This window comes from Mauremys mutica, chromosome 4 (assembly GCF_020497125.1).
Source record: "Mauremys mutica isolate MM-2020 ecotype Southern chromosome 4, ASM2049712v1, whole genome shotgun sequence".
Lineage (NCBI taxonomy): Eukaryota > Metazoa > Chordata > Testudines > Geoemydidae > Mauremys > Mauremys mutica.
The window spans coordinates 136,798,498-136,862,668 of NC_059075.1; the positions used below are offsets into that span (position 1 = coordinate 136,798,498).

The following is a 64,171-nucleotide window of genomic DNA, read 5'->3' on the forward strand; positions in this document are numbered from 1 at the left end:
GTAGTGCTGGTGGCTCCTCGTTTCCTGCTGCTCTGTTGCTTTAGAAGAAGCTAAAATAACCCTGAAGGCTTTCCCAAAGATACTTTCCCACATAAGCACTTGTTCTGGTCACTGATGTTATTTGATCGTCAGTGGGATGGGAAGTGGGCTGCGTGATTGTGAATGGGAGGGAATGTGTGCACAGGACACCCACCCTCTGTTAAGATATGGTCTGTGCTATGCAAGTGTTTGAGAACTCCATGGCATAGTAGCCGACTCCAGGATTGTTCTCTGCACAATATTTTTCTAAAGCTTTGTCCAGTCTAGAGTTAAATGCCCCAAGCCATCGGGCTCCTGTCCTTTGGAAGAAAGCGCCTTCGCTATGAGCATCACAAAGCACTTTATCAAACAGTAATGAATTTAGCCAAGTATCATCACCCCCCATTGTACAGATGGGAAAACTGAGGGACCAAAAGAAGCGAGGTATCTAAGGACACGCCTCAAGCCCGTGAGATCCTGAATCCAAGGGCCTGATTCTCTACTGCCTCGCACCTTGTGGGATCCTTTTCACCTGCACAAAGTGAGCGTGCAATGCTGCCAGATCTGTAAAGGTGTAAATGACAACACAAGGTGCAGGGCAGTGGGGAGGGCTTCTAGAATTCAGTGCCTAGAATTCTATGATTCTATGATTCTATGATTCACTATGAGACCACACTACCTGCCACAATGGGAGGCTCTGGGGAGTTGGGGATGGTAGTGTAGGATGTGCTGGCCGCCCTTCCTGCAGCCCCCATTGGCCTGGAGCGGGCAGGCAGCTGGATAGTCAACAGAAAATCTTGGCGAAGTTCAGTGATGGCAGCTGGACACCCAACAAGGTCTGTGCAAGATTGGGGGAGGGTGGGGGAGGAGTTAACGGGGGGTCGGGTAAGGTAGAGGTGGGGGCAGCACAGTCACGGATGTGAACGTGAGGGAAAGAAAGAGACAGGGAGCAAAATAAACCAACGGGTACAGGGAGAAAGTGAGAGGGGAGAGAAAAATAGAGCAGGGAAGCCAGCCAAGGAGAGGAAGGAGTTCCTGGCTATTCCCTCTGCTTGCTTGGGTTTGGAATTGCTCCCTGACAGTTTGGATTTGACTGTTAGAATAACCATATTCGCCCACATTCTCCCCCAGCTCCCCTCCACAGAGAGTGAATGCTTGCCAGTTTCTTCCAGCAAGGGGGAAATGGATTGAAGGCCGGGGGATGTAGAAATATCAAGGGGGTGCTCATGCATGAACCCCACAAGAGGCGACGCTGGCTCAGCCAGGGGAGAGGGTGACTGTTTTACCCAGCACCCCTGTCTCTCCTCCCAAATCCCTTTCTCCTTCCTACCCTTCAACTTCCCTTTCTCCCTTCCCTCCTTCATCCTTTGCCCCCTTTTCAGCCTCCTCCTTTGTCCTTTTCCCCTTTCACTCTCCTTCCCATTCCCTCTTTCCTTCTTCTTTTGCAATTTGGCTAATGATAGTTGGTTTGAATTAGCAAAAATATTATTTTTCCAGCTTAAATCCTGTTCTAGTAATATCAGAGTATCCATGTCTATTTGGATGTGCCTTTGCATCAAAGCTCTGCAGGTGAAATCTAGGCCCAGTGAAGTCAATGTGGCGACATGCAAGAGTACTTTTATGGCTTTATAAATCTACACCAGTAAGATGTTATAATTAAATGAGTAACTTATTGGGCAGTGCTTAGGAACCCCAGTCATGGCCCAAGACTCAATTGTGCTAGGCATTGTACAAACACGGAGCATAAAGATGATCTCTGCTCCAAAGACATGTTAGGAAATCATTCTTTCTCCACATACCATTTATACAAGGCCCAGGTTTTCAGGAATACTCCGCATCCCAAACCCCATTTGCAGTCAGTAGGAACTTCGAGCGCTCAGCACCTGTGAAAATCAGTCTTTGATGTTTTTGTTGTTTGGGGGATTTTCTGGTGGGATGCCAGAAGACACAAGACAATACTACTACCGCCAACCCGAAGCATCCAAAAATCATAGCTCAGCCTCCACTCCAGAATCATGAGATTTTTAAAATAATAATTGTTGGGATCCTTGATATTTGCCTTCTATTGTCTGAGCCTTTAGGGCTCACATTTACAAGCTTTTCTCCACAAACACAAGAGCTAGAAATGTAAGATGTTAAAAAATAATCACATGACCCCAAGAGCTGGAGCTTTTATAACACTCTCAAATAAAATGGTGAGAGGTAGTAATGGTGCAACACTCGTCGTTAATTAAGGGACACATTATTTTCAAAATGGAGGCTTAGTGCCCGTTCAAAATGCACGCCCATCTCTGGATGCTCTCCACTGCAATTGCCCGGGCAGACTAGGTACAAACTGGGTCAGCTGCCTAGCCTACAAAGCCCAGCATGCCATACTCCCAGTCAGCCTACAAGTCCCAGCATGCAATGCGCCACGCTGTTCTGACCTAGCTCGTGGAGACTACATCTCCCAGCATGCAACGAGGACGCCGTTTCCCGGGCGCCGATACCGCACTGCATGCTGGGAGTTGTTTTGTGAGGGCAGGCGCTGCCGTGCCGGTTGCCATGTTAGTTGCGGGCGGGTCGAGTGCCCGTATGTTGGTGTTGGGTGCCATCTTTGAGGCTGGCAGCGGGTAGCCCGAGCTTTGGCCCCGGCCCGGAGACAGAGGAGCCAGTGGAGCGGGGGGACCCAGCAGCCGCGACGGAGGCGACCGCTCCTTGGGGTTCGGTAAAGTCCCCGCTCGCCGGTAACTAGAGGCCGTTAATAGACCCAGGGCCGGCTCCTCACCAGCCCCCGGGGCCGAGGCCGGGCCTCCTGCTCCCCACCCCCCCGGGAGCGACCCGTGGGGACCAGGCCGCATCCCCCCCCCTCGCCGCCGGCCCCGGGGGCCCTGCCCTGGCCGCTCCCTCAGCCCTAGAGAGCCGGGGCGGGGCCCCCGATTCAGGGGTAAATCCACCCCCACCCTGGGAAAGAGGGGGAGGAGGGGAGACCCCCCCCCACATTTCCGGCTGAGATTGAAGGATCCCGGGGTCCGGTTCCTAGGGCAGCGCCAAGGGAAGCTGCAGCGGGAGTTCCTCCTCCTCTCCCCTCCCATGCCAGCCCCCCCCGTTACTGCCAGGGCACTGTCCCTCTCCTCCCTTGGGCACGTTGGGTTTTGAGTGAAGAATATTTGCCCCCTTGTCTCTTCCCGTTCCCAAGCTCCCTGTGGACTCCTGGGAAAGGAGAGTCCCCGGCTCAGCCCCAGATGTTAAGTGGAGCAAAGAGAAGATTCCAGTGTAGGTGGCTCCCTTTAGAACAAAAAGGTCTTCAGAGTTTAAAGACTGTGCTTCCTGTTTCTGGTGGTACTTACAAGGAACCTGCTGTCAATTAATAATTTTGCAGGCTGCACACAGTGCCCCAAAGGGATTGAAATCAGGATCTAGACTAACTCTGGATGCACCCAGTAGCTGACTTAAATTCTTCTTTAGCTCGTTTAAAAAAAAATAAACACAAATCAGATTGTTGGTGATATTGGCCTTGGCTGCCTAAAACCAAACAACAAAATCCTTCCCATCAGCTTTGATTTTTAATTGAGAATGAAAATACAAAAATAGCTCCTCATATCATACCTATCAGTATGTGGAGTCGGAAAATCATTCCCAAAACTGGTGCTTTGGGGTGCACGAGTGCACATTGCACTCGGGGATTGAGCTGTGCACCTTATTTTCAGAATAGACTGCTGTGTTATTTGATTATAAAAATGAAATATCCTGGGAATAGTTAATTTTGAAACAAGGGAACTTGGAACTACCACCATGGCATGCGATTAAGTTGGATGTGTATACAACTGATTAGGCTTAATAGACGGTGCTAAATTTGGGGCTGGATACCCGAGCATTTCAGGAAAAAGTTGGTGTAGAGGTACTTCCTTCTGTCACTTTTCCTCTTAAAATAATACCCATTCAAGCAACTGGTTCAAGAGGAAGTTGACTACTCCAGACACTCAAGAAAAGATCACGTAAGTGGGCAAGATCAGTTGTCAATAATTCCGTAGTAAAATTACTCCCAGTTCTGGCATAAATTTTGGAGATAGAGAATGAGTGCATATTCTTTCAGTGTGCCAGTCTCCCCTGTCTCCCCCAGTAGTAGATGCAGCAGCTTTAGTAGTGCCGGCAGTCTGGAATTTATTCCCAGTGCCCATTCTGACACTGAAGATGATGATAAGGTGGTGGCGGAAGGGGTGGAGCAACCTGCCAAACATAAAGGAAAGAAGGGGTTGCGGACTAAGGGAAAGCCACACCATAAAAAATTGGTGCTGTCTAAAAAGTTTGTTAAAGATCTGGGACCGGCAGGTGCTGTTGAAGCTGCCTGTGCTGCAGCTGCAGTAGTCATGCCTGGTGCTCCTGAGCAAGATGGAGAGAGCTTCTTTATCGAGAGCAATACAGTAAAACGGGTTCTTTTGCCTGGTACGAGAGCAAAGACTTCCATCGTGTGGAACTTCTTCCATGTTGATCCCCAGTACCCCTGTCGTGCCATCTGCAGCCTATGTAAAAAAAGTGTCAGCCGTGGCAAGCCAGGCACCCACCTTGGCACATCGACCCTTCAGCGGCATCTCCAAGCAAAGCATTCTGTGTATTGGGCCATGGCTAATAAAATAAGTGCTACTGGTGGAAGCAGTGTAGGGGAGGAGGAATATGCCTTTAATGTGCCTGTGTCACCAATCTCCCCTGATAGCAGATTTAGCAGTTTGAGCAGCAGCGGGAGTTTGGAATATAGTCCCAGTGTTCACTTTCACAGTGACAGTGTGGAAGAGGCACTGGGCCAGTTTTCCAACAAAAAAAGAAGAAAGAAAGGACTGCAGGTTAATGAGTTATACCCAGGAAAACCAGAGCTTTCAAAAAAATTTGCCAAAGATGTGGGTCCCACAGGCGCAACGACTGCAGCCAGTGCAGCCGCAGCAATAGTAGTTTCTGGTGCATCTGGAGAAGACAGAGAGAGTTTTCTCATTGAAAGCAATACTGTCAAACGCGTCCTGATGCCGGGAACCAGGACCAAGACGTCAGCCGTCTGGAACTTCTTCTACATTGATCCTCAGTATACCTGCAGGGCTGTTTGTAATGTCTGTAAAAAGAGTGTCAGTCGGGGCAGGCCAGGCACTCACCTTGGCACCTCCACGCTGCAACGGCATCTGCAGGCCATGCATCCCATACACTGGGCCATGGCCAACAAATCTAATGGCACTATTGGTAACGGTGTAGACGAGGAAACAGTAGAGGATTTTTCTATTGGTCCTAGGGAGATGGACTTGTCACTGCTCTGTCGCAGAAGCTTTTCAAGCTATTTCTCGTCTCGGAGGGATAAACTTACAGCCAGTTACAGTTTAACATCTCAAGGCCTGGGTGTCCATGGGCCAACTTTATCTCCTAAGCCAGTGCTTGGTAAAAGAAAGGTCATAAGTCCCAACTTTGGGACTCCTCAAGACTCTCAAACATCCACTACTGAGAAGAAAATTAAATACCATGAAATTCCGGTTGCACAGCAGATAAATAGGGCTATTACAGAATTGATTATTGAGGATATGCAACCGTACTCATTTTTTTCTACCCCTGCTTTTCAGAGATTCATGAAGATAGTGGCACCAGGCTATCAGTTGCCCTCTAGAACTTACTTTTCCACAAAGGCTGTGCCCCGGTTATACAGTGTTGTGAGAGAAAAGGTTTTCATGGCTCTGGAGAAAGCTGAGTGCAAAAAAATTCACTTAACCATTGACATGTGGACCCATGAACCAACCACAGACTATCTGACAGTGATGGCACATTGGGTGTCTTTTGAAATGCTGCTATCTTCCTCTCACAGTGCCAGCAAAACTACCAGTTGTAGGAAGCAGGCAGCTCTTTGTGTAACTGGCTTTGCTAAAGATTATGCAGCAGCCAGTATTTTACAAGAACTAAATTACCAAATAGGTGTGTGGCTTTCCCCCAATTCCCTCACCCCTGGCTTCATAGTTTCTGACAACACTGCCAATGTTGTGCATGCAGTGAGAGATGGAGACTTTACCCAAGTGCCATGCTTTATGCATTGTTTAAGTTTAGTAATTCAGGACTTCCTCCGTGAGCACAAAAGCATGAGGAGCATGTTAGTAGCAGCTCGAGAGATTTGCCATCATTTTAATCATTCTATCAAGGCCCGTCAAATTTTGCAGGAGTTTCAGCATGCAAACCATCTTCCGCAGCACAACTTAAAGCAGGAGGTGGCCACCCAGTGGACCTCCACCTTTTATATGCTGAGGCGACTTTTAGAGCAGCAGAAGGCAGTGCATGACTATTCCATGCAACACCATGTGGGGAGGGTGGATGGGGTCATCCTCACCTCATTTCAGTGGTGTCTGATGGCTCATGTGTGTGACATCCTTGAGCCGTTTGAAGAAGCCACTCAGGAAGTCAGCATGTGCACTGCAGGTCTTAGTCAGGTTCTGCCATTAGTTCGCCGCCTGCTTTTGACTCTGCAGAACATGCGAAAAGACTTTCAAATCAAAGGTGCCACTGTAGCTCTCGGGCTGGTGGATGATTTGTCTCTGAGGCTCGAAACTGACTCCCGATTGAGCACCATGCTCAGATCTGAGCATTACGTCTTGTCCACTTTATTAGATCCCTGCTTTAAAGACAATTTAGAAGATTTCCTTCCTCAAGGTACTGACTTGATAAGCTATAAACAGATCCTTATGGAAGTAGTATCTGAGTATATGTGCACATCAGTGGAGGGTTGCTCCTTGGAAGCTACAGAAGTATCAGGCCATTCATCCCTTATAGGAACCGATCCTTTTGCTCTTCACCTTAAGGAAGATTATTCTGGTTCAGATCCCTTCAGTGGCTTTTCTTCGAGTGGTGCAGCTTTAATAGGCAAGAAGAGGCTGTTGTGCCCATCAGCTGCAGCAGTAGTAGAAGAGTACTTTCAAGATGAGTCTTCAGGGATAACAGTTAAAGATGACCCCCTGACTTACTGGCAGGGAAAACTGAGAAGATGGCCTGCATTAACCCGAGTAGCTATTCAGTATCTCAGCTGCCCTCCCTGTAGTCAGCACTCTGAATGTGTCTTCAGCGCAGCCAAACACCTTGTTTCAGAACACTGTGCTAGTCCAGGTTTTGACAACATTGAACAGTTAATGTTCCTTAAAATGAACTTAAAAACTATTAATTATGACTATTCCTCTCTGGCCTTGGGCTTTGACACAGAGGATGAGATCACTCAGAGTAGTGAGGATGAGATGTTTTAGCCAGAGTTGGTAGCTTCAGTTTGTTCTGCGCTCTGGACCATTTGAAGTGCTGGGATTTGTGCTGCTATGTACTGTTCTTGTACGGTTGTTAATATCTAGCACTTCTTGTGCTTTCCATCTTAAGAGCACTTTACAACATCCTCCAAATGCCCCTGTGAAGTAGGTAAATAAGCATTATGTCTATTCTGTAGACCAGGAAACTGATGCCTGACTTAGTGAGAAAGGTGGGATTAAAATTTGGGAGTTCCTGGCTCCTGATCTTGTGTTCAGAGTGTCCTAATAAACGCCACGTAGGTTTTTTTTAATATAAATATTAATGAAAATAACTTTTTAAAAAATAATTAAAAATACAAAAACAGGTCAATAATAAAGAGAAAGCAAAATCGATTCATGCTTTAAAATCATAAAGAGCACTAGGTAGGTATCTATCGTTGATAAGCATGGTGCTGGAAGTAGTAACTGAATAGTGTTCCCGTATGACACCTATTAAGATATAAAAATGTTCCCTCTTTGGACTTCTCTCCCCCATAATCCCAGCATACTGTTGAAAGGCTATGGACTAATGCTGGCTGGCAAACTGAAAAGATGGATGAGTGACTAACATAGTTTTTTCAGTGTTGAGAAAGACGGTGCTCTAGAATGAACTGGGCAAATGTTCACTGTATTCTTGTCTTCCTTTAGTGAGGGTGAAGTGTGTGACCCCAGCTTTTTATTTCTTCTCACTGGTCTCTATTTATTGTTTTGATATAACTAAGATCCTGTACAAAATGAAACTGTAATGTGAACCACAGCTCAATCTCAATGTGAACACCAGTGTAATTTTCAGGATTTGATTGGCTTTGAAGTTCTTAATCAGTTTCTGATGCAAGCTTGCTGAGTGCGCCAGAGTTATTCATTTATTTTAAGCTTTAAGGGGTTAACTCAGTTGATTTTCTGTAGTATTTAAATTGCTGTTCTACCTAAAGTTTAATTTAAAAAAAAATTTTAAAGTCTAGTTTCTGTGTTACCATTTTTTATTTGTAGTGGTTGTATAGAACTGAGAGGCTTGAGTTGCTTAGTAGTATAATTTCAGTGAGGCTAATTCAAACCCTGGACTGTGTGCAAAGTACTAAGTATGTGCAGAAGTATGGAAGGTAATATGCAAATACATTGAAAGAAATAATCAAAAATAGCGCACCTTATCAGACAGACGAGGAGGCATTGTCCGTTACTTGCCAAATAATAAGTTTTGGTTTATGTGAAGGCATTTCACACTTTGAAATTGCATTGAATTCTGGAGGATATTAGTGAAAGTGAATTTGGCACAACTTCCCTGTATCTAATATATGTTAATTGCACACCGAGAGAACATTAGTGTAGTTAGATACAGATAGACAAAAGTATTCAAAATCCAGTTGTAAAGGCAACAAAAGTCAAAAGTGAGTAATTTAATTATTTAGATACTAAGGGAAGGACAGAGATTGATTCTTACCTTTTTAAAATTCCCCTTGTCAAGAGTTTAAAACTGATAATTAGTACAAGAACCCAACTTTTCCTCTCACTATTTTAGATTTAGGGAAACTCCCTCCCTTTTCTCCTCCTTCCCTCTCCCCCCCCCCAAAAAAAAATCCTGGAAAAATTCACTAGTGCGCAAGAATAAAAGGTCTAATCTTAATAGAATACAATAGGTCTATTATTAATTTGTAAGAACTATTTCATTCAATTTCTTCTAAGGTAGAATTGGAAGAGAATTAGCACAGAAATGTTTCAGTGCTTTTAATGTATGCAATGTTATTGAAGCCATATCAGTCCCAGGTTATTAGAGACAGAGTGGGTGAGGTAATATCTTTTATTGGACCAAATTCTCTCACCAACAGAAGTTGGTCCAAGAAAAGACATTACCTCACTCACCTTGTCTCTCTCGGCACTTTTAATGACCCAGGAATTGGAATCTCTTATGTTTAGATCTAATGGTCAAAAATGCAGGTTTTATGGCATTCAGTAAAAATAAATCAACTGAAATGTCTCATTTCACAGTGAAATTAAACTGTTTGTGGTAACTGGAAACACCTTTAGGCTCCTTATGGTGTCAAAGTCATTGGCTGCTAAGAATTGGACCCAAGCCATCCTTTCAGACCTTTGCCATCTCACAGCGATGGATAATGGTGGATATATATACCAGGGAACAGTATATGGTCACAAACCAGTAGTATTTGAAAAATATAAAAGAAATTAAAATTGGCTTCCAAAAGTCAAAATAAAAATATTTCCAAATTGTGTCTCATGCAGCTGTGCCTCTTCAAAACTGAGCGTTTCCCTGCTTCTTACAGCTTGCTATATTTTAGAACTGCTATCTTTCTGCACTTGATTGCAACTTTAAATATCTGATCAGAGCTACACGTTGTTCTTTACAGTATGGATATCAGACTATGCATACTTTGAACGCTTTGAGCGTATAAATATGGATATACTGTATGCACGTACATACATGTGTATATTTGTGCCAGATCCAAACTTGCCCATATTATAAAGCATTGGCTTGAAAGTGTATTTGTGTGACACTTTTATAACTCCTCAATTTTTGTCATTCCCCCAAATTGAGACACTTTATGGTGCATTTTAAGTGACAAATAGCCCAAATATATCATTTTTATTACCACATTTGAATATATTGGTGTGTGTATAAACACATTTGTATATATGTATATACATATGTAAGTTTATACATACAAGTATGTTTTTGCTATACAGGTAATAAAGATGGGGGAAGGTTTTTGTGTTTTCTTAATAGGTGAAGAAATCTTGAAGACCAGAAATTGGAACTTATTGAGTTTTAAATTAAAAAAAAAAAAAAAATTAAACTGTCCGGCTGTGGAAGATGGATCTTCATTTTTGCAGCCGCTTTGACTCACAAGTTCATCTTTAAATGAACTGTTTTTTGAAGAGCTAACTAACCCTCGCTGTCTCCAGTCTGACAGAGAGTATTCAAATGGACTTGCTTCCTCCAGTAGTTGTAAGATGTTTAAAAGCACAGCCTATGTCTGAATTGTGGATGAGAGATTTCCTTGGCAATATGAGGAGAAAATTCTTTCTATCCCTTTATTATTAATTCACGGATTGAGTGTTGGTTCGGCCTACAGGAGAAGTTAATTGGAAGTCTTTGAAGACCAACGTTCTTGCCGAGGTTATCCAGGTATGTTAATCTATAGATGTCTAATTTCCCCTTGGTATAGTGTGGGGGTGGGAAGGGAGGGCTCATAACTGAAACTATATATATTTTTAAAGAATATGACTTATAACAATAGTTAATCATCCAGAGATATTTCCCAGGCACAATTAATTCCTTCAGAGGTAGGCCCCCAATCCTGCACATAACTCTGTATAGAGCACGGTTTGTTCTATACTAATAAAAAATTTTAATGTCAGTAAGGACACAGAAAAATCATTATTTTATTTTAAATCACAGACAAAACTCATTTGACTTGAAAGTACTTCAGAACTGGGATTTTTTTTGGAACTGGTCAGTTTCAAGGTAGTCAAGTTAACACTGTCCCTTCAAACTCATTAAATGGCATTGGTGCAAGAAAGAGGGAAAGTTACTTGTCACTTGATGATGATCTGATTTATTTATTTTTATTCCCCTCAAACCACCTTCTCCAAGGTTACTTTTTAAAGAAGATTTCACTGATCGCGTCTGAAGAAGAAAGGGTGAAGCCTGTTTTCACTAAGAGAGGAAGAAGTCTGTGTGGAGCAATAGCCCTGATAACTTGAGTTTATTCTAACAATCTGTCCAGCATGTCTAAACAAGGAGATGATTGCTACTTCTATTTCTATTCCACGTGTACCAAGGTGTGTTGTTATTTTTAAAAACACATTTAAAAAAAGAAAACTGAGATGAATTGAGTTTCTCAAATAATTTAATATGTCTCATAGTTAGATTTGAAAGTAGAATCTATCCTGAAGTGTCATATCTGATTTCATATCCTGTGTACCCGTCTTGTTTTGTTACACCAAGCCATCTGTTATGGAAAGGAATAAATTTCAAGGTAGAATAATGCAAGATCATCTGTGTAGAGATAGCATTAATCTTTACCCCTGCTCCTGTTTTTATCAAGCAGTAATACCGATTAATACTTTTCAAACAGTTGGTTGCTAATCCTTACGAATAACTTGTGATGTTGGCATTAACTCCTTGTAAAGATAGGTAAATCAAGACATGGAATTGAAGCAACTTGCCCAAGCTATGGAGGGAGTCAATGTCAATGATGGATTGGAACACAAGAGCGCCTGACTCCTTCAGTCAGCTAAACCATTCTGCTTCTCTCTAGAGCTAACTATTGCTTATTGGGCTCAATGAACCAGCTATGGGGGGGAAAATCCATATTATATTTTGTCTACTCTGTATGCTGTTTCATTGTTAAATAAATAAGCTCCGGAAATTACAGACATGACTACGGCCAATGAACAGATGCAGAAACATATATGCCCTTTTTTGTGGCAGCAAGAAAATAATAGTGTCTATTTTTGCAATGGCATACATTTTTCAAGAGCTGCAGGCATCATGCTTCGCCCACTCCATGTTGATTGCTGCCTAATTTTTGAATTTCTTAATGTGGCAAATATATCTCAATTTAAAATTAACACTAATAACTATAGCTCAAAGGATGATACAGTAAACAGAATTCTATCAAGTGTAAATGCAACAGTAAGATGGTTGAGGTTGGCTGTAGGGAATAGGGATGTAGATATTACACTTTTGTGTGTATATGTGTGTGTGGTTTTTTTCTTTTATTAAGTGGTTATTGATTTATCTCGTTCTTCTATCCCATCCACAATATATCCTGACTTGTTTCATCATAGCCACCTCTAAAGTGTTTGTCTGATGTTAAGATAGTGGTTTAAAATAATGTCAGGAAAGACCTTTCAAAATGTTTCCATAGAATTAATTATTTCTGCCTTCTCCCTGAGAATGCACTTCTCATCCATTGCTCTGTTTCTTCTTCTTGATTCATCTGCCTTTCCATTTCCTCACACTAGGATCAGTTCAGTCACTGAGCTTTTTTCCTTCAGTTCAGAATGTCCCACTTTTACCGCTCTCTTTGTACCTGGATTTTTCAGGTTGCAACCTCTTATTTGCTTTTGTCCCATTGGCACAGGGGGACGGTTGTCCTTTCCGTCATTGTGAAGCTGCACTGGGAAACGAGACTGTCTGCACACTCTGGCAGGAAGGGCGCTGCTTCAGGAGTATCTGCAGGTTTAGGCACATGGAGATTGATGTAAGTGTTCATTTTGCAAGTATGTTTTTGGACAGTGCTTTTTATCTGGTGCTCAGTGAACTGGTTAAAATTAAACTTGTGTTACTGGGTTCACTGTTGTGGTAGTCTTGTCACAGATGCTTGTGCTGAACATGCAAACATCAAGAAGATGAGAACTGATTTAGAATCATACAAGTGGATCTGATTGGAGGCTCCTCAGTGCAAGCAGTTTACTTTGGCACTTCCTAATTTGGTTTGAATTGGAACAATAATTTACAATAGGAAGCAAAGAGCATAGAGTGGGTTCACTTTTACGTATCAGTTTTGCCTGCTGTAAGCAACACTGGCCTCCAGTGATTAAAGTAAAGGGATGAATTTAAGAAAATTTAAGCTTGTTAGAAAAACAACTCCTTGCTGTGATATCTACTAGACACTGGAATAGTCTCTTCAGTGGAAGTGGCAGAAGTCACATTGGTTTTATTACTTAAAATTGTGGTGGCCCTAGCACTGGGGAATAATCCTGCACTGGCGCTTTGGGAGATGAACTAGATGTGATTAATGTGACTTTTCCATCTCTGACTTTTCCAGTTCTCTACATAGTTTTTGTCGGGGGCTATAATAGACTGGAAAGTGGAGAAAGGAAAGAGGAAGTGTAGTGACAGACAGATGCGAAATTGTCATTGTCATAGTTTTTGTGAAGATTGTATATGTGCCCAGATCACTAGATCGGATTTTTGTTTCAGTTATGAGGCAATGTCCTAATGGTATGTTAAAATACTTTATCTTTGTGACATGTTTGACCTGTGAAACAAAGTCATAATATTGCATTGTGATTGTTCTGTGAGCATTCTATGCCACTTGGATACCATCTGATAACTGCATGACTCTGTAGCTTTTCCAAGGTGACTTTTTAATGTGGGTCTTTGTTTTGTCTGTCTGAAGAAAAAACGCAGTGAGATCCCTTGCTACTGGGAGAACCAGCCAGTTGGCTGTAAGAAATTAAACTGCGCTTTCCATCACAACAAGGGACGCTACGTCGATGGACTCTTCCTACCTCCAAGCAAAAGTGAGTTGTTTCGGCAATTCTCCCCAGATCCCTGAAGCCTTGTAGAGCTGACTTCTGGACTTTTATTTGCACAGATATTTCCGAGTACTCCTGCTATTGGTAGTTGAAAAACAAAGGCTGCTCAGTTGTTCATGATAGAAATTAAAATCTGTGGTGGTTTCAAATGGAACACCAGTCTGACCTAAAATGTCAAAAATATTTATTTAAAAATCAGTTCTGAGACCACTGCATCAAATATTACATTATATGCTTCGTTAACAAACAAATACTGGCTCTTGAGGTCGATATTAAAACTTGTTGGCCCAAGAGTCGAAGTATTGCTCACCTTGGTCAGTTTTTCTTTGTGAGACAAGAAGTCTTCATATTTTCAAAACAGGAAGGAAATTTGTTACTTATATAGCAGCATCGGTGCTGTACAACAGGTGACTTGTACCAGCCAGCCTGAGCACAAGAAATGGGCCTGCAGCTGTAGTCAAGGCTGAAATGAATAGCTATGGGGATTTCACCCCATTTTTTTTATGCTTAGCTGCTTCTCTCCCTTTTATTAACATTTTCCTTCTGTTTTAGGCTACCCTCATCTCACTCGGCCTTTCAGTAGGTGCAACGAGAGAGAGCTTTGTGGGGCAGTAAAAATAATAGCCAGACATCCATGCTCTCTCACCTGGCATATTCATACTGAGCAGACTCTCTTCTCTCATAGTATCAGAGGGGTAGCCGTGTTAGTCTGGTTCTTTGCTGCTCTTCTCTCATAGTGAAGGAGAGTTCAGCATGTCTGGAAGTTCATATGCATTATGGTTTTGGAAATGAATGAAGTGCTGGATTCAAGGTTTTAAATAGGCAATTTACAGGTGTTTCTACTGTTCTTCTAGCTGTGCTGCCAAGTATGACTGAGTCTGTAGAAGAGGAGGTGAAGGTGACCCAGATCTCGCTGCAGCAGAATAAACTCTCTGTCCAGTCCAACCCCTCCCCCCAGCTGCGGGGGGTGATGAAAGTGGAAAACTCTGAAAACGTTCCCAGCCCCACTCATCCTCCAGTCGTAATCAATGCTGCAGATGATGATGAAGATGATGATGGTGAGCAGATGTTACCTCTGAAGCATATTATATCTCCGATATTTAAATAAATACATACAGCACTGATGCATTTGCTATGAGCCTAGTAATCAACCGTCAGTTTACATGGTTAGTCCTGTGGTGGTTCTAGTCTAGCATTCTGCACTGTGCAATGGCCAATACCTGGAATATTGGAGGAAACCTTTTCTAAACTCTTGTTGTACAGGGAAACAGGAAGGGAATTTCGTCCTTAAGCACCATCACCCTTCTAGGCAATCCAGGAATTAGCTTTGTCTAGCAATTAAGAGCTAGGAACTGAGTCACAAGACCTAGATCTTAGCTCTGGCATGGCCATACTTGGGCAAGTCACTTAGGCCAACTTTTTTTAAGTGGCCACCGTTTGAAGTCAGAGGGAGCTGTTGGGTGCTTAAGTTGAGCACCCAAAAACCCTGGCCATTTTGGCCTTAACCTCCCAATACCTCCACTTTCACATAATGAAGAGAGTACTTACCCCTTTGCACCCCTTAGATGAAATGTGCTGTGTAAGTCCATGGTCTGATATCTGAAAGCACAAGATTTAGTTATTAGTTATTTGTATTACCATTATCACCTAGGAGCCCCAGTCATGATCCATGACTCCATTGTGCCAGCTGCTGTATGCAACCAGAACAAAAAGGTTCCTGGTTTTCCCTGCCCCAAAGTGCACACAGTCTTGTCCAATTCCTGATGCTAATTGAGTGTGAGCTAACATTTTGTCCCTTTCAGATCAGCTTTCTGAAGAGGGAGATGAAACTAAAACACCTGTTCAGCAGCCAGCTACAGAAACCCATAATGGATTGCGGATAATTTCTACTCGGAAATCCAGTGCTAATTCAAAACAAGGTATTTCATGTTTCTATTGCAGGAGCTCCTAAAGGTCACAGCCAGGTTGGCTTTTAGACCCCATTGTGTTAGGTGTTGGTCAAATGTAATAAATGACCACCCCTGTGGTTTGCCTGGCAAAAACCTTAATTCTAGCTATCGGCTGAGCTTCTTAGTAAGGTGATTTTTGGGTATCAGCCACTCTTCCCCAGTCACAAACAGGATAGCTCAGTCAATGCTTATCTCATTCTTTTTTCAAACGCTTTTGGTTTATGTTAAGCAATCGCAGTAGGCATTGAAACAGGAAATGATAGTGTGACTTTTCAGGTTACCTTTTTAAAAATTCATCTTGGTTATCAATGCTTACATTAAATCTCGCTAGCTTTAGGAGCATATGGTGTGGTCCATGCGTTAGCATGTAGGTCATCAGGCTAGAGCACCTTAGTTACACTGGGTAACTCCACTGATTTCAGTAGAGTTATTCCTGCTTTACATTAGTGTAAGATGGTGGAAGATCGCTCCCTACATCTTTAAATTACCATGCAGGTGTAGTTTTGAGGTTCTTACTCCTTAAACAGACATCACCAAGGAAGTTCTGTAGGGAAGGTGGGTATTTGTATGGTCATGCAGTAGCATCTTCTGACAGCTGAAAAAGTGTACTGCAGCTAGTTCAGAAAGCAGCATGTTGTGGAAGAACAGTGAGAAATGGGAACACAGAATGGCTCTGGAAGGTGAGCATCTCTGTGACAGCTGCGTCAGGAGACCAAAGGGGAGTTCAAAGCCTGGATTTCCCCACACTATTCAAAAAAACAAACAAAACCCCTTAAAAGTAGGCCAAGTGCCTAATAGCGCAGATGTTGGTAATTCTTAAAAATGCAGCTTCTGTTCTCTCGTGAGACCAAGCAACCTACTAAACTATCCCAAATTCTGTGGCCAAGAACTTAGGTGTTTTTTTTTCCCCTTTCATGTCTGTTAATACTGATTTATTTATTTTTTTAATTTATTTTTTGGAAAAAGCAGTAAATGTTGAGAAGCTTGGTCTGTATTCATAGACATGCACCATTGCTCTTAAGTTTTGGGTTCATTCACAGTTCTGCATTTTCAGATAACAGTTTGAATTTTGGAATAAAAACACTTGAAGAAATCAAGTCCAAAAAAATGAAGGAAAAATCACAAAAACAAGGTGGTGAGTTACTCTCCCTCCCTCCCAAATTCAATGGCACTCCTGTCTCAAGAGAGACAACAGTTTTTCCTGCATGGGAAATACACAGGATGACTCACAGGGTTTTTTTTGTTGAGATAATCTGTATTTGCTTTCAGAGAAGGACTGTATTGTTTGAAAAAATGGCTTTAAAATAGTTCAGGTGTTAAAAGCAGAATCCAGATCGCACAAGCTCTCTTGTATTAGTCAGACCCTCTAAAGCAGGGAGTAAAGTCGAAATGAGATGGGTACAAGAATATACTCTCATGCTATGTTCCTTATGTAACTTTTCCCCCCTGTAGCATCTGGATAGCTGGCCAAGCATTGGCTAGGATTATTCTGTGCAGTCCTTTGTATTTACTCTTCTCTTGTGGCCCAGATATGCAATTGATTGAGTGGGAGATCTGTTCTTAAAGGTGTTTTTACACACCCTCAATTGCATGATCTGGGCCTTGATTTCCATTTGCATATAAATAATGTTTTTGTTGAAGTGATTTAAAATCAGTTTGCCAGGAACAAAGTAACTCTTGTATTTTTCCTGATGTGGTAAGGAAGTGGCTTTTTTTCCCCGCTAACTGAATATATTTTTGTTTGCTGTGATCAGAAGGCCCCTCTGGAGTTTCTGTTTATCCACTCCAATCCCAGACCATTCCTGGTCCGGAAAAGGAAAACCTACGGACGGTGATCAGGACTGTAACCTTGTCTGCAAAGCAAGGTAATGATAACTGCTGCCTGCTCCCCTGGGTCCATTTTAGTAGCTCCTTAGACTGTAGTGTTGGTCCAGATGTCCTTGCTCTCTCTGGCCAACATGGTGTTCATCTGCTACTGATAGTGCCAAAAGGTGTTTGAAGACTTTATTTAAAGCTTTGAAACCCATGGTTTTCTGCTGAAAGAAGAATCCCTGGATATATCGAAAACCTCTGACAGTGCTGGTACTCAGCATATAGATTTTTGACTTTTGCATCAGGACATTCAGCATCTGGATATCACCTTAAAGGGTTACGGAGAAGTGCACGAGCTAACCATAACAAGCCAGTGTTACAAAATGTGACCATAATGCTGCAAACACTTGAACATGTGCTTGACTTTACTCCCAACAGGTCTGCTGGTGTGAGTAGAGCTACATATGTGCTCAAGTGTTTACAGGATCAGGACAAGCATTTGCACAAAGATATAGCTGCAGAACCAAATAACAAAAGGAGAGAGAAATGAATGGGTGCAAACAGGAGAAAACTGGAAGACTATTGAGAGGAAGCAACTACAGAGAATCTCTGTGGCATTGGAGAGGGCGCTAGCAGGTGTGGGTGGGAGGAGAGTATGTTCATGAGGTAGTCTGGAGTAAGACTATGCTAGGTTCCATTTTTTTTCCAGAGAGAGACTCGTTGCTGTTTGATAGTTGTTTATCCTAGTAAAGAATAAATCTTCAAAGGTGTCTAGTAGACTAGAGGCCGAACATGGAAGTTGTGATCTCAAGAGGCATTTTGCTTGCTTGTAAGAGTAAAACCTTAACTTTGTGAATACTTCTGCTGTAGGAGAACCTCCCTAATCAGCACAGTATGTAACTTGCACACTTGTCATTAGAGTCATAGCAGAAAGCTGAAGCGAGATCTCATACTACAATTTTTACTAAGTATATTACAGTACACTTCCTAGTACATTTTCAAAATGTTTTATGATGCAATATTATTGCATTTTTGTTTCTTCGCCAATAGGCAAAATCTCATGATTTACAATAGGAGTCTATCACTTGTGTAAACTGGCAAGATAATCTTATATCTATATATGGCTACTGCTTTTTCCAAATTAAAGATGCTTTTGTTTCATTCTTCCAGGTGAGGAGCCTCTGATTCGATTGAGTCTCTCAGAGAGACTGGGAAAACGGAAACCCTCCATAGGTAAGAACTCATAAGCTAGAGAAATAATGCTGGCTAGAGTCAGCTTCCTCTGCACAGCTCTGGTACTGCACTTAAGTTGAAATCTGCAACACCCATCTGCCATTACAGCTATAAGGTTCCTTGCAGCTCTGTTATTGTGGTTAGAAAATATATTTTATAGAACAAAATAAAGCTATAGGAATTTAGTTTAAGAAAAAAATGAATATGTATGAGACTCTCCCATTATCTGAATGCTGGTCTGTAATGGGGTGGCAGTTTCTACAGCCCTGCATAAGGTTGCAGAGTAATTGCTGCTGTGACTCATGCTGACAGGTGGGTCCTTAACCCCAACCAGGCTGCAAAGGGGAAGGAGTGTCTCTTTGGAAAATGGGGAACAAGCTCAGGAATTACCAAATAGATGACTTGATGGCTTACATACTCTGCTTCTTTAACTTAAGTCAGAAGCCATCAAGTCATCTATTTGGCAATTCCTGAGCTTGTGGCTTCTTGTATGCTTTACCAGAGAAATATGGTGCCCCCAAAACACCAAAGCAGACATATTGCATTTGCCCCCAGGCTTGTGCAGATAGATTGTTCTGGTGCCCTTCTCCTGAAAGATGTCTGCATTTCAGATACTGTAGGACAGCGTTTCTCAAATGCAGCCACTGTGGTCGCATGCAGCCACCTGGGGCTTTTCTTGCTACCACAGCCTCCTGGCAGTGACTGGCAGTGGGGGTGGGGTGCAAAGCAGTGATCCCTCCCCCAGGGCCATCAGCAGGGGTTTGGCACTGCCCCCCTCTGGAGTCACAAACGCCAGAGGAACAGGCAGCCAGTGTGAGTTCCCCACCTTCCATGGGGCAATGAGGCTCGGGCTTCAGCCCTGAGGTGGCTGGCGGCAGGCTCCAGTCTTGGGGCTTTGGGCTCCAGCCCTGGATCCTGCCTGCAGGTGCCAGCCCTTGTCTCACCACCCCCCTACATCACTCCTGGCCTCCCCTGCCCCCCCCCTCCGTTGCCCCGGTCCCTGCTGTCTCCCTACCCACCTCTTGTCCAGGGCTTACTGGCTGAGTAAGTCTGCTGTGAAAATTTATATTTGTATGTTTGTTAATATCACTTTTCACAGCTCCCCCAGCTAGCTAGTAAGTCTGCTGTGGAAACTGATATTAACAGATATACAAATACATCTTTTTCCAGCAGAGGACTTACTAGCTAGCAAGTCTTTTTAAAAAAGCAACCAAAAAGCAAAAGCAACAACAACAAAAGACACTACAAAACACCTTATTTGTGTTTCTGTTCTGTTTAGGTCCAATAAAGAATGGAGACGACTGTACATTATTTTTAATTGAGTCTGCAAAAAACCTCTACATAAATAAATTATAATGATTTGAACATGTATATGTGCATATTTATTTGTTTTTCCTAAAGTTAAGTGTTTTAGGAAAAATTGACAGAACACCCACCAGCAAAAGTTGGTGGCCACACTCTGAGGCCACCAAAAATTTATTATGAGAACCCCTATAAGTTTGTGATGTGCTTTAGAACTTTCAACCCTGAGAGTCCCTGCCTTGATTTGGCAGTTGCTTCATAAGGGAGGGTTTCTCAGAGAGCCTCTTACCCTCCTGACATCCTTATCTTCTGTTACTTGGGTTTCAAAATGCTTCTTCCATTGAGAACCATTGTGCTACTTGGGAACTATAACTTAGAAGTAGAAATAGCAGATATTAGCAGCTGGAAAATAAACACAGAAAAATTAAACTCTGCAAAAGGTAAAGAGGGCAGAGCTTCTGGGCAACTCCTCTGTCTTCAAGTCCTCCTATGTATATGCTCTTGTTAATATGTTCAAGTATTAGCTGTTGACTTTCTTTCCACCATGTTTGGCTTTACAGATGAAAGTTGCCCTCCATTGAAGCGTAGCCTTACTGAAAGGCTGGGAAAGAAGTTTGAATCTCTGGAGAAGACTGACAAAGCACCAAAAAGAGGTACCACTGCTTAAGAAATCTTTGGGTTTGTTACATACAGACTTCAGTTTGTAGTTCCCTTTTGGTTCTTTGTATATTAGATGAAGCCTCTAATGTAACTTTGAATTTCCTGGAACTATGTGAGAGACAAAGGAGCAGCCCACCTAACTGCTTTGTGTTTGTTCTTGCAGTTCAAGTCCCCAAGTCTCTTAAGGAGAGGCTAGGATTGCCAGCTGAGCAGACTAGCACGGAGACAGGTAACAGCTGTGTGTTAAAGCTGATGCTCCCCTTTTTCCTGGACCTGGCATTGCTCAGCAATCCGCATTACCCTACCCTTAGAGCTCCTGTATCTGCCAGCATGAGAGTTCTGGCTCTCGACAGCCAATTTGATTCCAGTTGTGCCTCGGCAAGCTTTGCTTGCCTATTTATAAGCAGAAGAGTTTAAAACCTGCTTGGAGACAAGTGAAATAGAAATTGGAAACCAAGAGGTGGGATTGGAAATGCCAGTGGAGGTACAAGGTAGTGGTAGAATGGGGCAGATTTACCTCTGTGCTGCAGTCATCACAGTAGTAATAGATTGTTTACAGAAAAGGGATCAGAGTCTGCCCTACAATTTGATATACATGCTTCCCTAAACCACATTCACAAGTTTAGATTATGATTTGGTTTCTTTTCTCTTTGACATACCGACATTCACAGTTTTTTGGGGGGCCCTAAATGGCTACTTATGGTGTTTTTTTCAATGCACAGGTCACAGTCTTTTCTTTAAATGTTTTGGGTTTTTCCTCTTTTGGTGACAGAGAGAGCTGCAAAACCAGCAGGTGAGATCCGTGTGAAAACACTAGAAGAAATCCGTCTTGAGAAAGCCAGCCAGAGACGGGGAGAACCTCAAACCAAACCCAAGACTGAAGAGACTTGTAGAACAGAAGATCCTAATCCAAGGGTGAGACCCTCCGCAACAATTCGAATTAAAACCTTTTCTGAGGTCCTGGCTGAGAAAAAAAACAGGCAACTGGGAGAGGAAGAGCAGCTAAAAGTGGAGGAAAAGCTAAAAGCGGAGGAAAGCCCTACCAAGCCGAAGACTGAGAGTGAGCCCAAGAAGCAGGGCACTGCAGCTCCGCCTATAGCCAGCAAAGGGCAGCTGGAGGAGTCAACAGGCAAAGCCATGTCAATAGGGGAGGTGCGCATTAAAACATTGGAGGAGATCAAGCAGGAGAAAGCCATGAGGATGCAGCAAAGTGGAGAGAACACCCTAAATACGCCACCGCAACCTGAGCTTACTCCCACCGGGAGGAGATTACTGCGTATTACAAAGTTGACAGGTAACAAATGCTTTGGCCATTCCTATAGTGCAGCAGATTCCCCCTTCTTTGCTAGTATTTTCAGCTTACTCAGAATTCACTCACTCCACTACATATTACGGCTAGAAGACTGTCAAAGTCAAAAGTTAGGAAGTGCCAGTATCAGGGTTGCCCATGTCAACCTTACTTGCTGCTTTGTACATATGTAATTAAAGACTGTCATGCATATCATTTGCTGTGTAATCTATGGGGCTCCTGCCTCATTCAGTGAATGCATAGTTATTTAATGTGGAGGACAAAATGCAATATTGAATGTGTGGCCTCAGGCCTCAAACTTTGTACTGAATACAAAATTCATTCCCTCCTGGGAGTTTCTGTGATCCTCTCAAAATAATATTGGAGTCATTGTTTCATGAACATTAATGTATGCATCTTCACAACACCCCTGTGAGGTGTATGTGTATGTGTGTGTGTTGTGGTTTTTTTTACAGCTGGGGAACTGAGGCACAGAGAGATTAAGGCCAAAATTGTCCACTAATTTTGGGTGCCCAACTTGAAATATCTAGGACTTGCTTTTTTTTGGAGCACGAGCACTTTGTATGTTCAAAGCACAATTCCATTGATGTCTGAGTGCTCAGCATTTTTGTGTCTTAAACCACAGGTGTCTCATGTTGGGCACCCAGAAAATGGGGAACACACAATTAGTAGCCAGCTGGTAACACTAGTTTGAGTGAGGTGCCCAGCATCACACAGGAACTCTGTGGCAGAGGCAGGCATAGAATCTAGTTTACCAGGGCAGCATTCAACTGCCTAACCATGAGACCATCCTTCTTCATCCTATAGTCCTCTGCCTCTTTCACTATACACTTTCCAACCTCTACAACAAATAAGGCAGGGGTCCTACAGACAACAGCCCCATTCATTCATTCCCTGTGCACAATACCTAATGCGTACTCTAGAAAGTGTCTTTCAGATGTAACATTAAATGGGAGTCTCTTTGGGTCATCACAGTGCTTGGTCAGCTGCAAGTAAAAGTTCTCTGGTGTGTAGCGCAACCCAGACCTCATGATTACAGTGTGTACAACTGAATGGAAGATTGTAGAGCACAAGCTGCAGCCAAATTCTTAGTCTATTAAACTGGTTCGTTTGCCCCCAAAAGGTTGGAAATCAGTAGTGTGAAATGCTATTCAGGAGATCTGTGGTGTTTGAACTCTTAGAATTAACAATGTGGGTTTGGGATGTTTTAAAGCTCCTGGAAGAGAAGAAAAGAAGTTGGTGGAGTTGAGCGTTCCGCCCCTCAGAACTGGCCCAGCAGACAAGGCTGCAGAGGTGAGTCCCTGGAGAATTTAGGAAACACTATGTGTCAGACGGTGCCTTGGGTGACATTCACATTCTGTTTACCAGCATGACTTGGCACATACCTCCAATGCAGTGGGGATGTCTGTACATTTCTGCATCTAAGTTCTGGAGATTAATCTAGAGTCCTGTCTTCTGTGGTAGCATTTCAAGACAACATTGCAATGACCAAATGGCTTTGAATTTCTTGCTATTTATACTTAGCAATGAATAAGAAGTCCTGATAGCAATAGCAAAAGCCAGGACTTTGTAATCAGAGGTAATCTGTCTGTTGAGGGCAGGATTGGCAACTCGTGTTTCCCTTGGGCTCCTACTAAGAATGGAATAGATTGCAGCTAGAGTCTTTTGCTTTGATGAAGGGGCAACCCATGCTGGGATTTGTAGCCTCTGTGGGCAAGGTGAGGGTGTTTGTGAACCTTGATGTAGGTTACCAAAATGCAGCTGACTGATATTAGGAGGGTGCTGAGCTCAGAGTCCTCTCCATAGGAATTACTGATTAGGTGTTTGTTATGGAGTCTCCCTAGATTTGTCCCATCTTGTTCCTCTTATTTTCTCTAGTCTTCAGAGGAGAGTGCAAACAACTCTACCGTTCAGATGAAGAGTTCTGAAGAAATACTGAGGGAGAAGCGGCAGCTGAAGCCACGGCAGAAGGAGAAGCTCCAGAAGGAAATATCTGCTATGTCATCCCCTGGAGAAGAAACGATTGAAGAGAAGAGCCCAGTGGCCAGAAGTCCTGAGTCCACAGTGACACCTGGGGCAACTTGTCGGTTGACAAAGAGACTGACTGTGAAATCAGAGGAAGCAGTGATGGAAAGTCCAGGAAGAGAGGGTTCAGTACTACCAGTGAAACATGCAGCTCAGTCTCTGGAGCGAAAGGCTAAAGGTGAATGTCACATAGCCAATAAAGTTAATCTGAGGTGTGATTATTGCTAGTTGAAAACTTTTCTGTAGCAGGGATGTAACTTTAGGGGCTGGATCACTTAATCTGTTCCCCAAATCACTCAGTTATTTTGCTCAGTATTTTCAGGGAAAGATGACCAGTGCCCATTCTGTAGTGTAGTCATAATTAGACTTTTCTCATCCTCACAAGTGCAGCATAGTATGACGCATATTTTGTTCAGTTGGCAAAATGGCCAGACCTTGATTCAGAAGAAGAATGGAATAATAAAAGGAGATACTGCCAGTCTGGATTTAGATGCATTGGCACAGGAGTGTAACAAGTTGTGCAGATCCTTGATGTGGGTGGGAGAGGAAGCATATACATAATTTGCCTGTTCTGTTTCTGCCCAGCTCTCATCCATGTTAACCCTTTCCTTTTCAAGAGCCCTAAAATTCCCAAACTTAAAAAAAAAAAAAAAAAAAACTAACTAGAAAATGGCTTTCATTTGTGAACACTGATATTTCAGTAAAGTTACCCTAGAAAAGTGATGGTGTTGCTTAGGATCTTGATGCTGTCCAGATTTTCTCTATAGTCTCCCCTTTATTTCTGATTGGTTTATAAATTCATCCCTGACTGTTGAGTAGTGTTGCTGTACAGCTCCTACATTCCACCCCAAAGATGGCTGTGTTAATGGAGGTGAAGTAATTTATCTGAAATGTGTTAGAGCTGATAAGATGAGACACTGTAAGTCTATTAGCATTTTTATAGCTTGCTGACTACATAAGAACAGAATGGCCATACTAGGTGAGACCAAAGGTCCATCTAGCCCAGTACCCTGTCTTCTGATAGTGGCCAATGCCAGGTGCCCCAGAGGGAATGAACAGTCTCTGGCAAACAGAGGCTAGGGACACCATTCCTGCCCATCCTGGCTAATAGCCATTGATGGACCGATCCTCCATGCATTTATCTAGTTTTTTTGAATACATGTATTTGAACTACCTGCCAAAGGGTTAATTGGGGGTTACAAGGTGCTGTGCCTTAAACTCATTGCTGGCTTTACGGAGGAGCAAGGACACTGCATCAATCCTAGGAACCAATCAGCTTCTGTTCCTTTGCTTTTATTTTCCAGCCAAACCCAAGGTGAATGTGAAGCCATCAGGCGTGAAAACCATCTCCCCTGCAAAGCAGGCCATGAAACGTAAGGTGGCTGAAAGTCATCCTTCTGCCATAGCAGCTGTGAAACCACTGAGCACCACTAGCAGTGACTTGAAGGAGCTCCCAGCTAAAAAAGCAGCTTTGGTAAGGAAACTGGTTTACAAGCTGGACAGTCTATGGTGAAACCCGAACAGAAGTGTTTCACCCTGCCCCTAAGAGAAGATCGAAGATAGATATAGGGATGTCTTATCTCTCTTATGCAGTTCTGTCCAGATCTGAGTCCCTTACCATACCATGGTATGATTTTGATGTATCTTCCTCCATCTTTTATTAAATGAGTAACAGCACTTTTATAATGTTCTTAGTTAAATGTCTTCTCAGTGGGGTGAAGTACGTACCACTTACGTGCATTCCAGAGTGGCTAGTCAACTACTGCTGAAGATTTCAGGCCCTTGATAGGCATCGAGTTTTATGCTCACTTTGTCTGGGAAGGCCCAGAATTGTTTTGGCTTGGGGCTCAGGGATGATATGGCTGTGCAAGGATGGGGTGGGCATTATGCTGGAGGAAAAGAAATCTGCTGAGAAATATTTTACTTTTGTACCTTAACTTTCACCTTGCTTTTTCCCAGACTACTGTTCCAGCCCTGCCGGAGGATAGTCCAGCCACTGTACCGGAGAGAGCAAAATCCAGAGACAGGTAATGTCTGCAACTTGCTCCTCTGTTCCTGTTAGAAAAGGTTTTTGTCACTGGGGTTTCAATTTGAAACTTCAGTACAGTGTCTGCCTGACATTTGGGAAGATGATTTGAGGTCATCAATGTTATAATATACCCGTTAAACCCTGCAACGTACCCTACTTTAATTTTCTAACTATTTAGCAGACTCTCCTTTGGATTATCTTTTAAAACATTTGAGCTGATTTTGTTAATGTTGGTGAATTGGCATCACTTTCAGTAGCATCTTTCTGGATTCTTATGAGGTCCTGAAAGAGGCGAGGGTGGTGGTGGAGTGGGATGAAGATAGGGGAAGACTTTCCTGCTGGCTCCTCCTCAACTGCTAACTAGTAGCTGGCATTCTCTGTGACCAAATGCATGTCTCAGCAGAAGGCTCTGTAAGAGAAGAGGGATATTAGGTGAAGAAAATAACGCAGAGCTGGGTGAGACAAGTTTATGCAGCACCTGGCTGAATCAGGGCTGACTAAAATCCACTGCTGTCAGCTTCTTACTGTCAGTAGCACCAAATTCATCCAAATGTGTGATGGAAAGAGTAAATAGTTGATATCTGTTTTAACAAACTGTTCACAAAGTTTTAGCGTTCACATTTTTATAATCAGTTTAGTAAATTAGTGTAAGTGTATTGTCTTTGGAGGCAGAGCATTTGGGGATCTAGGAAAAAGATTGGTTTAATACTCATGGTTGTGTCTAGGTCTCCAAACTGAGAATGTACCTGTAATATTACATTGGACTCAGAGACAGCCACTGCTTAATTACACAGCAGTTCCAAAGGATTGGAGGTGTGGGAGGTAACACTGCAGTAATATAGGGTGTTTGGCAAAATAGATATTTTCAATTGCTCTCTCTCTTCTCCCAAGCCCTGAGTTGCATATAGGAAGCCAAGCAGCCTCTGTGGCTCAATCAGAGATGTCAAGCCCAACCTCTTCACAGGCAGCAGTAAAGACCCGCAGACTGAGCTCCACCACAGCTGGGAAAGCACCCTTATCCGTAGAAGATGACTTTGAGAAGCTGATTTGGGAAATCTCTGGAGGCAAACTGGAAGCAGAGATTGATCTGGACGCAGGGAAAGATGAGGATGACCTCCTGCTTGAACTATCTGAAATGATTGACAGCTGAACCAGACTTATACTTACCTTTTAAAACAAAAAACATTTTAAACTCTATTTTGTTGGATACCCAAGATAAACCTTTTTCTTCTATATGAGGCTTTGCCACAAGTCTTCAAGTACACTTGAACTTGTAGAAATTGGCAATATCTGCACTCAATTGTCGTTAATTTCCCTGCAGGTCAGAGTTAAGAGCCTGTGTACCCATCCTGTTACCACAGGCAGCTATTTTGAATATGTGAGGACAAAGCACTTCACAGTTTCAGGCCAGAAAGATCCTGGAGCCCATCTATAAAGCCTAGGGGTGTAAACTTCTTCCACTGATTTAAGGCTGTGAAGGCTTTAAAAAAAAAAAAAAAGTTTTTCTCAGCAAGGTGTGCAAAACTCAGTGAGTGTGTTTCAAAGCTTTCTTTTGCTTTGTTTTCTTGGATGGCCTGGAATTACCATGGCAACTCTTGAGTTGTATTTGTCCTTACCTTCTTGTTTTAACATTCTGGGGAAAATTAATGAAAAAGTGGGGCGAGAAGGAGAATTACTACAGTAATGTGGGCCAAACATACTGCCAAAGGTGCGAGATTGGGTTAGTCCATCCAGCCTTACTTCCTTTTAATTATCAGGGACAACACAATATCAGTATGGAAAACAGCAGCTACACAGTACATGAAGACTGCCTTCCTCCCTTTGAATCATACTGTACTAAATCTTGGGAGGTTGGTACTTTTTGTTGACTGAGTAAGGTCCTGGGGCAAGTGGTGTAACCCCTCGTGGTCTGCTGCACATCAGTAAATTGAAAATGGGTCTTAAAAGTGCCTCTCATTTCCAAGAATCTCTTCCCTCTTCTGCTGACTTTTCTTCTGCTGAGAAGCAGTAGCTGCTGGCACTGATGGGAAAAAACTTTCAGCTTTCTTTGAACCCCAGTTCGCTGTATAGGCTTGTCTGATTTGATGTAGCACTATGCTGGAATTCAGCCAATAGGAAGCATGTGTCAAGTCAGGCAAGTCTTAGAAAAGTGTTCTATAGTGGTCAGAGCAAACTCTGTGCCCTCCCCTGTCCTGTGGGATACCTTTCTCTCTTCTCACCCTCATTTCTCTCTAACTCCCCCCTCCTCACCCCCGCCTGAACTAATCATTTAGGAAGTACACACCTGGGGTTGGGATGTTAGGAAAACTAGTCTTCTGTGCTTGACAGTCCATTTGTCTGAACTGTGTACATGGAGAGAACGGTTGAGATTGGGGTGTATTGAGTATCCTGTCACCTTATGTTCATTTTGACTTTTTTTTTTTAATTTTCTTAAATGTTCGACAAGCTAGTCCCTTCCGACTTTGAGCTGTGAGGATATAGGTGAGGCAAGGCTTTTGCTGCTGGCAGGCTTTAAAAAATATATATAATTGTATTGTAAATATTTTGTCTTTGAAAGAAAACAGATACATGATTTCATAATCCACTGTGATGTCTTAGTTCTTATAGGGAAGATTTGAACCAAAACCAATTTTTAAATTAAAAAGCCCACTCCTGAAGAAACTGCTGTTATAGTTCTAGGAGGGACACCACGCAGGAAGCTTCATCCCAAAGAAGCCGAAAAGCAACAACCCTCCATCCTGCTGAAGGACTTTTCACAATGAGACTTCTGGTTGCTTGTGCACAAATGGAAGCAACTTTCAGAGAGAGACATATGTATGAGAGATTGTGATCTAAAAATCTTTTCCCTGCTGCTTGTTATCTCCCTGTGTTTAAGCAGAATATTCTGTTCCATTGTCAGCTTTGTTCACTTCCTTCTCTGGATGAGAAGTCCTGTCTACGAAGGCAGAATTTTATGTATGCCATTACTTCTGTAAATATTTTATTCTTTCTTTTTCTATTTAGTTTGTATTTAAGGCATTGTCTTACATGTAATCTGAATCATACATGTTCACCATGAGTTGGGCTGTTCATGAAAAACATTACTCGTGTTTTTAAATAAAGCTGATGTAGGAAGTCTTATTTCAGATGTTCTTTGTGTATTTGGGTAAGATGCAGAGGTGGGCAGTAGGTGCAAACAAAAGGGTCTTTTGGTTTCTACAACCAATAATTTCTTTAAAATGTTAGCAGTAGAGGAAATGGTATGTCCCAGTGGTAGGGTATGCAGAGACGAGAGACAGGGTCAACATGCAAACAATGGAAGAGGCAGTGTGACTGTGTGTGGAATTCACAATACTTAACTCCTTTAATCTCAAAGTACTTCACAAAACTGGGAGACACAGAAAGTGAAGTGACTTTCCCAAAGTAACAGAGCACGGTTGGTGCCAGAGCTGGGCATACATTTAGGCCTCCAAATGGAGGGGCTGAAGCCACTTGAAAAGTCTTAATGTGTTTGCATTCCTCAACTTCATAATATCTTCTGCAAGTGAGAGTGGTTGTATTACTCCAATGTACACCTGACAAACTGCAGTGATAACACACATGTATAGCTGGTGACAGATCTACTTAGGTGTGAGGGGAAAAAAAGGACAGCTAGACAGCCATACTGCACCCACCATGCAACGGTTCATCTGAACCTGAGCATCCATACAATCCACTGCAAGGCTTTCAGTGAAGATGCAAGGTCAAGTGAGTGGAATTTAAGGGTGGTGTCTCGCTGAGATGTATGACTATGAATTATGCAAGTGGCCTTGAGTGTCGTCTTTTGGTCTAAAAGCTCTTTTTATTGTTGAAAAATACTCCTCAAAGGATCCTAGTGGGGTGAGGCTCCTGCCCTACTTATCTCTGCAAATGGCAGCCATCCTTCAGCATTTGGACGTGCCTGCCTGAATAAGGGGGATGTCAGGGTCACTCAGTGCACCCCGCCTGGCCCTGCCCCATGCCTGTGTTGCATGCACCCTGCAGGCTCTGGGCCTGTGCTCTGTGCAGGGGCTCTGAACAGCCAGAGCTGAATTCCCAGGTTGGGGGGCCTTGTCTGCACCTGGGCCGGGTTGCTGGGGGGCCTGGCCTGCAGTGGGGCTCGTGCCCCCAGCCAGAGGACAGCACGGGCCTCGAACCTGCCTCGGGAGGCCGCGCACCGCCTATGGGCAGAGGCCCTATGAGAGGCGGGAGCAGTCGAGGCGGGACAGAGAGTCCTCCAGTGTGCTAGAGTGGCCGGGTGGGGGGGGGGGGAAGGTTCCCAGCGTTCCACAGGCAGGCCCCGGTGGCTTCCGGTCTTCACCGGAAGTCCTTGAGCTGCAGCAGCGCGCGCGTGTGGGCTGCTGGTGGTAACGGTTTCTTTCCGGTCTCTCTCTCCGTCTGTTGGCTGAGGCTCGCTCGCGGCCATGGCGTATCGCGGGCAGGGCCAGAAGGTGCAGAAGGTGATGGTGCAGCCCATCGTATCCTGCCGCGGGGGAAGTGCCGGGGGGAGGGGGAAGTGAGGGGGCCGAGGGGGGGAGGAGATATGGGGGGCTGGCGGGAAGGAGAGGAGGGAGTGAGGGGGATGGCTGGGGGAGGGGGAAGTGAGGGGGAGGAAATGAGGAGGGCTGATGGGACGGAGAGGGGAGTGAGGGGGCCGGGGCTGGCTGGGGGGAGGGGGAAGTGAGGGGGCCGGGGGAGGGAGGAGATATGGGGGGCTGGCGGGAAGGAGAGCGGGGGAATGAGGGGGATGGCTGGGGGGAGGGGGAAGTGAAGGGGCCGGGAGGGGGAGGAGGTGAGGGGGGGGAGTGAGGGGGCTGGGGTTGGCTGGGGGGTGGGAAGGAGAGGGGGGGAGTGAGGGGGCTGGGGTTGGCTGCGGGGTGGGAAGGAGAGGGGGAGGAGTGAGGGGGCTGGGGTTGGCTGCGGGGAGGGAGAAGTGAAGGGGCTGGGGTGGGGAGGAGATGAGGGGGGCTGATGGGACGGAGAGGGGAGTGAGGGGGCCGGGGCTGGCTGGGGGGGAGGGGGAAGTAAGAGGGCCGGTAGGGCAGGGAGATGTGGGGGGCTGGCGGGGAGTGAGGACGCCAGGTGGTGGAGGCTGAGATTGGGGTTGCCATGTAGCCCCTCACCCTGGCATTACGTGCTGGGGGTCAGGGAGTCTCCTCTTCCAAGCACCTGGGATGTGGCCTGGGTGTACCGGGAAGGGGCCGCTCTTTGTCAGAATCCAAGGGGGAATCGGTGTGTTCAATGCCAACCGGACTTCTCCCCCTCCCCTCCAAGAAACAAACAGTGATTTGCCTAAAAATAAAGAGCTTGTACAGTGGGAACTTTGGTTATAACCAGATGAGTTGTTACAGTGACACATGTTGTGCTGGGAGCTGCTTCTGTGCTTTTCCTTAAGTGCTGTGTAACAGAACCTCATCTTCAGGTACCTGCAGAATGTAAGTAATGCTGTCTAGCTATCAGCTCCTTGTGTGATTGTAAATATGATCCAAAACATGCTTTTAGCCATGGTAATGTTGCTGAGGTTTATATCGGATACATCCTATCTTTGGGATGGGGGAAGGATTCTTTCTTCTTCAGCAAGGAGCTGGGATTCATAAACTGATCAGTTTCTTCTTTCTCTAGCTAATAATAGTACTGATAATACTTGACATATTAGGTCTTAAGGTTTTTTTTGGTGTTTGTACTGAATAGCTTCTTACCACCCAACCGCACTGTGGGTCTAAGTTTAATATTTTGTTAGCATGCCAAGAAATAGTAATGCATACTAAAGGTTTGATCCTAAGGTAAAGTGTACAATGATGTACTTGTGTGTATAGACCCTGGCAACCCAACACGATCTGAATACAGATGTCAGGTTCAGGTTAGGTTGGATGTTACTTGTATAACATGCATTGAGGTGCAGCTCAGATCGGATAGGTTCTTATCACTGATTGTGTTGACTGCCCTAGACCCTTGCAACCTGACCTAAACCCAGTGGGACCTGACTACAAGTGTTGGAGTCGGGTATGAAAACAATTAAATACAGTACTCTTGGGGTCGGGTTGGGTTAAAATTGGCTGTGGTCTAGTTGGATTTGGGTCGGGCTTTAAAATTAGGCCCGAGCAGACTTCTACTACTGTTTATCTTCTAAAATTTATTCCTTTACATGTTCACAAATCCTCAATAATTGGAGAGAAAACATGCCTTTTTATTTATAAGTTGCCTCAGGGCAACATTGAGTCCTAATTTGGGTGTCATACCTTGTGTCTTATTAAAAATATTTGTTGTGGTTTCTATAAGAACTACTTACAGCGTGGCAAACAGATATTATTATTGTGTATACCAATGAGTAACTGTTGCTTGGAGTATTTGTGCTAATAATGTGCTTTCTTATCTTCCCCCTTCCTCCCTGCCCATGATTTTGCAGAGGTCCAGGATTCAGGTGTGGCTCTATGAACAGGTGAACATGCGGATAGAAGGCTGTATCATTGTGAGTGTGATGTTATAGGCACTTTGCATCGTTAATTTGTTTTTCCAGTTCACAAGTTCCATTTGCAACTCCCCAAGAAAAATTAGTACAGTGAAGTAATAACATCCCCCCGACCCCCAGTTTTCCAAGCAGTCATCTTACTCAGATCCTTTTAATCATAGCATCATAGGACTGGAAGGGACCTCAAGATGTCATCTAGGCCAGCCCCCTGCACTCCTGGCAGGACTAAGTATTATCTGGACCATTCCTGACAGGTGTTTGTCTGTGCCCCTCTTAGTGAAAGCAACTCCTGCTGTTGAGGCTTGAGACCAGGCGATTTTGTTCACTAACCACTGTTGTTGTTGTTTCTTAGGGTTTTGATGAATACATGAACCTGGTTCTGGATGATGCAGAGGAGATACACTCAAAAACAAAAGCAAGGAAACAGCTGGGTAAGCCTGCATGGTTTAAATGATTTATGGCACTAAGCTGCATATATGAACCTTATGTGCAGCAGCGATATAAAATACAGAGCAAATGCATAGCTTTGACTGAAGGATAGTGAAACCCATTGGGAAGATTCTTAGTTCTGCTATCTGCTGTAGGTTAACTGTGTTGGGATTAGAGAGTTGATGAATGTTCCATTCTGATTGGCTGTGTGCCAGAATCCAGCACTTCTCAAAGAGTGAGTGAGTCCTAAAATGAATCTGAATCTTTAAAAAGGTGGCTTAATAAACAGCAGCTCTCTGCCCTCTCTTGGGTGTCAGAGTGGCTGGAGGAGGCCAATCTAAACTCCATACTCCCATATCTCTATCTGTACTATTGTATTAATTGGAAGTATAATTTACCCCTTCACGTAACACTGAAGCTAGGGGTGACCCAATGAAATTGATAGGCAGCAGGTTTAAAACAAATGAAAGAAAGCATTTCTTCATACAATGCACAGTCAACCCGTGGAACTCATTGCCAAGGGATGTTCTGAAGGCCCAAAGTACAGCAGGATTCAGAAAAGAATTAGGTAAATTCATGGAGGATAGGTCCATCAATGGCTAATAGCAGAGATGGTCAGGGACAAAATCCTATTTACTGGATGTCCCTGAACCTCTGACTGCGAGAAGCTGAGGCTGAACAACCGGGGATGGATCACTCTATAATTGTCCTGTTCTCTTCATTCCCTCTGAAGCCGCTGGCAACAGCCACTGTCGGAAGGCTGGATATTGAGCTCCATGGACCATTGGTTTGACTTAGCATGGCCATTCTTATGTTTTTAATTAATTTAAATACAACAGTCCTAATACCCTCCCCACATACTCGGTATGTCTACACAACAAATTAAAACCTATGGCTGGCTCATACAAGCTCACAACTGCTCGGGCTGCAGGGTTGTTTCATTGCTGTGTAGGCTTCTGGGCCCGAGCTGGAGCCCAGGCTGTAGGACCCTGCGAGGTGGGAGGGTCCTAGGCTCAAGCTGGAGCCTGAGCCCGGACATCTACACAGCAGTGAGACAGCCCCAAAGCCCTAGCCCTGTGAGCCCAAGGTGGCTGGCATGGGCCAGCCACGGGTGTCTAGTTGCTATGTAGACGTACCACTGTCACCTTGTCCCATCACCCTTCTGAGTCAGTACAGGAAACCCTTTTGCCGCTGCCATTCCCACCATGTTTGGATTTGGTATTCACCATTTGCCAAGTACCAAAGATAAACAGTGAATCTGAAAACAGTGATGTCTTCCGATTCCCAGCCAGGATGGCTTTTATTGCGATACACTCTGGTTTATTTTAAGGAAGCAGAGTACGGGGCTCAAGATAGTACTGATACCCTGCAATGCAGTGAATCTCATATATATCAGTCATATACTGTGGAGAGAGGATCGCCATAGATTTATAGGCTTGTAGCTCTGTGCTGCATGCAGAGGGATAATCTGTCTATGTATTATCTTAATTTACTGTACTGAAAGGAAACTTCTGAGCTGTACTGCAGTCTTTCCCATGGTAAGTGTTAATAGAAAGAAGCATTATACAGGCACCATGCAGACCTCTTTTTGAAAGATTTTCTGCAACAAAATTTTCTGCAAGTTAGATATTGCATGACCTGAGGATAATCTCTCTAACTGCCATTTCCGTTCTCCTTTGTGTTGCAGGTCGGATCATGTTAAAAGGGGACAATATTACTCTTCTACAAAGTGTTTCTAACTAGAACTTGTCATTCAGAGGGTGGAATGCACTAAAGAGTGTTCTGAACTAGAATTTTCAGTCAATATGTGGGGCGGACTAAACATTATTATAAACAAGAGTCACTGTGCTGGGAAAGTGGATGGTGTTTTGAAAATAAAAACTCCAAATGAGCTTGATTTGAAAAGAGTAAAAACAGTAACTTAGCTGATACCTTTCCTTACCTTTGATAGTAAGATTTTTTACATTAGAGTATCAATTAATGTCGGAGTTAAATACAATTTTTATGTTAACTGTGAACTTAAATTTATTTGATCTCACTGTTTTTGTTGGGGGGAAATATGTAATCTGAAATAAACCTTTTTTTCTTAAAATGGATCTGTTCAATTTCTGATAGGGAAAAAAATCTTTGTACGTTCTGGAACAATAACAATGCACCATCTGACTTGTTCAGTAGAATACCAGAGCCACATGCAGTCTCTAGACTGTAGAGATCCAGTAAAATTAGGATGGAATTTTTCTAGGAATTTAGCATTGCTATTCTCTACCAACATATCTCAGTTGCGTGAGGAGAGCTTTAACTGATAAAACAGTATAAAATTTCTTGAGAATCTACATAGAAGTACTTGTTGGTAAAGGATTATTTCTACAGTTAAGTATGTTACTATGCTGGGAAGGGCTCCAGGAATTTCATTAAAGCATTTAACAAACAATGCTCAATCCTCACACTTGCCAATGTAATCAAATATTATCCTCCTGTTTGAGTGGGGAAATTTAAGCAGAGAGGCTAAGTAGTTGACCCAAGATCACAGAGAGGGAGTCCGTGTCAGAGCCAGGATTAAAACTGGAGAGTTCCTGTGGTCAGATCACTAAACAATTTAGAAATATCTGAGATGTTTGGGTTTTTAATATTTTCTTCAATTTTTAATTTGGGAGTAATGTGCTGTCTGTATGGAGATCTGCTGGATGGTTTGCTTGGGGATCTGTGAGATGGATGCATTTTCTTTTACTCCTATATGCTTCCTGGTGCAGATACCACTATTAGACCCCTTCTGCTGCTTTTCCAATTAAAACAAAGAAAGTTTAGTCTGATACCTCTGTGATGGAGGATTTCTTGGCGCTGTGGAGACACAAGTCTTGATTTGAGGGCTACAGTAACAATAATTTAGACTGGAGTAATTTAGTCAACATTCAGTTATCAAAACATAGTTTTGCATATAGTTGTTATCCTGCAAACCAGTGAATTCAGAGAAATTCAGAAGAAAACTGCCCCTGTTCATGGAAATATAACACATGCAGTTCAACAGCGGACAGTTAAAATACTCATAATCTATTTTGGCCAAGTCTATGGCAGGGACCATTGGGAAAAAATGTTCTCCCTTTCAAGTTTTTTTTTTTTTAAAGCCATGCATTTTTTGTTGCTGCTGCTGTCAGCTACTTCTGTCTCTCTCTTATTATTCATCCCAGACATGGAGAAATACAGCAACTGAGGCTTTGCTGGATTGTGTACAATTATTTGTCTATCTTGCTTGCATCTGAAATAATTTTGATGCAGTTCCAGCATAGGTACTTTCACCCATTTCACTAAGGTATTCTACAGAGAAATTGTAACACCTTTTATCAGGCTTAAAGCTATGATGATCGAATGGGACATGTTACCACAATATGGTAGCTGAAACAAAATCAAGCATACTACCTGCTAACAAAAGAATTGGTATTTTTGTATCAGTTTTCATGAGTTTCAAAGTGTTCTGCACAAACAGCAACAGAAAGGTACATGTCTTGTGCAGACACAAATGTTAGACCATCTGTGGATGAACGCAGTTAAACATTGCCAAGGACTAGGTATGGAAGGCATAGAATAGTAACTGGGTTCCCCTGTGTCTGCTTTACATGGATCCTCAAGATGCTCGTTGAAGTTTTACAGAGCAGTAAATAACTACGAGATTCTCTCGATTAATAGTTTATGGGGCTACAGTTGCTGGGTATTTATGATACCTCATGGTGCCTGCAAATTCCACCTGATTAACTAGATGCAGGTGCAAAGGCAAATCAGGGCCTTGAGACTAATCCTTATGCCTAAAATATTTCAGCTCCATGTTTCTGAAGCAATACTTTTTCTCTCCAAATATGTGAGGAAAATGTCATACAAGGATAAAAGGGCAGTGTGAAACGTGGAGATCAGAAAAGGATATTTACCAGAGGGGGGAGAGTGTAAAGATTCATGCCATGAATCCAATGAACATAAGGTCAATGAAATAAAAAATGTCTCAGTGCTCATAAAGAGGTCTATCCCTTTCCAAAAAGAACGAGGAGTACTTGTGGCACCTTAAAGACCAACAAATTTATTTCCAGTCGCTGTTGCAGAAAAGTAGACTGGTAGGAGAAACAGCTCACCGTTACCAGCAGTGCTGCTTCCTGCTCCAAATCACGCATTTCAAGATGCTGTCAATGCTGCATGCCGCTCCTCCGCTGCTTGATGCTATCAGACTGATCCTGTATCTTAAATTCATTTGCAGTAGTCCGATGATGAGTGGAAGGAAGTCTAGACTAATCATAAGGCATGTCACAGCTGATGATAAACATTCTACCAAAATAGACTGATTGTATTGTAAGTGAGCTGCAGGGGTAATTAGAAGCTTCCTCAGAGGGAAGTTGTGAAAAATGCAGAAACCCCGTATTGGAGTGTAAGCATATGTGCACATAGGGGATCTGGTCCATGAGTGGGGCTTCTAAAGCACTAGTGAAATACTCACCTGTCCTTATAAGTGACTTCTCCACATCTGTGAGAATGGTACAAGTCTTCACAATTGTTCCTTGTTTATTTCATTGTATGTTAATTCAAAACCCCTCTTCTCATTTTTTAAACCAAGAGCTGTACACAGCAAGAGGGTGGTGTCTGTGTCACAGTACTGGATTGGGTATCTGGGGTTCTGAGATTTATTTTTGGCTCTACCAGCTCACTTGCTGATGACATTGGGCAAATTGAGGCCCTGTGTTGTGCCTCAGTTTCCCCCTCTCTAAAATAGAAGTCCATAGTACTTACCTTCCTTAAGGGGTGGAGTGAGGTATAATTGTAAAGTGCTTTGAGCTCTTGTAGAAATGAATTGGAGAATATCTATCTGTAATTGAGATTGAGCTCTCGAAGGTAAAACCTGCAGGTTGAGATGTGGCCATAGTCTTGGACTACAGAGGGCGCTGCTGCCCCTAGCAACACCCTCCACCACAAGTGCAAAGTGTCATAAGCCTCTGCTGGAACATAGAGTTCTCCAGCATTCATACGCCTTTATTGGCTCCAAAACAACCTGGAAGAAAGATAAAGCCGGGCTGTAGAGTGGGGGGCTGCACTCATCTAGTACAATAGCCAACAAGCGAGCGGGCCTGCCTATTTCTCATCCCCACACCTTCTACAATGCCTGTGGTCCCTGAGAAATGACATGTCCCTGCCTCGGAGAGGGATGAAGAATGGAAGGGTCTGTTTTTGACTGAGCGAGTGGCAGGCAAAAGGAATAAGGTAGAGAGAACTCTTACAATCGGGCTCTGTGTTTAGGAGGCTCCTGTTGCTTGGCTTTCCGCTCTCTTGAAGACTGTTGTGTTTGCTTTGCAAGTCATGTTTTTCCGTAACGTGCAAATTCCTTTCCACCGAGCAGAGGTGGGTAAAGACGCCTTCCAAGGAGGATGCATTGAGTGGTGGTAAGGTTTGTGAAATGGGCAGTTAACTCTGAGTGCTGTGGGGTTGACAGATTATTGCAGTTGAATGCCCCACTGCAGGGAGCAATTGCGGTGCTACAGAGCACACAAATCTCTAGGTAGAAAAGTGCTGGTAATGGAATTTGTCAGAGAAACTTTTCTTGCCCCAACCAGAGCTCACATGCTACAGAAAAATCCAAGAGCCAACCTCAAATAACCTTCTCCCTTTGTAGAAATAGCGTTTCTAACCTTTATTTGTTGGAAGCAAACAAGTCAGTGCTACGAATGTAGGTGGCATAATACAGGCTAATTGAGAGGTGGTCTCTGCCCCGCCGATTTTAACATCTGAGACTACAGCATTGACTTTACAGAACAAATTACAGCCTGCTCCCTGCAAGCTGGGGTCACGTTCCCTAGCAAACAGTCGTGCCGTGTGTTTTTATTAAAGATGAAGATGGCACGGGGTTCAGTTTAAATGGGAGTGCCCGTGTTTTGACCATGGCTACGGTCCTGTGTACTGAAGTAATGAAATCAAAAGCATTCCAACCCTTCCAGTTCATGGTCTAAACTCGATTACCCTAACACAGACCCTTCCTTTAACGGGATCTTGTTTGCAAGATCTCTGCTCCCTTCTGTGATTACAGGGGCTTTGGGGCACAGACGGCATCTTCATTTAACAGACCTTCTTGTTCCCAATTTCTATTGCATTTAACCCCTTGACTCGGGAAGTTCGTTCCTTTTAGGAACGTGGTTTCTGTGGAAAGCTCTGTGTTTTTGTCTAGTAGCACTATACTTACGGTTCTTCTATTTTAAATGCTGCTTTTTTCCAAGAGACTCCACTGGGATGAACGTTTTCCTGCCCAATATAAGTCAGAATTAAATCTGTCTGCCGTGGGGGGCCGTTGTCATTTGTGTGACGGATAAGCTTTATTTTCACACAGACTCTCAGTGGGTCATTCTTTGCCTAGATGTTATTTAAAGTGAGTTTCACTGTGGCTCTTTGATATGATCCCTGGATTTGCACAGAGGCTTTCGTATGTGGCTGAAAACAAACCCACAGGCTGTTTGGATGCTAAAAATCTCATTAGTGTCAGCGGAAAGACTCAGGGTTGTTTTCTAGAGTAATTGCTTGTTGTCCATATGCTCATATTTGAAGCCAGGAAATGAATGCCGGAGCATCATGCCAATGGGCTCTCTGGGTAAAAGTGCATGTGCTGGTGCCCTGTGCTGCTGCTTGCAGTGGGATCAACCCCAAGGTACAAGGTCAGAGGCTTTGTGTGGCTGGCTGGCTGCTTGCTGATCTTGGATTAGCTCCACCATTTACACCTACAGCCTCCTCGGGAAGAAGACTCCATTGGTTTAGAAACTGGGGCGGTGTCGGAAGGTCAGAAAGGATCCTGAAGAGTGGGGGCCAGTGCTTTGTGCAGCAGTCAGGCCTGTCCCAGCCAGTTACCTACTCACAGCAGCCACGACACAGTGAGCAACCGTAAAACGTGTTGCAGTGATGATGTCTGAAAGCCTCATGCATAAGGTCCTAGGGCCTGACTCATCCTGCTTTGCCTTGCTGCAAACCCAGAGGCCTGATTGAAGAGGTTGTCCCAAAGAAATGGGCAGTGGCAGTCATTTGTGTCCCCACTCTGTGGCTGAATAGACAGGGGGACCTGGAGAGGTGGGTTAAAAGGGAGAATAGGTCACTTTTCATCAAAATTATGCTAGATATCATGCCTGGGGGAAGTTTATTGGGGCCTTTATGACGGCCTTGGCCGCTGTTTCCACCTTTCCTTCTGTCAAGCCCCCGGCCCAAGCGCTCTGACTGCAGGATGCTAAAAGGCCAGATTCAGCAAAGTTTATTAACATAGGCAGCCTGTCCCGAAAGGTGGGCAGGATGGAAGGTGGACAGTGCAATCTCCTCCCTGTGTCATGTACTTACACATTCTTACCCACCAGACCATCATTATCCTGGCTGCGGCGTTTCTTGGGAAACAAGTCAAGAGCATGTTGCTTCCTCTCAGCCACACCAGCAAGAGGAACCGCCATGCTCTGCTCCAACGCGTCATGTTCACATAAGCCCTTTGGCGCATGGATCAAATGTTAATTCACTGAGCTTCACAAGACCCGGCGGGGAGGTGGACATTAACCCTGGCTTCCAAGTGAGCCATGGAGCTACTGCGGGACTTGCCCCAAGGAGTGGTAGCAAGTCAGTGGCTGAGCCTGACTCCCAGGCCCTTTCAAGGGTGGGACTCAAACTTGGGAGACCTCAGTCACCTGCTCTAGCCAAGAAACCTCATTCCCTCCTGCAGCTTGGGCTTGAAGTCTGGAGTCCTGCACTGATCACTCTCCCACACTACTGTGGGTGCTAACACCAGCTGATTCTTACAGCAGGGAGGCCATCTGGGCGGCAGCAAAAATGGACTTCTGTGCCCACTGCAATGACCTTTCCACTCAATGTTAATGACTCCCATCTACCGGGATGCTGCGGGACAGAGATGTGGTGGACCAAAGCTAGCACAAGAGACGGCAGTGCACTCTCTTAGGCCAATCTAGCCTTTTGTACCTGTCCTTCACCGTGGTCATGGAGGAGCGCTGCCCGCTGATGCGAGCAGAGGACTCGAAGCCAGACTCTTGGGTTCTAGTCCCGGTTCCACGACTGCTTACTGTACAATGGGACCAGAGTCTCAAAAGTACCTAGCAACAAGCAGCTGCCATGGGGACAGGTCCAGGTTTTCCAAACGCTTTGGAAAATTCTGCCCTTAATGTCTGTTCTTCAGTTCCCCAAACGGTAAATATTTCTCTCAGCCCAGGGGCTTTCGTAACGGTTGATAAAGAACTCGAAGATCCTAGGCTGGCTAAAAGGTACCGTGAGGAGCAGTGTATTACTGTTACTTCAGCTTTGCTGCCAGCAGGTACCACATTTGCTCTGTAAATAAATCAAAGCTGTCTAGGGCGGTTCACACTGCCCCCTCTGTGCTGCACAGACCTCTCAGTTATACCTGTGCCAGGCCCCCGAGCTGCACCAGTGTCAGTGAGAAGGGAACTTTGGCTTCTCTGTAGTGTTTGCTAACTGAGATCAGTGGCTATTTAACAGTACCAAGCTGGTGCTTTGGAACAGAGCTGAGCTGTGTCCTGTTCAGATGTCTCACGGGTAGTGGTGTCGACAGAACCACTCCCGCGCTCTCCTTTCCTTCCAAATGTTGGGGCTTGTCCCCTGCAGCTGCTGCACCTTGTAGCAGAGTCCTAGGCTACCCCTGCTTGCCCAGGTGCAGATGTCTGAGCGGGATTCATAAGGCATCATCGGCGGGTACCAGGCTCCTGGTGAAGATGGCCTTTTATGTCAAGGTCGCAGCAGGCACCAGCATCCGCTCGTCTTTCAAAGGCTTTGTTCTTGATTGGGGCACATCACCGCGTGTCTCAAAACACCTCCCCCCGAACAGTGTCTCGGAGGCTTATCCCTTTATCATAAATCAGCAGCAGAGCTAATATTCATGTCTAGGAAGTGAGATCGTATCAGAGCCCCGTACTGGGCTTCGAACTGGGTACGTGGTGAGGCATGCATGGTTTGGGGTGTGAGGGAAACGGGGGGACTGCGGCAGGAACTCTTTATCAGAGAGGAAACTGTACTGTATTTAAGCAGGAGAGAGAGAGTTCTGTGTGCATGCAGCACCTTTGTCACGACCATTAAAGAACAGCTGCTGCAGGACACACTCTGCCATCTCTTGTTAGTACCTAGGCAGATCTGTGTGTTGCATACATGCAAGAGTGTCAATCACATACCGGCTAGCGAACAATTAACTAATGGCTCAGATTATACTCAACTTTCAGAGGACAGGGTAATTCAAATAGACCGCACCCAAAATACCAGAAGTTCTGAAGCATAAAGCTACCTGGCTGTGAACTGAAATTTCCCTTAAAAATAATTTTTTCAGCTGATACGATGATTGACTCCTATCACGCTCTTCATTCATAGATTGCGACATGCCATTAGCTCCATTTTACAGAGGGGAAAACGGAGGCACAGAACGAAAGGAAGGGATTTGCCCAAGGTCACCCAATGAGTCAGTGTCAGGGTTAGAATTCAGATGTCCTCACTCTGAATTAGGGGTTTACTGATTTTCTTAGCTGAGAATGTGTTCCTTTCCTTTTAACAAACAAAACAATGTCTATTTGTGTTTGTGCACAACAAGACCTGATCCTGATGGGCACTACTATCATATAAATGCTTAATAATAATATATTAGTAGAAGTTCTGCCCAGATGTGATGGGCTGACCACGCAGAAGTTACAGATCTTCTCAGACATTTCCATAAGGGTAGGGGCTTATGCTTGCTACCTGCTTTCCCAGGGAGAGAGGCCCTAATGCATATGGCTGTATGTGAACAGTGTGCATAACACAGTGGACACCACTATAAACGGGCCATTTGTCTCCAGCAGTCACTCCTAAATTGGCTTCACTCTTTGCAGAGTACCATGCTAAGTACCGAGAACAGCATGGCAAACAGAAATACTATGGCTGGAATTTTCAGAAAGATTCAGCCCCCTGGGAACGCACTGAAACAAGGGGCCAGGTTTTTCAGAAGAGCTCATTCAGCACATTGGCAAATTCAGACCCAGCTGTGGGGGCTGAGCTTTTTGGAAAATCTGGCCCCAGGAAATGGTGAACAGTCACATTTTAAGGACACCCACCGAAGCTGTTGTGTTTGCTTGCAGAGTTGGATCCGGTTAGTACAGCCAGCCAGACCTGATCCCCCCAAACTTTTTGCAACACTGAGAATGTGAGGAAACCCTACGGACACCATTTGGTTCCCAGGACCTGTATTTACTGACTCTAGACAAAGCTACAAGGCCTAGCTAGGTAAGTACACTGCTGCCCTGTTAGCTTCTGGTGGGTTTTGCAATAGAAGACAGAGGCCCACTAGAGAATCCCAAATTACCTAATGGAGGGATACTGCCCAGTTCCTCTACACTACACTAGCCCCTAGGAGAAGCCGTTCACATCCCTAAGGTTATTTTTGGGAACAAAGGTGGCAGGATTGGTCCCATGGTTCATAAACACGTCAGTTACCGCCTCCACCCTGCCAGCTCAATCAGCAGGGCCTGGAAAGTCCAACTTCCCTCCAACACCAGGGTGATCCCAGGGGCTTATTGTGTAGGGCCTTTATTGTTGTTTCCTTCACAGTGTCCTTCTGTCGGTGTCGCTAGGGGGCTTCGCTCTGCCCATGGAGCCAGCCCCAGACACCTTCTCTCCAGCAATAGGCAGGCCCAGGTGTGTGGTGGGTGGAGCAATGACGCTAGCCCCGCCTCAGGTAACTATATCGATGGGATTGCAGGCTGCGCCTCCTCCCTAAGTGGGGGCTACCTAGGCACTCCCAAACACATGCCTTCCTGTATCCAGGCTTCGTGGGAGCAGCAGCATCCGCTCCCCACCCAAGGTAAGCGCAGGGGAGAGGTCTCCCTGTGTTATCTATATCGTGATCCCAGTGCGAAGGGGCTGGTGCTGCAAGGTGCAGGGCGCTGTCTGCACTCATGGAAGTTAGTGGGGATGGAAGGTGGATTACCAGGTACCTAGGCAAGCTCCAAGGAAGGAGTCCAGGACTGAGCATCTAAACGTGCAGTTCCACATCTCAGCTCGGTAGTGGGCAGCGAGCCACCGAAGAGCTGCTGTTTTGGCAGTGAGCGCATTCGGGGGGGGGCGGTTGGCTTTTGTTTATGGCTGTGTTACCCAGCTCCTCTAAAAGGGCCCCTTGGCTGCAGTGAGGGATGGAGCACCCCTGGGGGGTCTGTGTGTGCGTTACCTGGAATGCCACGTATGTTCCAAACCGAGGGGGCCTATTGTTGCCCGGAGTCTGGCTCTGAAGTGCGTGGGTGGCTGAGGGTGTAGATTACAAGGCAAGGCAATGAGGCCATCACAGGCTGATCAAGTTTCAGGAGACCTGATGTTCCCCCTTCCCCCTCAAGTTTATAGGATCGCTGCTCTGTCCCCTCATCTTGCTTCTCACATCCACTGCTGAGCGTCTCCCCTTCCTCTGCCGTGGTGACCAGGCTGATGGCAAAAGGGTGCCTGCAGGGAGGGCAGTTTCCTCTCACTGATTCCTAGGCCAGGAGGGACCCTGGTGATGATCAGTCCTGGGCCATCATGCTGAGGGGCTGCTGTACAGGACGAGAGGCAGTCCTTGCTCTGTCATCGGCCCCAGTCGGTTCTGTTCTGTTCCGGTTTTTGTCCTACACTCGTCACTGGAGTATCTGAGTCCCTGGAGGGACTTCTGAGCCTTTCGGGGTGGAGACAGAAAATTGCTGCTGTGTTTATTTTCACCCCTTTGCATAGGGCTCAGTTTTTACATAGGAGAGAACAATGCAAATAGGCCCTCAGCTGGGGGTGCTGTGCAAACAGAGGCAAGCTACCAGGACTGTTTCCTCCTTTCCCCTCCTGGGTGAGACTGGGGCTATAGATAGCCGGGCAAGGAGCCCTTTCTGGGTAGTGCTCTAGGTGGGTTGGTCTTCAGCAGCTTTTGTACCGGATTAGAAGAGGCGACAGGAAAACACAGAAGCCAGGCCTCTGCTCCGCTAGTGTAAGGGGACATAGCTCCACTAGAGTCAATGGAGCTAGGCTGCTTTACACCTGCTGAGAATAACCTGATGCTACCAGCAAACTCCTTCCCTGGCAGGCAGGACATAACTCCCTGTTTTCAGCCCTTCCCGGACACCGGCTCCCTGGGATAGCCCCAAGAGAGAGGCATCTGGTTTTCATGAGGGTCGCTGGGAGACCACAGTCAGACAGTCCTAGTCCAGCTCCCTTCAGTGCAGCCAGTCCAATGCTGGGCACTTCCCTGAGACAGCTGATAGTGCCACCGAGTCGCAGGTAATTGTGGGGAAGGATAGCCTTGTGGTGAAGGCACTGGGCTGGGACTCAGGAGATCTAGATGCAGCTTGCGGCTCTACCCCAGCCTGCCAGTGTCAGCTTTAGGGTGACCAGATGTCCTGATTTTATAGGGACAGTCCCGATTTTTGGGTTTTTTTCTTATATAGGCTCCTATTACTCCCCACCTCCTGTCCCGATTTTTCACACTTGCTGTCTGGTCACCCTAGTTGGCTTGGGCAAATCACTCTATCTCTCTGGGCCTCAGTTCCCCATCTGTAAAATGGGGATAATGATCCATTCAGCCCTTCTTTGTCTTATCTGTGTAGAGTGTAAGCCCGCCAGAGCAGGGGCTGTCTCGCACTTTGTATAGCAGGTGCTACAGCAGGGCAAAAATACTATTATCATTTAGAGGAGGAGGGACGGAGAAGCCCACCCCACCGGGTCAGATTCTGATCCCCTTAGTTCCATGGCACGCTGCCTTAGTTCTCAATGGCACTGCTCAAGGCTAAGGTGCTAAATGCCCCACATGGTAGGAGATCAAGACCTGGCCCAGGGGGGGTATATTAGGGCAATCTATGTTTCTCAAACTCTCTTCCTTCAGATAATAATCAGCCTTTGTTCTCTCTTGCGCCGTTCATCCTAGGGGCCTGGTGTGCTGCCCAAATGTGCTTAGTCAGCCAAGCTTCCCGTTTTACAGTGATTTGACAAAATCTCACCCCAGCCGGGTGTCCTGTCTCCCAGCCCCATTGCTTTAGTCATTAGGCTCCGCTGCCTCGCAGTAAGCGTGAGAATAGCTGCTCTCTCTCTCCTCTTTCCTCCCTCCTTTCCACCTGCTGTTTCTGCTGGCTCCCTCTTTGCATCCATTTGTTCTCTCCCCAGCTGGGAGCATGAAGATGCTATGGGTAAGTGCTAGGAGTGACCTCCTGCTGGGATACAGCTCAGCTCAAGTGCGAGCCAGAGCCAGAGCCAGCCGGGGTTCCCCTGGATGTTCGCTCGCTCTGAGTTACTCCTTACTTCCTGGTGTGGATGGGCCTGGGCACTTCCTTCCAAGCTGTTACCCTGCTTCCTGGGGAGCAGAGGCCTGGCAGGAATCTATTCAGGGCAGGAAATGAGTCTTTTTCACAGGTCTGTTCCTTTACAGCTCATGGCCGGGGCTCCGTGCTCTTTAGGGACTAGGTTTGGGTTGTATGCAGAGGACCAGATTCTGCTCCCGGTCACGAGGGTATCTCCACCCCACACTGAGATCAAAGGCATAATGGAGTGCAGAGTGCAGGCTGGACCCTCTGTTTCTTGGTGTTTCAGGAAGGTGCCCAAATCCCTTTCAGTTCCCGGAGGTCCCTTGGATACTGCCAGCCCTGCTCCTGGAAGGGGTTAATCTCCTACAGGCTGTGCGGGAACTGAAAGTGTCTCTGTCACAGGGGAAAAAACCGAGGAGTCCTTGGGGCACCTTAGAGACTAACAAATTTATTTGGGCATTTGCTTATGCCCAAATAAATTTGTTAGTCTCTAAGGTGCCCCAAGGACTCCAGTGTTTTTGCTGATACAGACTAAAACGGCTACCACTGAAATCTGTCACAGGGGTCTCCAGTCCCCTCCTTTAACAGGCCGTCAATGCAAAGGGCACCATTTGCATGTCTGTGGGTGTTTGCTTTGGTGCCTGGCCAACCTCACTGTGGTGAGGGAGGCGGGGAGCAGACCCCTGCCAGTCACCATGGGTAAGGAACAAGCAGGGGCCATTTCAAAGGGGTTTCCGCCTTCTCTTTGGTCCCCAAACTCATCGGCTGGAGTCTCCCCCGGTGGTAAAGCCATTCCCTTGCTGGGGGTTAATTTGTGAGCAGCTTTTAGGGTGTCTCACCCTTGCTAGGAAGGATTTTGCAATGCGGGGGAGGGGACATAAAAATCTCGCTCATTCAGACTGCCATGGGTTACCTGCCTTGGCACGCTTGCCCCTGCACTCTGGTGCTCTGGCACACATATGCACATGCATCCACATGTGCACACACAGTCAGATCACATTCTGGAAAACGTGCCTGCCTCCTTATTCCGCATCCCCCACACAGAGCCTGCCTGGCCCTCGGGAAAACTCCTTCCACCACGGGCTGGGCTCTGCAGCGAAAGCAAACAATGGGATCCCCAGAGACGACAATGCTCCATTGTCCTTTAAGCCACAACAATGAAACAATAGCCCACAGTCTGCTTCGTTCATTCCCGGGCCCGCCCCCTGCAGCAACACCCTGTATCCCTGCTGCTGTCGTATTCAGGGGCTCATGCTGTCCCGACAGAACCTCCCAGGCTCTGATTTGTCCTGTATGCCCTGGCTGACACACATGCACCCCCGTTATAGCAGGATGCCCCTCAGAGGAGAAGGAAGCAGCCTCTAGCTGGTCTTTTATTGTAATGATTTCCCAGACACTAGAGATGGAAAAGTCCTATTAAGTCATCCCGTCCCTCCCCACCCCGGAGGACAATGGGGCGTTGTTGTCTCTGGGGTTGGCCATTGTTTTCTTTCACTGTAGCTGTGGTCCCTTGAGGTTTGCTGATGCCTCATGTTCTTGATGATGAGGCAGAGGCTGTTATAACACAGACTCTTCTCCCTCATGCCTGCCGCCCTCTGTGGCGGGGGAAGAAAAGCTGGTGCTGGTGACAGAGCCACGAAGGGGCAGAGGGAACTTGGTACACAAGGGAGAGCGGGGATGGGGCGTTAGGGGGCACTGCTACAGTGCCGTGTGTGCCAAGGGCGTTTCATCATGTCAGGCAGCTGGAGCAAAAAGGGCCCGAGGACTTTAGAGCAGAAATTGTAGGGGAAAGATGCTTGCGGACTGCAAAACCCCTGGAGTCCCCCGACCCAGCACCACAGCCCCCTTACCCTGCACTGCCAGGCCATTCGTCCGGTTTGAACCTGGACAGCCCTCTTTTTCCATGGTTTTGTCCTCTGTCCACTACTGAGACAAAAAACCAGATATGGTTTTGTCTGGGACGGCGGCCGGGGATGCCGTTTTGAAGAGCACGCAGTGCCACCCCTGCCGGTCAGACCTTGCATGCACTGGGTGTGTGGGGTCACACTGGTGGGGTGGGAGGAGAGAGACCGTTCCTGGAAGTGCCAGAGCGTCCAGTATTCTGAGGATATGGCAGTGGCCACCCTACCGTCCCCAGGAGCCAGAGCTGCAGGGAATGCCCTGCTGTGATTTTTGCTTCTTTCATCGCATAAGCATGAATTCCCTTGAAACACGGGTTGCAGCTGCCTATGGGGGTGCTAGCACTTCCCAGTGCATTGGCACAGTTGCCCCGTTGGCCCTGTCTGCGGCACCTGGGTCCGTCGCACAGCAGCAGAAATTTGAATGTGCAAATCACCTGGTATTGTTTCAGGCCCTATGGAAATGCAGAAAGAAGACAGGGATGGATGGCAAACAAACAAAATGAAAATCTGCTGCAATTTAACTAGTGCCCTGATTTTTGCTACTGTTAAAATCCCTTCCCCACTGGGTTCTGGCATGCACACAGAAAACTGGGGTGATTCAGACCAAGAATCCATTTATCCACAGATAAGCATGGCCTGACATCTGAGGCATCCCTGGTATCCAAGGGTCCAGGCGTCCCTGGCTGGCATCAGGGCTCAGTGGCACCATTCAGATCCAATCTCAATAAAGGGTCAAATCAAAGTCCTGGATTCAGCATGTCCCCGTGGACAGAGCACTGGGCTGGGAGTTGGACCTGGGTTCTGCTTCTGCCATTGAGCGTGGGCAAGTCTCAGTGCTCAGTTCTGCTCTCTGTAAAATGTGGGAATTGCTAGCTGTCCCCCTCTGGGGTGCTGTGCCATCAGTGGAGGGAAATGACCATCTGAGAATGTCTGTGCAGCTAAGTGACCCCTGACTGGCTAAGAACAGTGCAGACTCCTGCTGTTTTTGTCTCCTGCTTGTCCTATCCCATTGATCAGTGCTTCCCAAACAGTTGGTCCCGACCCGCCAGAGGACTGCGGGAAGGGTCTAGATGGGGCACTACTTCCAGGCGGATTAACCCATCACTCACTGGGCCCTGGCTTAGTGTAAGGGGGTTGGAGAGTGAACCAGCCCTGCTCTCCCCCAGCAGCCACTCCCGTCCTGCAAGGCTGGGCCCGGCTCCCCAGCACGGTGTTGCAGCGCTACTCAGATTTGACCTGGCCACCCCTCCGTGTCAGTACAGCCCCTAGCACAATATGCCACCCCGTTGAATGGACAATAGCCACTACCACGTGGTAAGTGTTTAAAACTTCTCTGACTATTCAGTAACTTGGACCTTTGGGGAGATTTGAATCCAGCTCCATACATACAGGATTGCTGGATCTGGGATTCTGCTGATGGCGGAGTGGGGGTAGTCAGCTACCCCCCGCCCCCATAGCTGACATCCAGGTGCCATGTTCCCCCAAAGTTTGGGAGGGTTCATATCTGCAGGAGGTGGGGCCAGGCCCCTCTCTGCTTAGTACCTATCAGCAGCCAAACCCACCTGAATAGGTAATGAATGGAGGAGAGAAAAGAGCCCTGAGTACATTGTGTTTCCAATGGGCCGAGAACAATTGCTAAATACAAATCACACAGAGAATGGAGAGAGAGAGACAAAAGAGAGAACCCCAGCACAAAGGAGAGGAATGAAATGGCAAGTAAAGTCAAACAAAAAGGAGCCAGGCTGAGACAAAGGAAGGGAACAATATCCCCGAGGCAATCGGCTCCCGAACAATAGGGGCAGTGACAGCAGCACAAAGGCACCAGTGTTTGCAAGTAGACGTTATCTCACACAGCCACTGGCAGGCCCGGCCACGGCGCTTCTATTTTCAGGGATGCTTTTGTGCGGTGCTGAACAATATTCCTTGCATGGTTGCAGATATAAAGATGAGGGGGGGTTGGGTCGCTCTTCCCTTCCTGGAGCCAGCTCGGTTATAAAAACAGGCTCAGCCCTTCTGAGGACGGGGATGGGGGGAAAACGTTCGGCTCGGCGTTGCTGGTTCCGTTTCTGTTCCGATGCTACGGGGGGCCCAGTTTTGTCAGGTTGGGGGTTAGCATCTTTCAGTTCCTGGCCTGTTCTTTTCCTTTCGCCTGTCTGGACAGTGCTAGCGAGGCGGCTGTAGGAACACAGCTACCCACAGTCTTGAGTTCCCTGGCGGGGATGGGGAATGGGTGAGTAGGCCTTGCTTGCATGGGAGATTTCAGCCAGGGGTAGACAGCCACTGTCATAACTCTGCTGGTGGCGCTCTGTTCTGGGTCAGTTCCAAACTGATGCCTCAGCCACTATCAAACCAATGCCTAGGGGTAATGCCCTATGCCTTCAGGGGTAGGAGGCACTCATCTGAGTCATTACTGAACCAAGGCTGTGGCTAATATCAACCCAATGTCTCAGTAGGGTGTTAGAGGTTGTGGTGCCGTTGAGTTTACCATCTGGAGGATACTTAAAACTGAGGCCCTGACTATTTGTGGTCATTAAAGAGTCCATGGTACTTTTTGCAAGTTTATGGGTGTTAACCACAGTGTCCTGCCCAGATGCCAAGGAAGGGGATACTTTCTGCCTTCTGAGAAATTCCCTTCTCCTCACTTTGCAGTTTCAGTTGGATCCAGTATTATTTTTTACTTCCTGAGCTAAACCACGGTGTTCCTGTGCATTACTACTCAGCTGCTGCATCCTTTCCCAGAGGTGGCTGTCAGGCAGTGATTGGTTTAAGCAATTCAGTAGTTTCTGCTTTCTCTGTCAGTTGGTTTGGAGACTCCTTTGGAATGAAAGGTGCTGCTCTTCTTGGCTCCGCTCCCCAAGCTGCAAATTCAGCCGAGCGCAGCTGGTGGCCTGGAAAGCACACCTGGGCAAACCAGAATGATGGCTTTCAAATGTTTACATCTTCACTTGGTTGGCGCTGAAGGTTGACGCCTCCCAAGTCCTGCTGGAGTCAGCCTTGCTATCAGCAGGCTTGGAAAAACTCCCTGCCTTTGTCCCTTAACGTGCCCCCTCACCCCCCAGCTTCCTGGTCCATTACCCCTGCCCTGCACGAGTGACATTGCGGGCCCGCGCTTTGCAGCATTTCAGGCTAGGCAGGCGGTGAGATGTCCTCATGGTGCAAACGTCGCTCTCTTTGCTGCTAGCGCCTCCTTCTCCTCCCTTCTCCAGGGGTTTGTTTCATCCGCCTCTTGCGATTCATCATAGGCACTAGACTGGGACTCAGGACACGTGGATTCAGTTCCCTGCTTTCCCACAAAATTGTTCTTCCATGGATTCCATAAAGCCTCCCAATTTCTGGTTCGTGGTTGTGACCCACTCTAACATGGCTACCCCCTGATACTCTACCACTGTTTGGCAACAGCCAGCTTGTTTTGCTGCATGTTAGATTGCAGTAGTAAAGTTTTCTCTTCTTTTATTCAACAAACAAGTAGCCAAGTCTCCAGGGCTGAATCTGTGACTGGGTCCAGCCATCCGGGCATGAAATAACATTCCTACATACACTCCAAATCATCCACTCCCCTTCTCAGACCTCACATGGGACCTTCTTGTGTCACTTTCTGTCCCCCGTTCCACCCCCCACCCAGCCCCTTTTCACGATCATCCCACACTTTGAAAACCACAAGCCTTACATTGCGTGAAAATAGGCTGCCACAAACTGGGGAGGTTTCATCAAGCTACTGTAAGTCATGCAGAAAAAAAGTTGCCTTGTGGAAAGAGAAGTCAGGGTGTTGAGAAGAGTGCTATAGAAGCCCCATATCAGCACCGATCTCCTAAGACACCCAGCTTTAGCAGATGGGTTTAGCTTTCACTTGAAAGGCCTTATTTCTGATATTGATCGTGTTATCTGAAGGATACATCCTGTTGCTAAATTTGGCTGTTTCCTTAGTTTAACAGCTGCTGTTGCAGTAAGCTAAATGGAGTTTCAGTGGAGGTGAGTTTTGCATACTGTGAACTAAAGATGAATCCCTTATTTCACATTGCACTGGAGAACAGAGAACCAAGACTTTCTAGAGATGCTGAAGTAAGCGGTGTTGCACCATGCCACTTCCGGCCCCATTTGTTATCACAGTCCGACCAGACTTAAGGACAAAATGCTTTCATGGGAAAATATTTGGGACTTTAAATCAAAACAAACTAGCAGCTGTTCTTAAAGTGGAAAGAGGCTCTCTGAAAATGACAGTGAGACACGAACATATAACGCCACAGTGCTGTCCATGCAAGGGCCTGATTATGATCTGAGCTAAACCAGTGTAAATCCAGAGTCATTCTACAGAAGTCATTGGAATCACCCCAGTGTGAAACTAGGGCATGGGGGAGGAGACCCAGGCCTATAAAACAGTAGCACTTTAATATATTTTTTCCACCTGTCAGCACTGCAAATTCCCCACTGAGAAGCAAGCTGGGTTCTTTCTGTCCTGTGCACCTGACAAGCTCTCTCACCTTCACTGTTAAATCTTTAACAAAGACATCCGTTATCTCAAAGGTTATTTGGTCAAGGAGTTGGATGGGTATTAACAAAGTAAACAACCAACAAGAAGTTTTAACAAGTCTCCCCACAAATCCCTTCCCATCTCAGTTGCTCAACTTTCACTCCTGTAATGTCACTAGTTCTCTAGACCTCCACAGTGTCTTTTGGGTAAGTAAGACCTGAACGTCTAATGTAAAAAACAAGCAGAAAGAAAGTGGTTTTCACTATCCATCACAGAGGAGGAATAAATAAATAAGAACCCATCTCTCCCCCCACCCTACACCCCCTTTTCAGTGGTTGTTTGGGACAAGGGAATATGCTTGTTGGAGATGGTTGCTTAGTTCAGGTTTCAGTGGCTGTGTCAGTGTTCTGAATGGGTTTAATAAAAGATATTACCTCACCTACCTTGTCTCTCTAATATCCTGGGACCAACACGGCTACAATAACACTGCATGTATCTACATTTGCAAGTTAATTTGATCTTGTTCTACAAGCCATGGTGGTGAGAGAGAATCTGGCTGTTTCTGGTATTATTTTGCTAAGCAAGCACTCTTTGCTACAATTAGCTGGTATTTAAATCCTCCCTCAGCCTTAATATAATAATAACAATAATAATAATTAGCAATAATACTCTGCACTTCTCTAATGCCTGGCATCTAAAGAGTATGCACGCTAATTAATTAAAGCCAAGCAATCCTCATCTACCTTCCACAGTGAGGGAAAATCATTGCTAAAGAAATGCTTCAGAAAGACCACAAAGGCAGGGAAATCCAGGCACTGAAACAAGACAAATGCGGATTTAAAGACAATCGGGACCAAGACCATGTGACACGAGAAGTGGACAAGGCGGGAGAAAAGATAAAAACCCAGGCAAATGGCGGAGGCAGAAAACAACCAAAAGCTTAAAAAAAAAAAAAAAGGTGGAAAAAAAGGAACCAAGATGAAGGGAGCGACAAAGCATCAAAGAGAGGAGTACCCAGAGGCTGAACAAAGAGGTCGGAACAAAGAGCGAGCTGGCACAAAGGAGCAAAGAAGGGAGAACAAAGAATGGAGAACAAAGCGACTAAATAGAAAACAAAGACACAGGACAAGAAAAGCCCCTCAGTTAGGGCTGAGCTTTTGAAGCGGTCCCAGGACACGTGGGGCTGGGTGGGTGGGTTAGATGGGGGGGGGGGATACACTGATTTATGTTGCATTACTGGGTGAAAGGTTCCATGCTGTCCAGTGCAGGTTGGGGGAAGGGTTTGTTATGGGATGCATTGGGGCTAGGAGCAGAGAACCCAGGAGCATTTGATTTGCTTTTGAATCAGTAGGCCCAAACCAGAGCCCTTGTGAATTTAGGGGGAAAGACAGATCTCTGCCTAGTCTCTATGGCTCTGCTTTTCTCTGGGCTCCTTTAGCTGCCTTCTAGACTGCTCCTGATGCCAGGGTGGATGACTCTGTGATCACATCCTTTGTCTGGCCCAAGCTGCTCCCCAGATGTTTCCAACTATCCAAAGAGTAGGTTGGCTTGGATCTGAGTTCAGAATTTCCCCATTCTCTAGAGTAACCGTTTCCGACCAGTTCTCTCTCCCCATCTCTTCCAAGAAGATCATACCACTCAGATCCCAAACTGTGGTGTTTCAGCAAAGTTAATACAGCCAGCCCATCCACCCCAGTATGTTGGGATTTGTTCTTGAAAGGGGATCCCCAAGCCAGCTGTGGGTGAGAGTCCTGCCTGCACAGCCCAACTAAGCCATGGCCGGAGAATGTATGTGTTGGGTGGGGCGTTGCTGCCTGGGACACATGAATGGCTCAGGTCTCTCTCTGGTCTAGTTAGAATCTAGAGGGATCCACAGGATTTATGGACTTGCTGCAGGGGCTTACCTTGGAATGCAACAGAACAACTGGGGGCAAAATTCTGCAAGGATTTCTTTCATTTCACCCCTCCCACGGATTTTCTTTGGGGAATGCACTATCAGTCCTTGCAGTTCAGGCCATCTAGTTCAGATTGGGCTAACCTGTATTATTACCAGGTGAAAACCCATTCTTTTGCCTGGAGCTAAAGCATATTGTTATCTTTAACCTGGTGATAAAAGGGTTTAGCCTCACCCAATGGGTCAGACCAAAACATTTATATCTTGTTTCAGCCAAAGCAGATTTTTGACAATACTTAACTCATTTCTTTGAGCTGTCCAGAGAGGGGCAAAATGCTGTCAAAATAAGAAGCATAAAGGAGCAGGGAAAGACCTATTAGATCATCAAATCTACCTCTTTGTCATGGGAGGATCTAGTCCCCTGATAGGGGATATATCAGATATTCAAGATCTCGGGGGATCTTCTTCTAACCTGGGTTAATAATTTCATCTCTGGTTATTAAGACTAAGTCTACACTAGGAGCATCCGCAGGTATAATAACGTTGGTTAAAAGTGTGATAAAAATGACATTTTGTAATACTGGCAAAAGCCCTAGCACAGATGCAGTTGTACCAACAAAAATTGCTTTTGCCAGCATAGGTTATTTTGCTTGGAGAATCGGTATGAACGATACCATCAAAAGCCCATTTTTGTCAGTAGAAGCTGCGTCTACACTAGGAGGGTTTGTCAGGGTAGCTGTACCAGCAAAACTCTTCTAGTGTAGACCTGTCATAAGGTCTGGACATGTGCATAAACTCGCTAAAATCCGTGTGGCCACAGTATCTGATCCATCCAGAGCAGCTTGCAGGATCAGGTTCCAACAGACAGAATTTCTAAAACTCCCCTTCATTTCTCCCCATTGATGCTGTTGGTCTGCTTTACCTTGGTTTGCATTCTCGGGAGAGTGAAGCCACTTTCTGAGGGCCTTTGGGGGCTAGCATGAATCTAAGGATATGGCCATTGTCTGGTTCTCTTGCACTTGCCTAGCGCTGATGTCTGGGTTCCTAACACTGTGGGAACATTTAAATTTTTAAAAAAATCTGTTGTAATTGGAAATTCAAACTAACCATGGAAACACTTTGGTTTGTAGTGGCCTGAATTTGTTCCCTATCAAGTCTAAATTTGGAACCAAATCTTGATGGCATTAGTGTAACCCAGTGGTCAGTGTGTTATGTGTCCCACTCTGTGCCTCTTCGTAGCGGATGTGAGTCTGTTTTAGCTCCTAGCCTAAAGAGCTTGGCCCTTTAGCATAAGCTCTAGAGACTCATGCCTTTAGTTCTGGAGATCTTTCATTCAGCCCCCCTCCTCTCCCGTGCCAGACAAGACGATTGCTGTCTCTTTGCCTTTAAGGAAAACTAATAGCAATGAGCTCTTCTGATGCCAATGGCACCAGGGCACATCTGAACCACTCCGCTCCATGGAAATAGGTGGAGTTACACTGGTGGCTGTGACCACAGAATCTGGCCCAGACACATTTTGGTTGCTAAGGGCCAAGATTTTCCAAAGCAACTAGTGATTTTTAGATGCTTCCCTTTCTGGGGGGTGCCCAAGCTGAGATGCTGCAAAGGGTATTTTCACAGGTCAGGTGCTTGGCACTTTCTGCAAACTGGGCTCCTTTAAAGTATCTCTAGTGGGGCCCCCAAAATGGGAGGCACCCCTAATTCCTAGTCACTTTTGAAAATCCTGCCTACAAAGCATAGGGGATCCTCTGAGCTGCATGACTTTGTCAAGAATTTGATTTTCTATGGCAATCATTTGTATGTAATGCTAAGGAAGCCCTCCCTACCTCCAAGTGATGTATGGCTAAACAGTGTGGTGCTTGGTTGAAAAAGGATTATTACTTGATTGGTTCCTGCTGGTCTGACTCTGTCTGCTTACCACATGCTGTCCTGACTCACTGCAGCTACAGGTTACCACCACTGGCAGCAAGGAGCTCACGGGGTGACTGGAAATTACTCTTAAGTGGCATGTGCAAAATGTGTCAATGAGAGAGGAAATGATTTGTAGTGGTGTCTTGTTCACAGTGGCTTCACATACTTCACCCATTTCACCACCGCCTGAGAGTCATATGGTGAGACCGAAACCTACTGACATGCTGTGTGGGGAACAAGATGCTCCCATTTAGACTGAATTTGTGAATTCACTTGATGCAGGGCCTTCGTAAATGGCCCTGTGCTGCCCCCATCACATACTCAAACACAGGGGACGGGCTGAGGGCATGAGAGGGTTGGTCCCATGGCATGTGGCACTAAGGAATTCTTAGCTACCCCATGGTAACTGTAAATTAGACAACCCTGGGGCTGCTTAAATTTACACCCAGGGCCATTTCTCAGCCCCCAGGGCAGCCTGGAACTGAGACAGCCCAGAGGTGGAAGAAAGCCACTTTTCCGCCTCTACCTCGAGCTGCACTTTCTAAACTGAAAGTCTCGTAAAGGTGCAGCACAGAATCGGACTTGTTACACCTAAGGAAGATGCTTCCAGGGAGATGACGCTGGTGATCTCAGGTTGGCTCCGATTGCGTTCTTTTCACGTAAAGGAACCTTTTACTCCCCCACCCGGCAGCAGATGTGTGTTACCATTAACACATACCCAGAAAGTGCCTATAAATCACTGTTCAAATGATGGCAAAGATTAGATACAAACTCACACAAGTAAGGGAATTCTTCTTTATAACAGTTACCCTGCTTTTAATTTAATAGTCATCTTAGGACTCTGAACATGACGGACCAAATGCATTCCTGGTGTAACTCTATTGCCTTCAGTCGGCTTGTACCAGGAATGAATGCGGACTTGTGTGGTCCTTCATACCATATGTGCTGAAAGATTTAGATACAGTCGGGTGACACTGAATTTCCAGACACTACAGTAGTGTTGTTTTACCATATTTAACATGTTACATATACATGTTTGTGTGCGTGTGTGTGTATATACATTATTATAATCTATGATATGAATGTGTAAGTTTCCAAATGCTTCACTAGAAATGTATTCACGTGGCTTTGATACGGCTCCTATCTGAGAATCTCTAAGCTCTTTACAAAGAGCCATTAACTGAACATCATAATCTCTTCTCCCCAATGAGGTAGCAAAAGAAGTATCCCATTTTACACAGGGGAAACTGAGGCAGGGCTACGTTAACAGTCATGCACTACTTTGGGGTATTTCAGTATTTGGCCTGATACCGTAGCTGAAGTCAACGTATCTTATTACGACTTACCTCCCGTCCTCACGGCACGGGATCAATGGCCGCAGCTCCCCCATCGACTCCACTTCCGCCTCTCGCCCTGCTGGATTTCCAGAGTCGACGGGAGAAAGTTCAGGTATCGATATATCGCGTCTAGACGAGAGGCAATATATCAATCCCTGATAGATCGATCGCTACCCACCAATTCGGTGGGTAGTCTGCACGTACCCCAAGAGGACTCAGTCTGAGACAACCAGCGTCTGATTTTCAGAGATGCTGAGTACCAGCAAACCCGGTCGAAGTCAATGGGAGCAGAGATTGCTCAGCATCTCTGCAAATCAGGCCCACGGTGTTTCCATTTGGACACCTAATAATTGAGACACCCAAAATCAGGGGCCACTTTTGAACATGTTGTCTGTAGAGACCTGTCTAAGGTCACATATACAGTCAGTGGCCAAGCTGGGAAAAGAACCCAGGAGTCCTGAATCCCAGTCCCCAATCCTACCCATGGAGCACACCTAATGCAAACCTAGATTTGGCGCTGATTATTAATACTAGGCTAACTCCTGAAGACATTGCTAGCTTTTTTTATCCATCACTGATTTGGGTAAAGCTGCTGCTGAAGTCAGTGGGAGTTCTATAGTAATAATAGCCAGCTCTTTTCAAAGGAGGGCAGTATCATTATCCCCATTTTACAGGTGGGGAAACTGAGGCAGAGAGCAGTGAAGTGAGTTGCCCAGAAGGCAAGTCGCAGAGCTTCAAACTGAAGCCAGGTCTCCAGATTCCTAGTCCACTGTCCTATCCATGCCACACTGACGGCAGAATCTGGTCTATGCAGATTAGAAACCCATTAGATTATCAAGTCCCCAGGGGTCAGGGCAGAAGAAGCAAAGGAAGCGCTATCGGTTGCTCACGCCATCTCTTTGCACTCCGTTTTGTTTCCAGGATTATGCGTTGAAAAAAAGGGGTCGCTAACGCAATAAACAAAATCTGTGTCAGCTGCTCCTGGTCAGGGGATTCTGCTTCTCATTCTGCAGCTTCCCTACAGTGGGTGAGGAACTAAGCACATGCCCACGTCCAAACAATGGTTCACTTCCTCACAGGAAGCGAGGTTTGAGTTCTTCTCGCCCTCTCTGACCACTGACAAAAGGGCCAGGCCATTGTCTGAACCATTCCCATGACTCAGTCAACTGTATCCTGAGAGCTGGAGGCTGGAATATTGCAGCCGGCGCAAAGGGGAGACGCACTCGTCAAGGTAGAAGGACGGTGCTAGGCTCCCTTGTGGGGGCTTGGGAAAAGGAAAGGAACTGGCTGTCTCTTTCCATCCATATCCCCTCGTCTAGAGACAGCAGGACCCTTGCCCCTGCTAAACCTCCCCATCCCTCCTGATGGTCCCTGGTTCCTTCTGCTGAGTAAAGCGGAACACTGGGAAATGAACCGGACTCCAGCTCAAAGCAGGGGGCCCACTCCTACCTCCTTGCTCAGGCTAGGCGCCCGCTGATCCAAGAGTCAAAGACTAAGCAGAAGCTGGGTGACAGCTTCAGGCCTAGCGGTATTTCATGTAACGAAGGAAGAAAATGTTTGCTCCGTTATAGCCTCTCTTACTCGTGCAGACAGGTCTGCTGATTTTGGTGGGATTCCTCATCTGAGTAAGCAGAGCAAGGTTTGTCCCTGGCTTGAGGGACTACTTTGAAACAGAAGGTGGAAAAACATTCCAACAGGGAGCAGTCCTTAGCAGGGGGTCAGTTCCTTTGGGACAAGCGGGGACAGTTGCTCCCCCCCCCACAGATCTTGGTGTCCCCCCCCGCTAACTTTTCATAAGTCTATATGCTCCACTTTTTGCCCCTGCCCCAACTTTGCAGGCTATAACCACATATAAAGTTCTTTGTGCCCTCCCTCCCATGCCCCCCGAATTTTTCTAATCATGACACCACTGGTTCTTAGTTTCGCCCGTGTTTAACAATCAGAGGGCATAACAAAGGCTGCAGTCTGCTGTTGAGCCGCAGAGCCAATAAGGAGAGAGACTCTTGCACAGAGAGGCTGCAACTACCTTGTAACATCAAGGACAGAGCAAAACCTAGTGCGGACATCAACTCCCACGTGGCGAGTGCCCAAACCAAAGCCTACTGGAGTCTTTCCATTGACACCAAAGGGCTTTGGATGGGGCCCATGGTGTCCAGTGGGCTTTTGCCAAACTCTGAGGAAGGTGGAGGAGAAATGAACAGCGCTAAGAGCAGGAATGTGCTGCAAAATGCCTGAAAATGCCATTAGGAGGGAATCTAGTGCCAGATTCTGATCTCACTCATGCTGGCTGGCGGTGCCACTTACTGGCTTCGATGGAGTTACACTGTAGTATGGGAGTGAGGAGTCAGGTCCCTAGTGCAGAGCTGATCAGCTTCTGTTCCCTGGGGCAGGCAGGCAGACAGACTCAGTGCTGGCTACACAGAACGTCACCAAAGGCACAAATCCTGCTTTTATCTGGAGCTCCCTGGGCTGTTCTCTGTTGTCTGTTCCTCGTTCTGAGGCCTTGTCTACGCACACAGGTTGCATGGCTGTAACTGTAGCCGGATAGTTAGTGCAATTAGGCTGCTGGTGAAAATATCCTTTGGGGGCACTGAGTCCCCACCCCCGTGCCCGTGCGGTGGAAGCCCGCCCTATCAGGGTGGGGGGATGTAAGGCCCTGTTCTCTGATGTGTGTGCAGGGGGTGTCACTGTTTCTGTCCTGGCTTCGTGTGGAGGGGAGGGCCTGGGCAGAAGGGGGGTGGGAGAGTGAGCCTACCCTTGTATACCCTGCACCAGTGGTTTGTGTCCCTGCTGCTGGGCCCCGCTTCAGGCCATTGACTCTTGCCACGGTGCCCCACCCTGTCCCCTCCCTGGTACCGCCAGATGTGGGGCTTTACCTGCTCAGCTGGGCATATGCGTGGGCAGCAGGGTGGGACGACGGAGAGAGATTTGGAGGGGCTGATCCCTGTCTAGCTCTAGCCATGTGGGTACAACTCTCTAGTGTGGATGTCGTTGTGTATACCCAGCTAACTAATTCTTGTGCAGGAAGGGGAATAAACCATGCTGGTACAAGGCACCTTTTTACCCATAGAACTGTGTCCACACTAGGGTAGTTCCACGCGTATAACTAGATTGGTGAAAAGAATCGCACCTCTCATTAGCAGAGTTATACTGGCACAAGATCTATGAGCAGACCAGCTCTGTCCCACGCAGGGAAAGAGTCCGATCCGTGATAGCGTAAAGTCCTTCTGTAAAGTGAGTGGGAGACACCACCAGCTCAGAACGGTAGCGCTTGACACCCCTCAGGCACAAGGATCGCCATCTCTCCAGCTTTCCCAGGATCGGCCCTTTCTTGAAGTAACTGTCTTGAGAAATCTGTAAGGATACTCAATACACGCTACCAGTTGTCTAGTCTGCTGAGCTCAGATCCCCCCGGATGCCCTGGTGTTTTGTATCTCAGAGGAGGCATCCCTCCTCCTCCACGCTCAAGGCACAAGAGCAGTGGAGAGCCTAGCCCCTGCTTCAGTAAAGCCAAGGGAGAGGGATTGAAGGGAAAGTGAAAGTATAGGGAGCGGACTTTGACTCCTCCCTTGGCCCTAGCTGTTGCTATGGAGACCAGAACAAAGCTTTTCTCGGCCCTCTTTTTGGATTGTCAATGGCTATTGTTCCTCTCTGGCCCCTTGGTTAATTGTTGTTTGTCCAATTTGTTCTTTTTGACTCTGGGTGAGTGTTTGACCCCCACCTCCCCCGGCTTCCCCTTTCCCAGCAAGGCAGGATCAAAGGCGTGATTGTTAAATGCTGGCCGGCCAAAGGCGATGGTGGAATTTGCAGGGCTGGCCCCTCAAAAGGTGCAGGGGACTGTTAGAAACAAAAGCCAGGGGAATATTATGGGGGAGACACCCTACAGAGAAAGGGTATTCCAGAGCCAAACATTCCCAACGCCTTTCTCTCTTGGGCTTCTTCTCCCAGCCTTGAATGCTTTTGCTTACAGCCAGCACTTGTCTGGTGACCCCCCCCCACTAGCACTGGGGTGGCCCCACTGATGGAACACAGTGATTAAAAGCTACAGCAGATGATCCACATGAACGCGCCTGCTGGTGGAGCTGCACCAGTGGGATAAATACAGTCCCGGAGGGATGCGGTTAAAGTTACCTCCAAAGGATTTTGCAGAAGTTGCATCTCTGCTCTTTCTCCTTCTTCATGATGGAACCAGAAGGCATGAAATGTGTGTCTGATTTTTAAGCTCCATCCCCAGGATGTGTTACCTGTCAGCTCTCTGTTCTTGGGGAACCAGGGCACAGTATCAGCCTGTCTGACTCATGAAGGAAACACTTCCGCCCAGCCTCTGCTTGAACCAAAACAGATCAGAAGAAAGACTTACAAAAAGCAATGAAAAGGCAGTGGGAGACACACCTAAGCCCTTCTGGACAAGGGTGACAGGAGCAAGGCAACTCCCCTAGCCTCATTTGCATAAAAATGGGACGGGGAGGCATCTCTATTAGCATACAGAATGGGGAACAGATTCCAAGGCAAGAACCGCACTGAACTCTGGCACCAGAAAAGCAGGGAAGCACGGCATGATGGGGGATCTCTGTTCCAGATGTTAATAAACCCAGCAGTAGTTATCAGACCAATTCTAGTAATAAATCCTTTATTGGTATCAAAAATAGTGAAGCTGCCTAATTGCATTGTGAGCTCCCTCGAAGGAACACCGCCCGTAGCCAGGAATGATCAGTTCCTATTGTCTAACCTGAACAAAACAACTTTGGTACACTCCCTTGAGCCATCAGTTTACACACAAACAAATCTAGTGTTCTTCCTTGAACCATTGTTGTTTCTCTACAAAACCCCCCTACCCATGCTCAAGTAAGTGCTCTGATGCCTGGATCCAAAATCTGCATCAGTTTCATGGGGACGTCATCTTCTCCTGACTGCTGGGGGCTCTGCCTGTCTCCAGCACTCCGGACCCTCAGCTACCACCACCACCTGGGAACCCCAACCAGTTCAAGCTTCATGGAGTGGTGAGAACCCAACTCTCTCTCTCTCTCTCTTTCTTTTCCCTACTCTGGGTATCGCTTTCTAACCCTGACTTGTGATCAGGTATAGTTTTCTAAATCTGACTTTTGTAAGCAAATTTAAGCTAGATTTAATATTGTAACTGTTTTGTTTGGTTGGTTCCCCTTGTATGGTTATTACCTGGCAATAAATGACTTTTATGGTTAAGTTGGTTGCTTCCCTCTCTCTCTCTCTCTTTTGTGTTTTTGGCTTCCCCGTTTGCTCTGAGGCAACGCTCCTCTTACCTAAGCTTGTACTGCCCCCAAATCCCATGGGGTTTGCTCATCAAGTGGGTTGCTACCAGAACAATTTTAACATGAAAGTGGAGATAGGGACATGCTGAACCTGTGGCATAGGAGGGTGGCAACTTGAAAGTGCTGCTCAACCCAGCCTGCCCAGGCGTACTCTATTCCGGTGCAGTGCCTGTGGCATATGAGGGTGTCAGCTTGGAAGTGCTGATTAACCTGGTCCGCTCAGACGTGCTCTGTTAATGTGTGTGTGTGAGTTCATCTGATTCTGGGGCTGGAGGAACCCAGCCCTGAGGAACCTAGGTCCCTGTCAGATAGCTCCATTGGGAAGAAATGAAAATTTTTGCAATTTCTCACAATCAGAAGTCTAGGAGAAAAAATAGGTTTGGGTCAATCAAAATGTTTTGTTTAGATAAAGTGTTTCATTCCAGTTTCAACATTTTATTTATTTATTTTATTTATTTATTTATAAAACAAATTCTCAGTGAAAAGTTCTGCTCTGAAAAGGTCGAAACAGAATATTTTTGACATTAATGAGAGTTTTTTCTTGATTTGTCCCTCCCCCCCAAAATGAAATTTCATCAGCATCGACATGTTTCCGCAGTTTGCCTCCTTGTGGAAGCCGTGTTGGTTCCGCAGCATGTTTTTCTTTGGATGAATTGGCATTTTCCAGCACAAAAACGTTCAGCTGGAAAATTTCCAACCAGCTCGACTTGATAGCTCTGGAGATGGCAATCTAGCTAGAAAACAAGCAGCAGAAGTGCAGGCTTCCCCCACAGACAGGCCTCACCCCTGACCTAGAGAGGGACCACCTCTAAGGGTCAGAGGGCAGTTCAGTCTGACCAATTTAATCCTTGGCGCCTTCGCTGAGCCTGAAAACAATAGAGCCCACTTGTGGTGGTGTGTCCTGTGATGTGGATACCTGTCTACTGCAAATGAGGCCCGTTTTGAACTGGCCACCCCACAGTCTTACAACAGTAACACAAAAGTGTTTTACAAGGTGCCACTCTTTACCCTGTTTTATAGACTCAGTGAGCACAGTGGTCTCTGCTGGCCTTGAAATCTATGTATCTGTGCACGCTTTCCATCTGGCTAGGAAAAAGAGTTTTGGAATCTCGCTCTAAATATACACTGCCTTTTAGCAGGAAGGCAATTTGGAGTGTTACTCTGGTTTCTAATAGACTGGACAAAGGAACTAATTAGTCACCGGGGACCTAACAGGACAGACTCAGAAAGATGGTCTGTTTCTATAACTTTAACTAGACCAGGCATGTTCCAAGGAAGTTGAGCTCTGCTTTTGGGACTCCCCAGCTACCAGAATT

At 45.9% G+C, this 64,171-nt stretch overlaps 2 protein-coding genes across 5 annotated transcripts; both read left to right on the plus strand.

Annotated features, from left to right (window-relative positions):
• The first annotated feature begins 836 nt into the window (after positions 1-836).
• On the plus strand, positions 837-29,004 carry ZC3H11A (zinc finger CCCH-type containing 11A). 4 transcript variants are annotated; one of them, XM_045013881.1, is made up of 18 exons: positions 837-854; positions 10,370-10,422; positions 10,891-11,078; positions 12,386-12,505; positions 13,427-13,550; positions 14,420-14,623; positions 15,368-15,484; positions 16,569-16,649; positions 17,269-17,379; positions 18,497-18,559; positions 20,422-20,514; positions 20,685-20,750; positions 21,294-21,815; positions 23,044-23,123; positions 23,709-24,033; positions 25,160-25,329; positions 25,815-25,882; positions 26,776-29,004. In XM_045013881.1, the coding sequence occupies exons 3-18, from the start codon at positions 11,025-11,027 to the stop codon at positions 27,032-27,034; spliced, it is 2,457 nt and encodes an 818-aa protein (XP_044869816.1). In that variant the 5' UTR covers positions 837-854; positions 10,370-10,422; positions 10,891-11,024; the 3' UTR covers positions 27,035-29,004. The 4 variants fall into 4 exon arrangements, with proteins under 4 accessions (XP_044869816.1, XP_044869815.1, XP_044869817.1 ...); XM_045013880.1 differs by lacking the exon at positions 837-854 and adding an exon at positions 2,642-2,744; XM_045013882.1 differs by lacking the exon at positions 837-854 and having other exon boundaries at positions 8,997-10,422; positions 16,569-16,646.
• Positions 29,005-30,186: 1,182 nt separating this feature from the next.
• SNRPE (small nuclear ribonucleoprotein polypeptide E) lies at positions 30,187-34,871 on the plus strand. The gene is made up of 5 exons (XM_045012548.1): positions 30,187-30,359; positions 31,290-31,316; positions 32,288-32,350; positions 32,703-32,781; positions 34,467-34,871. The coding sequence occupies exons 1-5, from the start codon at positions 30,306-30,308 to the stop codon at positions 34,520-34,522; spliced, it is 279 nt and encodes a 92-aa protein (XP_044868483.1). The 5' UTR covers positions 30,187-30,305; the 3' UTR covers positions 34,523-34,871.
• Positions 34,872-64,171: the final 29,300 nt, after the last annotated feature.

Excerpts from the sequence above, each read along its gene's own strand:
- ZC3H11A (XM_045013881.1), top strand. The coding sequence starts at position 11,025 with ATGTCTAAACAAGGAGATGATTGCTACTTCTATTTCTATTCCACGTGT. Across the intron at positions 24,034-25,159 it reads TCTGGAGCGAAAGGCTAAAG|CCAAACCCAAGGTGAATGTG; the intron begins GTGAATGTCACA and ends TTTATTTTCCAG. Across the intron at positions 25,330-25,814 it reads CAGCTAAAAAAGCAGCTTTG|ACTACTGTTCCAGCCCTGCC; the intron begins GTAAGGAAACTG and ends GCTTTTTCCCAG.
- SNRPE (XM_045012548.1), top strand. The coding sequence starts at position 30,306 with ATGGCGTATCGCGGGCAGGGCCAGAAGGTGCAGAAGGTGATGGTGCAG. Across the intron at positions 31,317-32,287 it reads TCTTCAGGTACCTGCAGAAT|AGGTCCAGGATTCAGGTGTG; the intron begins GTAAGTAATGCT and ends ATGATTTTGCAG. Across the intron at positions 32,351-32,702 it reads GGATAGAAGGCTGTATCATT|GGTTTTGATGAATACATGAA; the intron begins GTGAGTGTGATG and ends GTTGTTTCTTAG.